Genomic DNA, 72,089 nt, shown 5'->3' with positions numbered 1-72,089 from the left:
GCTAGGAGAGTATCTATAATTTGCTAGAAGTAGAAGAGCCGAAAGAACTCGAAGAAGAAGCTATAGCGGATTCTACAAGCAAATAAGAGAATACTTTGAAAGAATTGGCTTGCTCATACCTACATAGCATTGCAGCGCGTGCCAAGGTTTTGCCATATAATGATGTGGTCAAGTGGATTGTTGAAAACATTGTGACCACAGATGGGACATTCTCTACAATTGATGGGAAAGTGTTCGGGTGGTTTAGAGCAGAGGATCTTAGACAAATGTACCATTTACCTCAGCCGGAGAAGCGATATAATAAAGCATTCTTGGAGGCTTTTGCTAAGGAGAACGACATTGAATCCGACCCTATTAGATAATGGAGACATTTCCCGACCAAACACAAACACGAGACATCGAGTATGTACTCGGTAGACTCATTGTCTTCTCCTTATTATTATGCTGGTGTAATGATGTGCAGACTCTTTGGAGTCCATGATTCTGCTATGTTCTCTATAGATATGGTCCCATTAATGGAGACCGTAATTAATGGCTATGTCATGGACTGGGCAAACATTCTATCTAACAAAATGGCCACCGAGATACTTGAATATAGAAGAAAGAGGTATGTGACTACCCAGGTGATACCCCCCTTTTACTTCAGTGCCTACATTATGGACACCGTCTGTTTTAATTCCGAATACCCCATTCTTGGATGGAAATGGACTCCCCAAGATCCCAATCCTATTCACATCTATCATAAGGAGCTATGGAAAGCCCATTATAAAGACCACCTATACAGAATTTGTCATGGTTTTATTCTTCCCATGTATTATGCCATATTCAATAAGCCTACTCCTAGGTTATCCGAGGAAGCATCAGTCGACCTAACCACAATTGGTAGTTGGTTTAGAGAAGAAAGGTTCACCTATATAAGACTTTTCGGTAGCCTTGCCAACCCTCATGTTCTTCCTCTATATGTCCCTGATAAGCTACTAGCCAGAGAACTAGCATATCAGATAACAGTTGAAGGAGCATCAAGGACTCTTAGGGATTCCAAGAAGCACATGTGGCCAGTATTTCCTCTTTGATACGGTTCTTTTACCATGCATGACTTCAAACATGCAGAAAAGGAGGCCGAAAAAATAAAACTACTAAAGCTCGCAACTATCCCAAAAAGGCAATATGATCCTAGAGTTATTGCCTACAATGTTATTGCTCAGGCCAAAGTCACCAGCTTTGATCATGAGGAGGATAGCTACGACGACTTGTTTGTTTCAACACAAATATGTTCTTGGGTCAAACATATGGCCAAGATTAAATTGAGAGCAGAAGGACTCAAGGAATTCTATAGGCTCAGGGCAAATAGATTGGAAACAGTCCCTTTAGATTTATTAACTATAGCCTCAACATTACAACCACAAGGCCACAATGAAAAGGAAGTTACTGAGAAAACTCCCAAAATTGAGAAGATTCCTGAGAAAGAGAAGACACCAGAAAGGGAATAGAAACATGTAACAGCTAGTGAACCCCATCATACAAACATTAACATTGATCCCAAGTTAATCAATGAATGGGAACAATTTGATTCAATCATAAGTAATCCTGAGAAAACCCAAGGGTTCACTACACCAGAAGTGTCTACAACGCAAAAATCAAGAGTCAACATAGTTTCGATTGTAGGAACAAGTGGCCCACCCAAGAAAGACATAGAGATTATCCCTGAAAATCCCACTGAGGAGATTATACTGCAAATAGAGGAAATACCACCCTTGGATGTCTTCTACAGTCCTAGGCATAAGGCTGTATTCAAAAGATAGAGGAAAAAGAGGAAAATTGATCACATTCCTCTTTTGACTCCTCAGATTGAAATGATGAATGTGGTATGGAGAGAAGAGGTAAATCCCTCTAAAGATTTAATGAAATTGTCTCAGTATGCTGGAGCGTATACATCAGCGATGACAGATAAGGCTTCAAAAGTTAGTCATTTGTTGAAGAAAAAAGACTAGGCAATCATTCAGCTAGAGGCACAATCAGCAGAATGACAACAAAAAATAGAGCAGCTTGAACAACAGTTGGTGGAACACAGACAGCTTAATGAACAATTGAATGAGCAATTAAAACATGAAAAGCGGAGAATTGATGAATAGGCCATCCACAAGCAGCAAGAGTTATCTCAAGCATTGAGCAAACTACAACTATTGAGTGAGCAGGAAAAGAAATCAAAAGAAGAGAAAATCGCTCAAATGAGAGATCAGATAGAGCGATTCAAAGGATAGCCCCAAGTTAATGAATTTAGAACTAAAGCCCTGGAAGTAATCAAGGCTTTATCCTGCTAATTGAATATTCTATGTCATAATGTATAATTGGCCACTCCCTTATGTGACATCACTGCATCCATGATTGAAAAATCAGTAGATGCAACACTTGAATTAGAGAAGGCTGATGAAAGATTAACTAATTTTTTATCATGGAAAGATTCAAAAGAGGGAAAAGCCGCCAATCTGCCAAGAATATAGGAGTCACATAAGGAAATGTTGTTTTCTGAATGGGAGTCTCAATTGATGAGATCTGAAAGGGCTACATCTAGATGCAGAGCAACAACAAATAACCTGATTGAGTTAATCAAGAACAATCTGTATTTATCTAATTTGATTACTGACTTCTCTCCAGGTAAACTCCTAGAAGTAAAATTTTTAGAAGAGTATTGGAAGCAAGAACTAGTATAAAGGGAAAATTTGATCAGAGGCATTCAAAGCCTAACATGGGAGATGTTCTGGTTCTTCCTTGTTAAACCACATAGTCAGCAAATGACAATGAAGTGCCTCACGGACGCGATCAATAGCATGATCCCCAAGCTTGTCGATGCCACCTACACAGCTCAATTACACTCTTGGATGAGTCAGCCACTGGAGATCCAGCCAATGCTCTCCATTTTCCAGCTGAAATCACAAGAAGATAGGCCCATACAGTGAATCCATAAAACCACTGCAGCGCTACTATTTCCAAAATAAATCCCAGATTTATATGTTTTTGGTTATGCTAGCGCATAGCGTATTTCTTTCATAGTTTGTTGTTAATTATAGTATTTAAAGACCCTTTCATGTTTTAGAAAGGGTCACAATTTTTTACTAAGACTTAAATTGGGAGTTGCACTAATGTACTTCCGATATATTTATTTTTATAAAAGATTGGACCAGAATTTTGAATTTTGACAAAGAAGGTTTTTATGAGATATGCACTTTTGCTTCCTATGAAAGTATTTCCATATTAGAAGGCAGAATTTGAATGTGATTCACATCAGAGGAGATCCAAATGCATATGGTACTACTATCTATGTTTTAGCTTTATTCTTCTATGTGAATTGGAATTTATCAAATTTGCTATTATTGATGTGTATATGTTTCCATAACAATTCTTTAACTTGTCACTTTTGAATATTTTAGAATTGTCATCTTATAAATATATATATATATGTCAGTGAATGATATATTATGATCAATGCGATAATGTTTTAGTTATTACTTTGTTTAATTAATTAAAAAAAGTAATCATCATATAAAGGCATATTTTTATTTATGAATAAGTCATATTCATGTTTATTTGTCAATAGAAACAATCAAGAATCGCATTGTTAAAAGAATACCCGAGATAGATTAGCTATCTTTGTATATTTTTGCACTTTAGAATAAAGCACTTATCATTCCCATTATCCATTATAAACCAATCACCCATCGACTCATATATCACTGGGAAACTAGTCCCATTACATCTAGTCAGAGCCACCATACCAAACGGAAAAGGAGCTGCTTTAAGGCTCGGACTAGGTGGTTTTCCTCGATGTTGATGCAATGATTTTAGAGGCCCCAACAGGTTCACACCCTATGAACTGGTCTATGGGAAGAAGGCTTTGCTATCAATAGAATTTGAATAAAATACACTAAGGATGGCATCTTAGTTGGACCTAGACCTCATCCATGCATAGAGGGAAAGACTACTCTAGCTCAATGGATTGGATGAACAAATATTGTAGTTCCTTCTCCACACAGAGGTAGTTCAGCTTTAGAGGAAAATATGGCATGAAAAAAATCTCAAGGAGAAGTAATTACAAGAGGGAGATTGGGTGCTGCTCTATGAATCAAGGTATAAAGACTTCAAAGGCAAGCTGAGGATGAGATGGTTGCGACCCTACACTGTGGAAAAATAAAATGACAATGGTTCAGTTCTGATCAAAACCATTGATGAGGAAGCCATCCCCATGTTTGTCAATGGACAAAGGTTGAAAATTTACAAGAAGCCCCTCTCCAAGCGAGATTTCTTTGAAGATCTGAATAAGACAGTGTGGGTAGTGGAGTAGGTCTTAGCCTCCACCCCACCCACTTATTGAAGAAGCAGAAAAAAGAAAAAATAATAAGGACTCAAGTGAAAACCTCCATGAGGTGCTTGAGTCCCATTAGGTTGAAAACCTCTTTTGAGGTGGCCCACTAATGATAAAAAAACAAAAAAGAGAGAGAATAAGATCCCTGGATGAAAACCTCCTTTGGAGGTGCCCAGGGCAGGCAATTAGGGCGAAAACCTCCTTGAGGTGCCCTAGTTGTCTTTCAAAAAAAAAAAAAAAACAGAGAAAAGAAGGAAGAGAAAATTGTCTTTTAAAGTGCATTGCAGGTTACAGGTGGACCACAAGAAGTAAAAAAAGATGCCACAGAGCCTATTTCATCTCGTTCACACTCTTCTCCATCATTTCTGACCTTTCTTCCACCTCAATGTATTTTTTTCCAAACACTATGTATCCTACAGGAGGCCCTGTGTGTTCTATAGGAGGTTCCTGTAGAAATCACAGAGAGCCCGAAATGAATTTTACAAGAAATTTGAAGGGCTGGGAAGTTTCATGAAGAGCATGTAGGCCATCCTACAACTATCCACCCTCTTGGCCATCCATCCCACACCTGCACCACCTCATCATCATCAATTTCTTTCCTTCCTGTCAAAAAACACAGAACCCAGTTTTTTTGAAAAAAATAAAAAAATAAAAGGAACAACACCTCCAAATCTCACTTGTAGCTTACCAAATACCTCTCCATCTCCATCAGCATCTCTGGTGTCATCCTCACAACTCCCATCACAAAAATAAGCTAAAATTTTAAAGGGAGAAGCAACTATAGGAGCTCGTGTAGGATTTCCTGTAGTAGCTAATCCCCTTAAAATCAAGCCACAACAGCAAAAGAAGTACAACCAGGGGATTTAAGTGGATATATGAAGCAAGATCCAGCCAGAGGATACCTGCACAAAGCAAGCAAGCCATACATCAGATAGCAGAAAGCATGCAGCAAAGGAAAAACATGCATGCAGTGATTGAATTACAAGCATGCAGCAACAAAAGGAACTAAAATGCCTCACAACACGTACATTCAACTCCCAGGTAAGTGAATAACCTTCTCCTCTATTGCATCTGTGTAATTGAAAAATATGCATAAGCGAATGATATAGTTAGGGTTGAATAAGAAAAGGTGTCCAGTTAACTAGCCACCCTCATCCAGTTTACTACGCTCATCCGGAGATGCCACCACACATGTGCCTAGTCAACTCACAGAAAAATCCAAAGGACAGGTAGTGGAGGGTATACAAACTCTGATGCAATGATGGGGAGTGATTGCGGGAAAGAGTCATGAGGAGTCATGATGACAAGGCAATGGGGGACCAACGGTCCAAATATGGCAACGTACCTTTTTGCCAGCTCACCCCATAGTGTAACTTCTCTTTCTTCATTTTTTTTAGTAAGTTATCTACAACTAAATTTTATTTTACCTTCTTATAGATAATTTCAAAATTAAAAACCTGAATTTTACTAATTCATTTCTATTGTTCTAGTGGTAGGTTCTTCTAGCTTAATAGATATTTGCAGTTGTTGTTATATTTTTTGAATAGGAATTTGACCCCAGATGTTGTTTCCATTTATCTACGACATGAATTACTACCAACGTTTCTTTATTGTAAATAGATTTTGTTTTCTCTTTGGAATTTAATTTCCAACTTTTAAAGGCTATGGGGTGGTTTTCTTGCATCAACACTACTCTGATCCTAGTCCCTATAACATCACATTCAATTACAAAGGTTTTAGCAAAATATGGGGTTGCAAAAACTAGGATTTAATTCATTAATGTTTTCATTTTCTTAAAACATTATTTAACAATATCACCCCAATCAAATGCATTCTTCTTCAATAATGTTGTTAGTGGAGTGACATGTTCTACATAATTCCTTAAAAATCTTCTATAATAACCTTTGCAGAGATGTCAAGTTTTTTGGAGTAGGTCATTTAATAATTTATTCAAGCATCTTATAGTCCACCTTAATCTTCTACATATACTACATAGCCCAAGAGTTCTATTTCGCATTTTTCAAAACTACATTTACATTTATTCACAATGAACTTCTTTTCTTCTAATAATTTAAACACAATATCTACATGCTTAAGGTACAATTTTTAATTCTTATTATACAAAAGTATATCTTCAAAGCATACCAAGATTAACTTCCACAAGTGCAAATGAAATAGATCATTCATTATTTCTTAAAATGTAGTCAGGATGTTGGATAACCTAAAGGGCATAACACAAAACTCATATGGGGCCTCATGAGTATAGAAGGTAGTTTTTGGAATGTCCTCTTCATGTATTCTTATTTGGAAATAACTACATATCAAATCAAGTATCAAGAAATATTTAGCTCTGTGGAGTTCATCTAATAATTTTTCCATAAAAAAATGGGGAACTTATCCTTGGTGATTATTTTCTTCAATGTATGATAATCAATACAAAATCTATAGGAGCCATCTTTTTCCTTACTTGTGTAACCAAATTTTAAAATGAAATCTTCCTTCTAGTTATAATGTTACAATCCAATAACTCCCAAACCAAATTTTCAATTTATGATTTGTCACTATGAGATTGTTAGTAATATTTTATTCTAACTAGGTCTAACCCTAGGATCAATTCTATGATATCATCATTGTATTGAGTTGGAGGAATACCTTGAGATAGGCATTGAAAAATAGTATTGTATTTCTCGAGAATTTCATTAATGTTTTTAGAAACCCCATATTCATTAGAGAGTGACTCCATGGAATAACAATGGAAAAGGGAAGCTAATGCTTATTTCTTGATCATCTTTTCCATTCTATTAGAGTAGATTATTTGTGGGGATGGAATTTGGATTCCATAAAACTTGTACTTCGTCCAATTTTCAAGGAAATCGAAGAACTATTTCTATAAATTTAGCCCTACTGTACCCACTATGGACAACCATTGGGCTCTTGATACTACATCCACTCCACCAATTTTGAACTGTAACTAGTAGTCCTTAATTGCAATTTTTTGTTTTATTACATTTCCATATGCAAGAAGAATTTTTATTTCCCAAGATTACGATTTGAAGGTTGAAAGAGGGATAGACAAATAATTTTAATTATTTTTTTATTTTATATTGATAAAATTATGGGAGCTCCCTCTATCTATTAGCATTGTTATTTTTGTCTTCTTAATGTAGTCCATAACCTTCAGAGTTTGGAGTCATGAAATATTAGTCATCACGGTATATGAGAGTGTTGGGTGGAATTATGATGATTAGATCCTATAGAATTTCTATATTCTTCATTTGAACTATTTGAATCTACATCATACAATGATGAATTTCCTATCTCCTTGTCATTGCCACTCTATACTTGATATCGATAGAATTTCTTGTTCTTCCACTTGTGTCTTGGCCTCTAGTTGGGAGCATGACATATAAAGCATCAATTTTTGTCATCATTTACTTCATATGGTCGGATATTTCTACTAATTCATTAAAAAAAAATCCACCAAACCCAACTATGTGAACGAGTGAGTTTGGAGAAAAATTATTTATGAGCTCCAGTATTACAACAAGAATGTTGCAAATCCAAAGGTTACCAACTTAAGTTATCAACTCGGGGTTCATACAAACTTAAGAGGTGTCAACACTATATGTGCAGCATGCAATGTGTCCTTCTTTCACCGATCTAATGCAATGAAGTGAATATCTTGAAATATAATCTAAACTAATTGTAGAAATGGAAATCAAACACTACCTTAATTGCAGGATTGAAAGTTACATTGAAAAGGGATCCTAGTCTTAACTTAAGAATAAAGAAAGTAAATTATTCTAACATGCATGAAGGAAAGAGAATGTAATTGATGAGCCCCAGAAATGGGTAATTATATGGGTTCATTTTGCCTCCTAACTTAGTTTAATCCACCATTCTCTTAGCTTATTGCATGTTTTTTTATTATATTTATGCTTCTAGAGTGAGTTGGGTTGGTTATTATGCCATGGAGTCTAATGTGTGCTTAATGCAGATTTTTATTGAATTTTGGAGACAAAGTCAAAGATTTAATGGACATTTGGCAGCAAATATTTGAAGAAGGAAAGGAAGAGGATTTATAGGAGGGTGTCCCCCTCATTTATGACTCCCTACTTTGAATTCTCCTTCAGGAAGCTCGAAGCACAAGCAGCCACATCAATGCACTAAAGTGGCAGCCAAGCAAGTGGAGGATAACTTCTGTTTATCTCAAGTTTTGGGAGCCAAGCCTCCTGATTTTAAGAAAGATGTTGACAGCTTCAGTGGTATAAGTAGATAGGCCTAGGGCCTCATTAGGTTGTTGGATGTTAGTCAAATTTTTGAACTTTTGTTACAGCTTTGCTCTGCTCAACTTCGAACTTACTTTTGTTGACAATTTTATGTAATCCTATTATTATTTTGATAATAAAGATGAGATCATTTTTGAGCTAGCATTGAGTCTTCTCACAGGGTTGAAGCTCTTGGGTTAGGGCCTGATCCAAGCAGCCAAACTCGTCTTTTCTTGTACTTTTATGTTTCATTTCATTTTGTGAATTAGTTGTTGTTAGATAATTTTCTTTCATGGTTAAGAATAGGTTGCTTTTGGTGATTTAGAAGGTTGTTTCCATTTCAGTTTTATGTAGCAGGTTGAATAGTGATAGAAAAAATATACAAAAAGGCCATCAATAGATCCTTGGCCTCCTTTCCTCCCTCTGGGGCCATGAACTGAGGCCAAGACCCTCTTGCTGCCACAAAAACACAAATTTTCCTTTTCCATAGGATTTCTAGTGTTGCAGTTTGTTAGAAGGTTAATGCTTTGCTGTAGATCCATTTCACCATGCTCATTTCTGCCTTTGCAATAAATTTCCTTCAATGCTTTCTTTCCATGTAGCATTTTTCAGCATTTACTTTCCTAGATCAGAATTTGGATTAGCTTGATGCAAAGTTCTGTTTTTTTGGTGTAGCTAGTTTCTTTGCTTGATCTCATTGTTTGAGTTACAATTCTCTTGTGGAAATTTTCCCCTCACAATAGCTCATCCAATCAACCATCACCATCTCTCTTTGATCTATGTTCCACAAGTCACCCAAAGTCCCTCATAAATTTGCCTTAATTTTCTGCACTTTTCTCATGAACTCTCCTCTCTTTCCTTGAACAAGTACAACCATTTTTATCTTTCCTGATCCTTCTTGATGAACCCTAGACACCCTAACACATCCTCCTAGCCTTTATCTACCCTTTCCACCCACTTTCCCACCTTCAAAACCTCCAAAACTGCTCTCGGCATCCTCCTGTAGATCCCCTGCAACCTCCTGTAGATTTTCCTGTAGGTGTCTTTTTGAAGTCTGAATGTAGGAAAAGCCTCGAGAAGGTCACCTGGGACCTCCTATGACCCATACAAACCTTACTACACCTCTTCAAACTCCAAGGTCGCCTTGCATCACCACCTAATCACTACCACATTTACAAACAAATAAATAACATACATGACAATTTCACCTAAAAATACATAAAATTGCAAAAAGATGTTTTAAATAGCTTGAGTAGATGATGTTTAATTCCTAAGTAGGTAATGGCATTCATTTCATGGTTTTTCATCTCTCTTTCTGCAAAATTAGGATTAGTTGGTTAATTAGGGCTTGCTAGGTTTACTTCACATTTTAGTCTTCTTTCTCTTTCTGCAAGTAGAGTAGCCTCTGTAGAGTAAGCTTTCCTTTCTTTCATCACATATAAAGCTTCTTCTAGAATTCATAGAAGTTGGCTTGAGCTCCTAGTGATCTTGCTTCAGTTGACCAAGTGACAGCCTACAGTAAGAAGTAGTACTTGTGCATACAACATCGTCGCTTCCAAGTTTGTTACGAACTACCGGGTTGATAAAAATAAAGTAGGAAGCCTAGGAGTTGAAGCATTATTGCTGCAATACTGGTGCTAACCAGTAATCAATCATTACATTCCAAAATGTTTAGATCCATTAATAGTGTTTATTATATACTTCATGTGGCAATGAAGGAAATCATTATTGTGCTATCCAATTCATAAATATGTCCATTAACCCAAATTTTTGAGATGTGTTGCGGGGGTAAAAAGGAAAATCCTAAGTGGTATTTGGTCTTCCCCAATCATGTATTTAGAGCCTATGGGTAATTATTCATCTAAAGTAATTAAAATTTGTAGTGGGGATCAAAATTGGTGAAGGAAAGTGATGCTACAGGTTTTCTACAGGCAACTGCTACAAGAGGCCTATAATGCTACAAGAGAGAGAATCTTGCTAAATGCCTAAGTAAATCAAATTAATATGGGATGGAAAAAAATATTATTAAGTAATATTTCTATGGCTTCCATTCCAAGTGGAATTACTCCAAAATACCCCTGTAAACACATGCTAAAAAATAGCAGAAAAATACTACTCTAAGAACTGGAAATTGAAGAACTATTGAGTTAGTTAACCTATCAAATGCCTAACCTAATCAAGTGAAAATTAAATGGGGTAGATTTTGTTATTAAATTGAATTTTTTTATGACCTAATCCAAGTGGAATCAACACAAATGAGGCTCATTAACATGTTCTAAAAAATAGCATAAAATTACTACTATGTTGCTACAAGGAACTTCTAAAAATTCTATATTTTTGAACTAGTAAACCAATCCAAGTAGCTCAATGATGAAGATGGCTTTTAAAAGTTGTTTTAAGGATTAATAATTCTTTTGAATATATAAATAGCCTACAAAATAACTTAGTTCAATCATTTAACCCAATCCTACAACAAAAGAAGCATCAATACTAAATGCATAAATAAGAAAAACAAGAATAAGAGATTCATGTGAATAAGAAGTGAAAATAAGAAAATAAAATTATACAAGAAGGCTCTAAGGCCCCTGGGATGGAAAAGCCCAAGGATACTCAGAGTACTATGAAGGATACAAAGCTTTATAACCTAAAAATGGCACCAAACTTCATTATTTGAATCAATCCAGGTACATACCTGCTAGAAATGAAAGTGGAGCTGCAAAAATTATAGTTTTCTCCACAAGAAGACTAGGAAATACGTGTCTCTAGAGGAAAATTAGAATTGGTACTTATAAAAATTGATGGGGAAGAATTCTCCTTGAAAGGTGGAAGTTTTCCCTTCCAAAATCCCTCAAATAGTGGATTTGGTTCTCAACACTAGGAATCTACATTAAATGACAAGGAACACATTCCTAGATTTTATCAATCACTAGAACTCCAGAATTTGTCAATAATTTCATGATATTTTGTTCATTTATTATCCAATATTGATCCTCCTATAGTAGGGAGAAAGTCCCTAGATTATCTCCTCCTCCAAATCTTCATAATCTTCCCAATATTCTCACAATATTCTACAAAAATAAATAATATTAGGCACATAATATGCAATTATCTCTAAACCTTCCTAAGAACATATTAAAGCTAAAAAAAACATTATTAAGTGTAGAAGGAGAGGTTTAATATAGACTTCATGTGCCTAAGAAAGGTTAGATGGGCCTTAATTTTTGTCTAATTTGGAGGCCCGTCATTTATTTTTCCTTGATGTTTTTATATCTTTTGAAAAAAAAAATTGAATGATTCCCATTCCCTTGACTAGGCATTTGAGTACCACCATAAAAACCAATTACATGCTAGGCCTTCTAAGTGCAAAGATGTTACATTCATTCTTTCTTCCTCATAATACATTTGGTACAACTTAAAAGAACATTATATTCTATTTACCCATCTAATAGATTCTCTATAATTATTCTCATCAAATTTTGGTACAACAGTCTTTATTTTTTTAGGAACCCAAACTGTAAGGCTCCTAATTACCTAGATTTTGTAAATGTGATTAAGGCTATTAATGTTGGATAATCAAAATGGATATCATGCTAGACTTTATCATGATGTAAATAGTCCTTTTAATGTATGCATCACCAAAACTGAGGAATATGACAACCTACATGGATCTTGATGCCAAGGAGAGAAGCTTCACTCAGGAAAGAGTGGAGAACACTTCTCAATTGAATCAATTGACTAGACCTAGATGTAGCAGTTGAACTACCCAAGCTACAAAGCAGTTATGATGAATGATGCAAGTTGTACTGAACATGCTTGAGGTATGGGTTATGTGCCATGTAATCCCATCAAGAGAGAGAATTTAGGAAAGATTAAGGGTATAGTAGCACTCGGGCATGTGATATAAAGTGTAGTGCCAAAGGAGAAAACAACATAAAGAGAACAAGGAGGAGAACCTGAGAGAATCAGTTACCAAATAGACATTGAAACTCATCGATCAAATGAATAAATAGGGAATCAATAAGGATCCTTCACCTGATTTTAGGTACCTAAAGGAATTAAAATTACTTGATTGACTGGGGGCACAAATATAACTAGAGAAGGGAAACACTAATGGACTATAAGATTAGTGACGGGCTCCCTCTTGTGCTATGTAGGCCTTGGATGGCCACATTTTCTCTCTTCAGGGACCCTATATTAGCATTCCCGCGCAATTATTGAACCATGTGAATGAATAAGAGTGGCCTTCATGTCCCTTCAATTGATTTTAAATCCTTGAGAAACTCCTAAGTGAACTTTCCTCCAAGGCATTGGATCTACCTTGGGGGTGGCTACCTACAAGAAATATTGTAGTGTATTTAAGCCTAAATTTAGGTGGAGAATGGCTCTTCAGTTACCAATAGCTTAAGGATATCAGGCAAGTGTATTTATCTCTTATAAATGAAATGACACTAATATTAAGAACTCATGAATATTGTTATGATACTTACCATGCTTGCTAGTGGAAATGAATTGATATGAATGTTGTGAACATCTGATAAGTGTATATGATTTGAAATATGTTTAACATTTCATGAACATAGTTGTGTTAGTTCTTATGTATGTATGTAATCATAAGCTGAAAGTTTCTACAATGGTCTATTGGATATGTATGACTAAGGAGCTGAACATATTATATAGTTTTGAGTGAATGTTAAATGTTTATTGATGACAATTATACATAGAGGTATTCTTTGAAACAAATTACTTATGATGAATATAGATGTATGGAATAATGAGGTGAATGTATAAGTGACTTGAGATTTATGGCTCTTTATGTATTCTATAACATGAATGGATTTTACCAAGGCAATTGTGGGAGGAATAGTTATGACTATATCCCTATGTTGAAAGAAAAAAAAAATAGTTCTTCAATGATGGGAGATTTTACTTCCCTTGGAGGTAAGCTAGAGTGTTGGCCCATATATTTGTGAGAGCTTGGAGCTATCAGTGTGAGGTTGTAGTTTGTATTCTAGAGTGAGAATAGTCTCATATTATTTGGGTGAAATTGAGGAGATCTAGCCATTGGCCATTTTATGTCTCTAAGTTGTGGAGATGTTATGATGAAGGCAGTGTTTGGGATCCCTTCACAGGATGAAGAATAATTTTGGAGTCCTTAATATACCCTGAATGCAACATCATCCATATCAAACTCAATATCAAGCCTTTAAAATAGGCCTAAAATCCCTCTCATACTGTAAAATAATTAGGGGATTTCCCCTTTTAATTTTGTGATTAACTCCTTTTGTTTTCAGACCATAGAGAAAATTGAGGGTTAGGATATTTAGCCTTATCCCATGGTTGTATGGTTGATAACAGGGGTTGTGAACAAGAGCCTAGGGAAAAGGGGTTATCAAGCCTTCTACTAATGGATATCGGCCTTTCATCCTCTGACATATTAGGAGTGCAATGGAGATATAATCCATAAATTGTTGCGGATATTTCACTAGACAATTAATTATAATAGATCTACTAAAACTTATTTGAAAATATGACATCTACACTATGAGGGTTAATACTTCCTAAGGTTTATGTATTCATTATTTTATGTGTTATGCTTATGAATCCAATAGATAAAATATGGAGAATGGAGAATGGAGAAATAAAATTCACAAACCATAATGAATAAAAGATATGATCTAGGAAACCCTTACATAAGAAACCCAACTAGAAGTTCATGTTTCTATGTTCTATTTTTCTCTGAATGGACATGGATGCAAGTATAGAGTGAGATGTATGGCCCATGGGATTATACAATACACAACCCTCTCTCTCTCTCTCTCTCTCTCTCTCTCTCTCTCTCTCTCTCTATATATATATATATATATATATATATATATATATATATATATATATATATATATATATCCACTCACAAATACTTTTCCCATTTGTGGAATAAAATGCACTCAAATAGAATGGAACCTTTTTTCCTCCTAGTGGCATGGTTATAATAGAACTCAATGGCCTATGTTGAGGATGTCTTTCATGCATCAAAAAAGGAAGTGGGAGGATTATCTTCCACTAGTGGAGTTTGCTTATAATAATGGGTACTAGGAATCCTTGAAGATGAGTCTATTTGAGGTTCTTTATGGGAGGAGTTGTAATACTCCTATCAACTGGTGTGATCTAGTGAACATGGTGTTGATTGGACCAATTACGTTGGTAGAGATGGAGCAGGAGATGCGGGCTATTAAAAGGAATTTGAAGGCAACAAAGGACAAGAAGAAGAGTCATTTGGATTAGCATAGAGAATTCAAGGAGTTTTAGGTTAGGGAGCATGTGTATTTGTGCATCAATCCCAAGAAGATCTCCTTGAGGATTCGATCATGTGCTAAGCTGGAACTTCAGTATTGTGGGTCTTTTGAGATCCTTGAACGGATTGGACTAGTGGCATACCTTTTTTCTCTACCTCCATTCGTGAAAGTACATGATGTTTTTGATGTTTCATTGCTTAAGATATATGTACATTATGTTGATCATGGGATTGATTAGTCTATATTGCATGTGGAACTAGAAGGAGAGTTCCAGCCAGAGCCACAATGCATATTGCAGCAGAAATGACTCATGCTCTGGAACCGAGCAATAGAGAAAATTAAGTTGTAGTGGAAGCACTTTGGGCCTAATGAAGCTACATGGGAGATGGTTGATTAGATGCAAGTATTATATCCTTCTTTATTTGCTAGTTGAAGCAAATAATCTTTTGGTATATGTATATGTGCACGGGTGTGTTTCATTGTAAATATTGCATCGAGTTGTGTTTATAAATCTCCAATAAGCAGTATCTTTGTCGTGTTTTCAATATTTTTTCATTGTAAATACTACAACAAGCTATGTTATAAAGCTTCAATAAGCAATATATTTTGTTTTTAGTAGTTTGTTGGTCATAAATGTCATAGAAAACCAAGGATGATGTTCCCCCGAGGGGAGTAGTTTATAACAACCACGGGTTGTTTTTCCATGTAAATGGAAGGACATTATAAAGGAAAAGTAATACCAAGATCATGGGACACATATTACAAGTTGAATTTAGGGAAAGCCGTTAAAGTGGGCATCAATTGTGGTTAATTAATGGCTATGGAAATTGGCATTGGAAATGGAAAAAGGCAAGAGGCAATAAATGGAAATTAATTAGAGAAATAAAGGAAAATAGGAGAAAAGGAAGATGAAGAGACAAGAATGTGCATGCAAGGGAAATTAAAGAGAAAATAAAGGAAAATGAATGAAAATGAATGAAAAGAGGAAAGGGAAAGGAAGAGAAACCAAACATCAATTATAAAAGGGCAATTGAGATATAGTTAACAACTTTTGATCAATTTTTAGTTTTGGCATCTTTAGTTTTGCTCAGGAAGAAATCAAACTCCAATAGAGAGTGAGAGAGAGAGAGAAGATCACAAGCAAGGAGCACAAGCCAGGAAGGAGTAGCAAGGAGGAACTAGAGTTGCAGCCAAGAGAGTAGGTTTTTAGTCCAAGGAACAACTGAGGATTTACAAGCATCAGGTTGCATGTGTGATTTCCTTGCTAGGATTTGAATGTATGGTGCATGCATTTGGTTTACATGATTATTTTGTTGTCATTTGAATTGGATTGCCTAGTTTGATAGTGTGTTCATATTTTCCTTGACATTTCCTAGATAGTCATGGTGTGATGGGATTCATTCTTAGTTGAGCTTTGGATTGTTGGAAGATTTTGGATCTAGGTGAGGTGGTCTTAGGAAAATCCTAAGGGTTGGGGGTGGAGATGGTTTTCTTTAGGAAACCTTTCACAAGTGGGTGGAGATAGGAAAATTTCTCTAGGTATGGTCAAGAAATTTTAAGGCATCCAAGATTTTGTTGGTTTGGTAATCTCTGGAATGGGTTAAGTGATATTATTGTGGCTTGAGGGTGGAGGTGGTTTAACCTCTAAAGTCCCAGTTTGGTTGTATTCATTTTATCCCATGAGATCCCACATTCATGCTTGGAATATGGCATGGGGGTGATTAGCTTAAATAGATATTTTGTTTAGCCCAATCTATGGTTGGGTGGTATGTGAAAGTCAGTAACTTGGTTGGCTTTATGCATATGTTATTATGTGTTATTTCTTATTGAGATCAATGAGAAATGTATTGATTATTGTGTTAATTTTATGACTAGTTTATCACGGTTTCATTTTGGTTAAATGCTAGTTATAAGCATGGTTAAATGACGTGATATTTTTATGGATCTTGTTCATGATTCGATAAATGGTTACATGGATGTATGAGCTAATAAGTGTTGTTGCAGCTAGATTGAGAAGGAAGTGAGCCTTCTTGATGATGCTCTGATGAAAATAAGGAAACAATGGACAAATACGCATTCATGACCAGTAGTTATTATGTTTACCATATGTTTGTATAAATGTTTATCATGTGTTTAAAAATATTGGGTTAGATCTGAGCCCCAATATAGATTATGTAGACTTGTGATTATATTAGACTTGATTATGGGAAGTTCTGGGTAGTTTTAGGAATTGGCTTGTAGGCTAGCCCTGGAATTCAGGCACTAAATCTATGGTTGTAGGAAAAAAATAGAGGATTTTATAATATAGTCGCAGAAGGGTTGGCTTATGCATATGGTTGGAGCCTTATGGCTACATGGACATATCAGCATGCATGTGGTTTAGCTGTAAATCTTAGTAAAAGTTAGTTCCATCTCAGGGAAGGATCACTAGTGGGTGTTTTTTAACTTATGCATGATCAGATGTTCCTGGGAAAGTAAAATTTAAAGATAGTAGGACCCACTTCTATAATTAGAACTTGGTTTTTGGGTCATGCATAGTAACTCTCACCTCACATTTACCTTGGAGAGCTTGTAAAAGTGGGTAAATGTGGGATGGGGTGTTTATAGGGTGGTATTAAAGTAGTTTTGTTCCCTGAAAACCTTCCTTTGGTACCAGTATTATAGAGTGTTATCAAAGAAAGGTTTGTGGTGTTGGACTTCAAGGTAAATGCAGATGGTTATGGTTATCATGCATGCAGTTACCATTTTAGTTTTGTAATATCATCTTGATTAATGCATGATGTTGGTATGTTTTTGTTATTATTATATGTTTTTCTAATCTAGATTGATTTGTGCATATGTAATAGCCTCCCCTGAGATACATTGAGGTATGATTTTGGTTATGTCTTTTATTTGGTTTATCTAACATGGTATGTTGGTAGGAAATAGAAGGCTAAAATATGAAGAGTGGAATGGTAGATTATACTTCACATGACTCTCCGTATAGGCCCAATGTGAAATTAGTGGAATGGAAGAAGTTAGTTGAGCAGCAAGGAGAGGAATATTCTCATAATCTAGCAGATAAATTGATAATTTTGAGGGTAGAGATTAGAATTTGTAAAGAAGTTAATAACAGGTTGATTGAGGAAAAATAAAGACTTGTATAGGCTCAAGAAAAGAAAGCTGAAGTCAATGCAATGATTGTTTAAAGCCTTTCAAACTTACAAAAGAAGGATTACCTAGGGATTAGTCATGGGGATTGGCATGAATAAAATATTAATGGGGCGGATGGAAGTAGGTCTAAATTAATGTGCAGGATTGACCATGATGACATAATAAAAGGTGGAAACACATTTAGTACATATGGGTTTTATTCTAGATCTTATTTTAGGAGACATCATCGCCATCATCGCCAGCATCATAGGAGGAGCGAGTATTTACCTAAGGAATTCGAGAAAGCTAAGCCTCCTACTTTTTATGGGAAAATGAAGAAATCAGAATATAAAAAAACATGACTACTTGGGATGAGGAAATTTTTCAGATTACATGATTAATCAAAGAACATGAAAGCCAAGATAAATACCTTTAATCTAAAAGGAAAAGCAACTATCTAGTGGTAAAATATTATGAATTTCAAAGGAATTATAGAAGAGAATTTGACTTGCGATGACTTTGAAAGACTCTTCAGGAAGAAGTACCTGTCTAAGAGGTATTATGATGGAAAGTCCAAGGAATTCTGTGAGCTATGAAGAGTATACAACTAGATTTCTAGATTTGTTGAGGTATGTGCCTTATCTCAAGGATGAGAAGGCAAACATCTAAAGATTCAACAGTGGATTTCCATTATCATTTAAAGACTAGATTGATTTTGATGAGCCTCAATCATTGGAGGAAGCCATCAAGAAGTTAAATCATTTGAAGGGTGTTGATTCAGAAAACACACATGTGTCATTTTTAGTCGATGTTTCGAGTCTCAAAAAGGGCTCATCATCAGGACATCATAGTTAAGAGAATGAAGTGAGATATAGATTAATGAGTAAATAAATAGTGGCCTAAGAAGCGAGGAATATTTCAAGATGCAAGTGAGAAGGAAAATGCAGCCCCTCATAAGAATTTTAATGAAACTAAGAAAATACATTGGCCTCATTCTTGAGAGAAGGAGGATAAACACAGTGTCAGGGAACCATTGAAGTGTTGGATTTGTGGTGAATACCATCGCAAGAAGTATTTTCCATCATACCAAGGTGGTAGGCCATATATCTATAGTGATTAGGAGGCACAGACAGTTGGAGATTTGGGTCAAAGAATTCCTCGAATCTATGTAGAACTTGATAATAGAAAATCAGACCCTCAGGCATATATTATCAAGATGCAAGGTAAGATTCATGATTAATTTGTTTCCATTTTGATTGATCCTAAATCTAATTATCTCTATGTTCGTCATGACCTGGTGGAACAATCTCGTTTGAGTAAATAAGTGCATGCAGAATATTGGTTGGTGAAGTTGATTTCAAGGACCGAGAGGAGAGTTCACCATTGGCTGAGATCTTAGGCATTTGAGCTTAATGGCATGTCTACAACATCACACATAAGTGTGCTTCCTTTCAGTGCATATATCATGATTTTGGGCATGGATTAGTTGTTCACTCACAGGACCAAGGTAGATTATTAAGAGAAGGCAAGTGAGTGCCTAGATGATGATGGAGAAAAGAGAATCTTACAGGGAAAGAAAAATCCTACATCAATGAGAATGGTTAAAAATATGCAAGATAAGCATAATTATAGGAAAGGGTTTGTATTGTTTGTAGTTCATGTTTTCAGTGACAAAGGGAAGGAAGATGAGGATGATGAATTCCTAAGGAAGTATCCTATCTTGAAGTAGTTTTAGAATGTGTTTCCTGCATAGATTCCATAGTTGACTCCTCATAGAGAGGTGGACTTCTCTATTGAGTTGGTACTAGGAACAACACCACAATCTAAGACACCTTACAGGATGAGAACACCCTAGTTGGTGGAACTAAAGTTGCAACTTAAAATATGCATGTTAAGGGATACATAAGGGCATAAGAAGGATGATACACTCATATTGTGCATTCATTACAAGTGGCTGAACAAGGTGACTATCAAGAACAGGTACCCATTTCCTTGGATTGATAATTTGTTTTATCACCTGAAGGGAGATATAAGATTAGGATACCATCAGGTGTGCATCAAATAAGAATACATCTACAAGACTACATTCCATACAAGGTATGGGAACTATGAGTTTGTTCTCGTTCCTTTTGGTTTTACAAATGATCCATCCACCTTTATGTGTTTGATGAACATTGTGTTGTGCCCTTATCTGGATAATTTTATGATAGTATTTGTTGATGATATATTGGTCTATTCTAAGCATGAGGAAGAACATGCAGAGCACCTAGCATCAGTGTTAAGATTGTTGAGAGAGCATAAGTTGTATGCCAAGTTAAGCAATTGTAGCTTATTTGCGTCTTAGATTCATTACTTGGGACATGTTGTTTCCAAGGAATGGATAATAGAGGATCCAAAAAAGACTAAAGTTATTATGTAATGGCTAGCTTCGAAGAATGTGGATGAGGTTAAATCATTCATGGGACTAGCGTTATTAAAATAAGTTCATCAGGAACTTATCTAAGATTGGCTATCCTGTCACATCTTTAGAGAGGAAAGGAAATAAGTTTGAATATAATGCTAAATGTGAAACTAGCTTTGATCAGTTGAAGCATTTTCTTACCAATGCTCTAGTTTTGAATATTGCAGATCCAAATAAGGAGTTTTTAGTATGTACAGATGCTTGCAAGGAAGGACTTGGTGGAGGACTAATGCAAGAAGGGTATGTGGTTTTATATGAATCACGAAAGTTGAATGAGCATGAGAATAATTATGTCACTCATGATCTTGAGTTGGAAGTTATCATTCATGCATTAAGTATGTCACAAGGCATTATCTCCTTTGCAAGGGGTTCATTTTGATGAGTGATCATAGTGGGCTAAGGTATTTATTTGACTAACCCAATCTAAATGTAAGGCAAGCTAGATGGTTGGCTACTTTTAATGAGTTTGATTTTGAGATCTGGTACATCACAGGTAAAGAGAATTGAGTTGTGATTTCTCTCATTAGGAGAGTATAGGTGAATCATATTTCAGTTGTGAGCTATTATGGGACAAGTTTATAAGATCATATTTAATTGGTAGGGTAGCATGATGAGAAGTACTAGCAGTTGAAGCAGAGCTTGAAAAAGTACGGTGAGGGTGATCAAGATTAGGAGTATCACCTCATAGCATATGGCTTGGTCAGATCTAGGAGTAGGATATATGAGCCAAATAGCAGCAAGTTGAAGAAGATTATTTTGATAGAGTTTCATGTCAAGCCGTATTTAGGCCACCCAAGATACTAGAAGACTTTGAAAGTTGTTAAGAATTTCTACTATTTTCCAAATCTAAAGAAAGATGTGATTGAGCTTTTTGCCGAGTTTTTGGAATTTCAATAGTAAAAATTCAAATGCAAGCATCTAGTTGGTTTATTGCAGCCTATTATGATTTTGGAATGGAAATGGGAGGTCACTTCCATGGAATTCATTACAGGTTTTCCTAGGACATCAAGGTAACATGACTCCATCATGGTTGTGGTTGATAGGTTGAGCAAGGTATCTCACTTCATTGTAGTGAAGTCTACTAATTCAACTAGTGAAGTGGCTCAGATATTCATTACAAAGATAGTGAGGTTGCATGGAGTTCCCAAGAAGACTATATTAGACAAAGATGTCAATTTCACTTCCAAGTTTTGGAAGGAGTTGTTTGCAGGCTTGGGGACAAAGATAGCTTTTAGTACATCTTATCATTCATAGAAAAATGGAAAAAGAGAAAGGTTTAATAGGATCCTTGAGGATACTTTGTGGATGTATGTCATGCATCAACAAAGGAAGTGGGAGGAGTATCTTCCACTAGTGGATTTTTCTTATAATAATGGGTATCAAGAATCCTTGAAGATGAGTCCATTTGAGGCTCTATATTTGAGGACTTATAATACTCTTATCAATTGGAGTGGTCTAGTGAAAAGGGTCTTGATTGGACTGGATATGTTGGCAGAGATGGAGCAAGAGATACAGGTTATTAAAAGGAAATTTGAAGGTAGAAAAAGACAAGTAGAAGATTTATGTGGATCAGCATAAATAATTCAAGGAGTTTCAAGTTGGGGAGCATGTATACTTGTGCATCGGGCCCAAGAAGAGCTCCTTGAGGATTGGGTCATGTGCCAAGATGGCACAATGGTATTGTGGTCCTTTTGAGATCCTGGATAGGAATGGACCAGTGGCATATAGACATGCTCTGCCTCCATCCATAAAATTCCATGATGTTTTCCATGTTTCATTGCTTAAGATATCTGTACAAGATGTTGATCATGTGATTGGTTGTTTTGTATTGCAGATGGAACCATAGGGAGAGTTCCAACTATAATCATAATGCATATTGCAGTGGAAACGTCTCATGCTCTGCAAGCAAGCAATATAGAAAGCTAAAGTGTAGTTGAAGCACTTTGGGCCCAATGAAGCTACATGGGAGATGGTTGATCAGATTCAAGAATTTTATCCTTATTTATTTGTTGCTTGCAAAAAATGAGTTTTTGGTATGTGTGTGTGTCTGTGTGTGCTTGTAAATACTACATCGAGTTGTGTTTATAAATCTCCAATAAGCAATATGTTTGTCATGTTTTCAGCAGTTTATCATTGTAAATACTGCAATGAGTGGTGTTATAAAGCTCCAATAAGTAATATGTTTTGTTTTCAGCAGTTTTCTAGTCATAAGTGTCATAGAACACTAAGGATGGTGTTCCCCCAAGGGAGAGGGGTTTGTAACAACCCATGTTGATTTTCCATGTAAATGGAATGACATTATAAAGGGAAAATAAGACCAAGGTCATGGAACACATATTCCAAGTTGAATGGAGGGAAAAGCATTAAAGTGGGAATCACTTGTGGTTAATTAATAGCTAGGAAATTCAAATTAGCATTGGAAAATGGAAAGATGCAGTAAATCACAATTAATTAAAGAAATAAATAAAAATAGGAGAAAAGGAATATGGTGAGACAAGAATGTCCCTACAAGGGAAATTAAAGAGAAAATAAAGGAAAATGAAAAAAAAATAGGAAAGGGGAAGGAAGAGGTGTTAGACATCAATGATGAAAAGGCATCTGAGAAACAATTGACAACTTTTGATCAATTTTTAGTTTTGGTAGCTTTACTTTAGCTAAGGAAGAAATCAAACTCCGAGAGAGAGAGAGAGAGAGAGAGAGAGAGAGAGAACAAGATAGGAAGGAGTAGCAAGGAAGAATTGGAGTTGCAAATAAGAGAAGAGGTTTTCGGTCAAGGTTGAGGATTTATAGGTAATAGGTTGCATGTGTGATTTATGTTGAAAGATGTAACTAGGTTCGGTATTCATAATGGCATGTAATTATGATTTTAGGTAAAGAGATGTAAATTAGAAAAATGAAAATTATTATATTGACTTGCTTCATGGGTTTCATGAGCAAGGTTTTTGTTTTAGTCAAGACTCCCATTGAGAGTCTTTAGGATTTATTCGTCATCTAGTCATAAAATTTAGGAGTCATTGTCATGTAAATGAATTCATGTTACACTTTGTAAAAGGTCATCTTGTTTATGTAAATTATCCTCCAAAGAATTTGTCACTAAACCTATTCAAATGAGCCTACAAACATTAAATAAGTTGTCATAACAAGTCATCCTATTTCTAGCTATTAAGTCGGCCTAAGGACCCAGAGAAGAGGGGTATAAGTAGGGGAACTTGGCCTCCGTTCTAAGCATCAAGTTCAAACTCATTCCCAATGAAGAGGTACATAAATAAATGCGAAAAAGAGGTAGAAAGAAAGGGTTTTCTCTAAAAGGGAAATGACACTCTTCTAGGGTGTCGAAGGAAGAATCTTCTAGGGCAAATGAACTAGAATTCTCTGGAGCAGAAAAGTAGGATCTTATGGAGCAATGAAGAGATATATTTTGGGGTAGTAGAATCTTCTGGGGCAACAGTATCTTCTAGGGCAGAAAAGAGATGTCTTCTGGGGCTGTAGAATCTTCTGGAGCAGCAGTATCTTCTCTGGGCAGTGAAGGAGGAATCTTCTAAAGGAAATGCATTGGTTTATTCTAAGATAGAGAAGGAAGGAATCCTCTGGAATAGAGACCGAGTTTCTCTAGAATACCTAGAGACTGAGATTCTCTAGGTTAATTGTGAAGGTGCAACATAAGGAGTAGAGATCAAGTTTCTCTAGAAGGAAAAAGAGAAGGAAGGACAAGGAAGACTAGGTTGGTGACAAGGTTCTTGAAGAGGATACTAAAGTCAAGGGTTATTGTCATGGTCTTCATACTTATCAATTGAAGATATAGAAGAAGAATTGTATCGGGTTTTCCTCTCTAGAGGTAAGAGGTTTAGGCCCTGGCTAGAGAAGCCTATATTTTGTGCCACTTATAATTATTTTGGTAATTTTCTTGATGAAAAATAACACACTAATAGAATAACAATATGAAATATCATAAGTAACTAAAGAACAATAATATCACAAGCAATTATCAAACAAAGAAATTGTTAACATTGAATGCCCTAGATTTCTCAACATGTTATCAGAGCTAAGGTGTTGAAGACAAGAAAGGGCAAAAAAGGCAAGCTAACATATAAATAAAACTTCAAAAGGGGAATCAAAGCAATTCAAAGGTTATCAACAAGTCCAAGATCTACATCATAAGAAGGAAGCAAGAAGAAAAAGTAAAACCCTAGAATCACTTTAGATCATCACAGGATCATAAATCAAGCTCTCTCTCTTAAAAAAGGCCATCCATCGACATCAAGAAGAAGGAGGAAGCAAGCTTCAATTTTACATGTAAGTCCATGCCTATATCTGATAATATCAAAATACCTTTTTGCAAGGAAAGCAATAAACTAGTTGGGGCTGCAAACTTCCTTGCATGGAAGGAAAGGACTAGCCTCAATCTTATTGAGAATGAGGTCATGGTTCACATTAAGGGATTAATAACCCAACATCCAAAAGAAGATAATCAAGCTCATGCTAAATACATGAAGGGAGAAGTGATAGCTCAAATGATTCCTATAGAATCTATAAAAGACTCTCTAATCCCATATGTATCAAAATTAGAAACTGCAAAACCTATATATGACAAATTGGAGATTTGTTTTATGTAAGTACCACAGGCCGGAGTCCGGAAGAAGAGTAAGGAAATTTGGAATGCTTGGAGCCATGGCCGGAGGTTGCGAGATTAGGTTTTCTACAGGTCCATCCGCTGCCGCTGCCACCCCCACGGTTCTGTTCGATGCTGCAAGTCCTTTCGTTGCCGCTGCCGCCTCCACAGATCTGGTTGACGCTGGAAAGGGTTGGAGCTTGACTGAGGGATCCTCAACGCGCGATGAAATCTATTGGATCTGGTCTGGATACATCAACGGAAAGGAGCCACTGGTAACAAATCAAAACAGCCAGGTATTTGAGGTTATTCCCCCTGTCTTGGCTCATTTCGGCTTTCTTAGGGCGACTCTGGATCCCCCCTTTCATTGCCTGGGGTTTTATGCTTCCTATGTATCGAACCCCTCACATTTCCAGGATGATGCGCCCTCTTTCGTGGGAGGTATTCCCTGGCGAGTTCGCCCAGTCTGCGTCATCGGGATACAGAGTCGACTCCCGATTCCTCTGCCCCTGTTTGGCATTCCGCGGGTGCATGGTACAGATCTGCCCTTCCGGGTCTGCAAAGACTGCAGATCTGGGCCGGATCTAATCGCCTCTGTGACTCAAATCGCAGCAGGAGGGAAAAAATTTAAGCTAGATTTTTGTCTTAGGCAAAAGACAGTTGAAAGCCAGCCAGATCCAGAACTCAAACCAGTAAAATGGAACCTGAACAAGGCAGACATTGCAGATCTGAAACAAATTTTTATCAGACCAACAGAAGGAAGACACGTTTGTGTGCAGATCTGGGAATGGATGACTGTACTGGATTTAAAAAAAGAGATATAGGTCAAATTGGGCACTCCAGTTGCATTACAAAATCTTTTATTTTCAGGGCGATGCATGCAGGACCAACACACCCTCCAGCATTATAGGGTTGCAAAAGATTCAACTGTTATCCTCAATCTCCGGCTGCGAGGTGGATCTAAGGGATCCACATCAAAACCTACAGGATCCTACAGAGACGCAGCAAAAGGGACATAAATACCAAAGGGGAAAGAACATGCAACTATTAATATCCCTCCAGGGCAGTATATCGTGGATGAAGTACCAGAGAGCCCCTCCATTCCGTTGGATATCCCAGAGGTAAAGGGCATATTCACAGACCTACAAAAAAACGGCGTTATTTGTAGATTTAACGGCTTCTGGCCTAGATCGGATGCTTTGTATCAATGGATACACACGGCATGGACAAAAAACTGCCGGATCCACCTATGCTCGAAAGGATTCTTCATAGTAGTCTTTCGCGTTGAGGAAGAGAGGGAAAAGGCTCTTACCGAAGGACCATGGTTCTGGGGCAGTGCGGGACTATTTGTTACCCCCTGGTTCCCGGAGTTTGATCCAAACACCATGGTGGTGTCAAAAATGCCGGTATGGGTAAGGTTACATAATCTTCCGATGCATTTCTGGCACTTTTCATCCTTAGCAGCAATAGGGAATACCCTCGGAAGAATGTTAAAGATTGATACAGAGAGACATTTAAAAGGAATCTTTACCTTTGCTAGAATTTGCGTCGAGGTAGATCTCAGTCAGGGGTTACCAGAAAGCATCATCCTGAACTTCAACAATACTCAATGGAAACAACCTCTGGACTATGAGAACACAACATTCATATGTAGGGGATGTCAACAAACAGGTCATCTGTTCAATGCATGCAAAAGCCTTAACAAGAGTAAGCCACAACAAAGGAAGCACAAAGGATGGCAGAATATAGACAATGTCATAAAGAAGAAAACCGAGGAAAAGAAAGCCCCCACAGTATCAGAAGACGCAGAAACAGAAGCAGAGGAGGATGATACCACCATAGAGGAGGTTGATCTAGAGACCCAGAAGGAAAATACAACAATCAACAAGGAGCTACAGCCTCATTCATTTCAGGCAGAGACCCAACAAAATCAGACAGAGATGAGAAGCGTGGATCAAAGCATGGGAGGCATCAAACGGCAGCATCACTCAGATACTTCAGATTCAGATAAAGAAATAGGACAACAGAATGAAACAACCCAGTTAGTCATTGCCTCGACCGAGCCCACTGTGGGAGAGTGGCGCAAGGTTGAAAAGAAAAAGGGGCGAAAAACCTGAAGCGTGAGTTTCTCTCACTGTCGGAAGTCAGGTTTTTCCCCTTTTTTTCGTTCTCTTTTCTCTGCTCCTTCTTATTCTTTGTGCATGTTAGTTTACTAACGCTGCGAGCCCATATGGCAACATACTGAATGCTTCATTGCATGTGCTAGTGTAACTTTTCATTAAATTTTTAATAAAAGGTTACCGTTTTTTTCCTTGGAAAAAAAGTACCACAGGCAATGTAATCTCCTTAAAGAAAGAACTCTACAAGCTAAATATATCCAAAGAATATGGAATAGCCTCATACTTCATGAGGATATCAAAAATTTGAGATCAACTACAAGAACTAGGAGAAGTTATGTCTGACAAAGAGAGGGCCACAGTGGTACTAAATGCACTACCAGAAGAATGGGGCAGCTTCACTTCAAGCTTATATTGGAAGAAAGAAACTACTCCATTTCAAGATTTATGTTCACTATGTAAGGTCAAATAAACCATACTAAAGGAAAAGGTTGATGTCAAACCAAGTGAACATAATCAAGAACAACTACAATGACAAGAAGAAAGGGAAAATTTGGAAAGTTTGGTTCCTCAAGGAAAAGGAATATGGATAAGATAAGGTGCTTCAGATGTTGACAATTTGAAAACTACAAAAGAGATTGTCCTAATTGTGGTAAGGTCAAGAGGAATAAAGAAGGAGCACATATTACTGAAGAAGTGTAAGAACATGAGTCCAGAAACCTAATAATGAAGAAGTAAAAGATCTTTACTATGACTGAGATGATCTCCTTCTCAAGAAGGTACTTTTCACTTGTAAATTATGGTCCAAATCCTACTAATTAGGAAGCTCTTAGGAAACCTCATGAGTATTTATAAGAAAAAAATATCATCATCGACTAGGATAATCATAGAAGAAAACATATGCCAGATGAGGAAATAAAATATCCTCAAGTTTCTTTGATAGAATTCTCATCAAAAGACTCATCAATAGAGAAAGGGAGCAAAATTTTTTCATTAAGGAATTCCAACTTGTGGGATTCAAGGAATAATATGATGGCACAACAAGGAAAGCAGGTCTGAAGGATAAAGTCCCTTAAGATGAAGCCACTATAGGAAGTCTGGATGACCAAAAGAAAAATGAGGTATGCTCACATGGATTATTATTAAAGTCATATGGTTACATGTGATCTAGAGAAGAAAGGATATATTTTTCCTAGGTATTGCAGAAGATCATAAGTCACACTAGATAAAATCAACATAATATATACAACATAAGGGAGCTTACAACAATCAAGATTGGATGCTTATGGGAATGAAGTGTGTGAAAATAAAGGAAGAGATTGTGATAATATACAATGATGATAGAAGGCATTTAAAGTCCAAGAATATTTGACTAGAATATCTCATGGAAGAAGTCAGAAAAATATAAATACCCTTGACACTTCATATCTATGGAATATGTGTCAATCTGCATGCAGGATGTTGATACTTATAAGAAGATGTCATGGTGAAAAATCATCACAAAGGTAATTCTAATTTGAATTGTACATTGATTATTTTTTCACTAACATCTGGTTGGGCTTATGTAGAATTGTAAAATGGAATATTTGTGAATGACTTCCAATCAGACCATATGGAAGGATGTAATGTTCTTCTGGAAATATAGCATGCAATGAAGAAAATCTAGATGGAAAGTTTAATGGATCATTTTCTAATGAGTTAGGGACATGACTAACTCATGGAAAAAAATGATGGATGATTTGTGCCCTATATATAGAAGTTCCCAAAAGTTGAAGACTCCTTAAAAGAAATTCATGACATCGAAGAAAGGATTTCTTCATGCAAGCTAAGTGTTCTAGAAATTCTATAGGTCCTTGTTACAGGTCAATTTGGGCACATCAACCCCAGCTTCCAGATCCGTATTATTAGGGTCCATCAATCCCTAATTTAGTTGTTTTCATTCCCTAATGAGGTCAACCTACATCATGCTTGCCTCCCAAGAGTTTCCATGTCACCATTCATCCAAAAAATGCCCCTAAGGAGATCAGCATAGGTGGCACTTTATCAGGCTGCATTGCAATGCAGTAATTGCACTATCTGGGTGCACTGCAGCGTAGTTGGCCTTTGTTTCACCTACGATGAGCGGGATTCATAGAATTTATGAAATGAATCCATTGGATTCCTCATCCAGTGGATGCTTTTGGAATTTTCCATATGGATTGAGCTCACTGTTGGATGAGGAAGAGGATGATTGAACTTTAATCCATCATCCCTTCCTCCATGGAACCACTTCCCAATTTTGGTAGAGAATTCATGAGGGACATTAATGGCTTAACCTCCTCCATTCAGCTATAAATTGACCAAGCATTCAAAGGCTGGTCTGGGTTGGAATTTCTTGAGCTAAGGAAATGTTATTTGAATGAGATTAGTAAGAGTATTGTAATGATGTCGAATTGTTGCTTCATGAGGAGAGAAGGGTTTGAAGCTGGAAGGATGACACTGAATCAAGCATGAATCTTCATGGGTTGTAATCTTTCCTTCTATTAATAAATAATTCTAAGATTTTTCCATTCATGTGTTTATATGATGTATATCGTATTCTGGATTCTATGATATGTTTAGTTAACAGATCATTATTGTATTCTTTGATGGGTTTCTGTCTCGGCTTGTGTGCAAGTACTTTCCAAGCAAGTTAAGTACGGAAAGGAGCAGTGAAATCAGTCAAAGGAGAGAGGGATTGAGTGAAAGTTACAGGTTGGTTCCTTTTCTTCCTTCTCTTATCTATTAATTATAGGAAAAGCAATGAATTACTTTGTCTGTTGTTTCTAAACTAGCTACTAGGTCTAGAGGATTAGGCATTTGAAGAAACACTAAATTTTCCCAAAACAAAATGGCAACCATACCAAGGAATGATCTTATCCCTTGTAGTAGCTTATCAATCTCTTAAAACACTTTGACATATTGTACCTTCTGTCATTTATTGAATTCAAGTCCAATTCACTGAAAATTGAGTCAATTTTGAGCATAAAATTGTCTTACTGTAATCAGCGCACCTCTATGACTAACACAGTGCGCTGCAATGCACCTTCTACATAGACTCAGTGCAATTCAGCGCACTGTCTCTAACTATGGTCTGCGCTGATCCCTTTAGGGTCAGTTTTCCCATCTAGGAACTGAAAACTTTTGTCAATTTTCAGCTGTTTGAATTGCTTGTTGGATGTAAATGAGGTCTTGTCTCTAAAAACAGTCTTTGTTTCCTTATTTCAACCTAATTTAGATTGGATTGTTGAATGTTTTTTTATTTATTTGTTTTATCATTTGCAGTCCATTGTCAAAAAGTAGTTTTGATCGATTGTTTTGTCAAAAACAAAGTGTCATAAAGTCTTCCTTCATAAATAATTGATTGATCTATTTATGCATTTAGTTCATATTTCCATTTAAAGCGTCAAAAATATTCATTTCTTTAAAGTTGAAAGTGTCGTTCAGTCTTCCTTTCCCTTTAAGAGAAATTGTCATTAATCAACATTTTTTGTGAAAAGAGTTTCTGAATCGTTTGTGCATTAGTTTTTCTTATTGCATCATTCACATTAAGAGGAACTGAAAAGAAAAATAAATACATGCAATTTCATTTTAGAGTTTGAGTTTGTGTGATCAAAAGGAATGGTTTAGGGAATTGCATTAGTTTGTGCTCTTTGTTGTTTGTGCAAAAAGTACATGTATGCTCTATCCCTCATAACTAGGATTTTCGTTGTTGAAAACAAATGGAAAGAGTGCTTCTTATTCTAGTTGCATTCTTAGGAATTTCGAAAAACATCTCGTGGTGAACCCTCAAAGGCAAATTTTAAGCAAGATCAACCTAAAATTTACATCAATTAACATGATAACTCATTGGAACTTAACGAAAAAATCTAGAGGTCTAGGCTAGAGACGTGTTCCGGCGACTTAAGTCCTAGTGGCTGTCGTTTTCATTGAGGTTGGGTAATTCCTCCTCTCTGATTCGATAAGTACTAGTACAGACTTGTGCTCCCTATACCGTCGAGTATATAGTGGGAGACCCTAATAGGTTGAAATCCTTTATCTCTAAGAAGCCGAGTCTGCCACCTTACTGATCACAATGCACCAAACACATCATTCGAGAAGACTGACTACCATAGGGTAAGTCCTTGGTAATTTCTCTTTCATTTATCACCAAGGTGTATATTGCAATTTTGTGATTAGTTTGGTAAACCCTCTTGTCTAGAATCTCCAAAGTAGTTACTTTCATTCCTTTTCCACTCCTTAAAAGAAAAGGTTCATCTGAGTACTTGTCCTTTCAGGCTCATTAAACATCGAAAGAGACTAGAGTCATCTTTTGTTTTTTTTGAAAATGCAACAAGATGATGGAGCTTAGTGGAAAAGAGTCGCCTTCACTAAGTGGTCCCACAGGCTATTTTTGGCGCAAAGTCTATTTTTAGACTATGTCTATTTTTAGAAATATGGATCATGGTCTATGAGTTGTAGGATGCTATTTGTGGATGATTGGTCATGTTGGTAAAAATAGATGGACTTCTATTTTTAGAAATATGGGCAAAGTCTATTTTTAGACTGTTGGGCTAAAAATAGAACAGTTGAATATTATTAGCTCTTAATAATATTTGGACTATAAACATTATATTATCCTCTTGGAGCACTTAAATTCGAGCTACGAATGTGGCACATGCAACTGCCACAAGGAAATAAAATTTTCTTATGGGTCATTTGAGCTATTGCATGATTGACTTCAGTTAGAACTCAAGTGATTGAGTTTGGTGGAGTTGATTGAGGAGTTGATGGAGTTGTGTTCAGTTTGACTTGGTTGAACTAGTTGTATTTAGTCTAACTGCAGAATACACTAGTGATGAGTGATGTGAATTAATTATTAATTAATTCACTAATTATTAACTTATAAATCAACTAAAGAATACATCAGCTAACTCAGTGCATGGACAGTTCAGTGGAGACAAGTGTTAGAGGTGAGTGAAAGGGCAAGACAGCTGTCAGTTGTGACTATAGTTGTGCATGAGATTTGCACAATCAATGGATTGAGTATTGCCAATGAGGATTGCATGGTTCAGCCAAGGGAAATACGAGTTTGGATCAGCCATTCTCATCTATTCTCATGCAGGATTGCACAGTGGAGGCAGGCAAGCAGCGGAGGAGATTTGAACCTGTGATTGATTCAGATCTGAGCTAGTTTGTGTGTAACAGGTGGAGATAGTACTGAGTACTTGTGAGGAGTATTGTACTATGTATTGTTACATGTTCTCAATCATTATAATATACAGATAGTGTGGGGTTTTCAGCTGTATGCTTTCCCTGGGTTACATACTGTGTTAATGTGCACATGCGATTGATGTTTCATTGTTTTTAATTCCGCAAAATTGATGATCAACGAAGAGGAGGTTATGTATTATGCATGCATTCTGAAATAGTGCATAATCAGGATAATCTCTGTGAATAAGTGTCATATTATTCAAAATTTCTACATGGTATCAGAGCTAAGTTGATCATTAGATCTATTATTTAGAAAGTGATTACATTTTATTTCTTCAGGTAGAGTCTGTAATCGGGCCAGATAGCCTCTGGATTCATCCTTCTTTTGGAAGGTGAGATATCCAGTAAAAGCCCATACAGTCAATCTCTGTACGAGAAATAATTTTTTCTCACAAATTCTAAATCAGAAGCGGTTGAGTTTTGAGCTGGTGGAATTCGAATTTGCAGCAGTGTTTTCTTGGTGTCAAAGTTGAAATGTCTTTCAACGGATTGCGATTGGAGTATGCTCTTGAAGGCAACTCGAATTATATTGCATGGAAAGACAGGATGGAGGTGGTGTTAGATGACAATGGGCTGAAGGAGTTCATATAGGCCGAGGTCCCAAAGCCTACTGATGCTGCTCACATTGAGGTTTGGCAAAAGAAGACAACAAAGTGTCGAAGGATTCTGTTGGAGGGCATGAAGGATCACATTGTGTCTAGCCTTCATGGAAAGGCTTCACCATACTTGATGTGGAAAGTGTTGACAGATTTATTCCAAAGCAAGAGCGACCAGAGGAAGTTGGCTCTCAAGGATAAACTCAGAAACATTAAGTCTAAGAAAGGAGACAGTATGCCCATGTATCTCACGAAGTTCACCCAATGTCAGGATGAGATGGGAAGTGTGGGGGTGACTTTCGATGATGAGGACTTGGTGAGCTTGGCTGTCCTTGGTCTTCCAAAGAGTTGGAATTCCTATCAGGACTCTGCCAATAGTCGAGAGAAATTGCCAGGATGGGAGAGACTTTTGTCGGATCTTGTGCAAGAGGAGATTAGGCAGAATACTAGGGATGGATCGTCATCAAAGGCATCTAATGAAGAAAATTGTGCTTTGGATGCCAAAGAAAAGAAGGGGAAGGAGAAGGGTTCTCTTTCCGAATCCAGTTCTTCCAATGATGGGAAGAAGGTTGACAAATTGAAAGTGTGATGCTTTCGTTGTCATGAGGTGGGCCATTATGCTTCAAATTGTCCATGGAGGAAATCCAAGAAGGGATCTAGGGAAGGATCTAAAGGTGAGGCACTTGCTTCACAGTTTGAGTTGGATTTCACACTCTTTGCATGCATGGTTTCATCCATGGTGGGAAGTGGTTGGTTTCTTGATAGTGGAGATTCTTTCCACATGACCGGTGATAAGAGTTTGTTCAGTATTGGAGGAGAAAGATCTCCAGATACTCATAGCGATGGGTAATGATGAGAAGTATAGTGTCTCAGGTGTAGGCACGGTTATTTTTTAGAGGGAGCATGGAGCTCGCCTTACCTTGACCGATGTCAAGTATGTACCAGGACTGAAGAGAAACTTGGTGTCGATCACGATGCTGGAAGATAGAGGCTATGATGTAGTCTTCAGTGAGGGAAAGTTTTTCCTTAGACACATCATCACTAGACAGGTGAATCGGATTGGTTCATGGGTCAAGAACCTGTATGCTCTTGAGGTTCAAGATGCATGCAAAGCCTTGAGCAGCGAGGCAACTGATGGAGACTTGGTGGTTGAGAGGGAGCGTATATTACCTCTCAACATGTAGAGCCAAAAGAAGTCTCAGACGATTGTGGAGGAGCCAAGATTGGTGCAGCAGCTTTAGGAGGTTTTGGAGCAGCCACAACAAAGGAAGATGAGAGGAGATCGAGTAGAGACATCTACTCATGTAGAGACCTCCAGTAGGGGTAAAATTCAAGCCAGGTGGGCTGAGGGATCACATGCAACCATACCTCCAGGTAGGAGGCAGGGCAATATAGAGTGATCGTCCCAAGGAGGAGGGGCAGGATCCTTGAGGTGCCCAACCTCTTGGATGACACATTGCTACAGGAGCCCCGATGTGGAGTAGCAGGAACTGACTGATTGGGTATAGACAGATGTAGATGGAGTGGCAGAGAGAGCGACAATGTAGGGAATCCCAGGACAGTGCATAGCTAGCAGGCTGTAGCAATGCGAGAGGCACAAGTGTTTTGCACAGTGCTAGGTGGCATAGAGAGGTGTGCAATGGTGCGAGATGCATGGAGATGTTGCAGTAGCACAGATGTCAGAGAGGGAGCACTTGTCAGTAGTAGGTAGAGCTTCAGCATCAGAGTATGTTCCTAGCCCAACAGAGTGGTCAGTTGGGAGTGTTTTTGTTTCAAGTGTTGTTGGAGCAAGTGGACCGGGCAAATGTGTTGCATTCATAACATTCCAGAGTTGTAGGATAGGGGTTTCAGATAATCCATATCTTGTTGAGAGGGAGTGTTGAAAATGCAACAAGATGATGGAGCTTAGTGGAAATGAGTCACCTACACTAAGTGGTCCCACAAGCTATTTTTGGCGCAAAGTCTATTTTTAGACTATGTCTATTTTTAGACATATGGATCATGGTCTATGAGTTGCAGGATGCTATTTGTGGATGATTGGTCATGTTGGTAAAAATAGATGGAATTCTATTTTTATACATATGGGTGGAGTCTATTTTTAGACTGCCAGGCTAAAAATAGAACAGTTGAATATTATTAGCTCTTAATAATATTTGGACTATAAACATTATCTTATCCTCTTGGAGCACTTCAGTTCGAGCTACGGATGTGGCACATGCAACTTCCACAAGGAAATACGATTTTCTTATGGTTCAATTGAGCTATTGTATGATGGACTTCAGTTAGAACTCGAGTGATTGAGTTTGGTGGAGTTGATTGAGGAGTTGATGGAGTTGTGTTCAGTTTGACTTGGTTGAACTAGTTGTATTTAGTCTAACTGCAGAATACACTAGTGATGAGTGATGTGAATTAATTATTAATTAATTCACTAATTATTAACTCATAAATCAACTAAAGAATACATCAGTTAACTCAGTGCATGGACAATTCAGTGGAGACAAGTGTTAGAGGTGAGTGAAAGGGCAAGACAACTGTCAGTTATGACTATAGTTGTGCATGAGATTTACACAATCAATGGATTGAGTATTGCCAATGAGGATTGCATGGTTCAGCCAAGGAAATACAAGTTTGGATCAACCATTCTCATCTATTCTCATGCAGGATTGCGTAGTGGAGGCAGGCAAGCAGCGGAGGAGATTTGAACCTGTGATTGATTCAGATCTGAGCTAGTTTGTGTGTAACAGGTGGAGATAGTACTGAGTACTTGTGAGGAGCATCGTACTATGTATTGTTATATGTTCTCAATCATTATAATATACAGATAGTGTGGGGTTTTCAGCTATATGCTTTCCCCGGGTTACATATTGTGTTAATGTGCGCATGCGATTGATGTTTCATTGTTTTTAATTCCACAAAATTGATTATCAACGTAGAGGAGGTTATGTATTATGCATGCATTCCGCAATAGTGTATAATCGGGATAATCTCTGTCAATAAGTGTCATATTATTCAAAATTTCTACAGTTTTTCTTGACTCTTTAAAAATGAAAAAGCAAAGTTATGTTCTAGTGTTGTAAAAGTTAATTGACCGCAAATAACAGCCCTATTCCTTAGTTGAGTTTAGGTTGATAGAAACAGTCAATAGTTCTATAGGAAGATCAACCTCCACTCCATCGTTCGAGAAGAGTTAGGAGCAAACCTCCCTTGCCACTGGAAGTGACTCCTATCCGGTCAAGGCAGACTCTTCAAACTGAGTCTGGTACATCAAGAGTTTCTGGTACTTCATTTGAATTACTAGAGCCACCTATCACGGCTAGTATTGAGCCTCAAGTTACTCCAACTATTTCTGGTACATCTGTCACACAAGAAGAAGTTACTCAACTACTTGAGGCTACTATAACGGAAACAAGTCAACAAGTAACTGAATTTTATCCACAACTTGAAGTTAATCAACCAGAGATTACTTCAGAACTTGAACCAGTTTGATTGGAATTTGATCCAGAACCTATAGCTATTGAAATCGAAGATATTTCTGAACCTGAATTTGTTCACGAACCTTCCCTTGAAATTGAATTTCTTTTACCAGAACATCTGGACTTTGACCTTGAACATTTCACAGTTGTTACTGAAGTACCTCAGTCATCTGTAATTCCTGAAACTCCATCTTTAACACCAGAAATATTTTTTGGACCTGACAGTGAAATCCTTCCACCTAGATTAATTGTTGTAGAGGAAGAAGCTGAGGAAGATTCTACCTTCGGGACTCCACATCATTTTGGACCTGGTTTGTATCTTTATTCTCAATCTCTTCCTTATTCTGCTTCTACCTCTGAGATACCACTTGATTCATTAGGTCAACTTTTGGGTCAATTAACCATGGTAGAACAACTGCAAACATACCAGACTGCCTCATCTGATGCAGCTGCGGCAGAATCCTTTGCTGCTACTTCTTCGATGTTTACTACCACACCTGAGTCACATTTATATGGACAGGTATCCGTCTCGACTGGTTACCATTATATGTCTGGAATCCACTCAAGGGTTTCTTATTTTCCATGGTCATCACCCATGTCGTCATCAGGAATTTTACCTAGTTCTTCTTATCAAGGACAACAGTTTCATCCTACTTATCAATATCAAACTGGGAAATTCAGTGAACGGACCCGTATATCCTCTTAACACTGGACTGTCACAATATGGTCAACAATATTCCTATTCACGACATCCTCCCTATCAAGGAGGAAAACCCTATGGTTATGTCTCACCATATTCAGGTCTACCTAAATTGAGAGTCTGTCAGTGGTAGCCAACTATGCCACCACAACCAAGGCTTGTGTATCGAACACAACCTATGCAAATTGAGCCGGTTATATCGACCCAACCTATCGTAACTATGGAACCACAGATACAAGCTCAACCTGTTGTATCTCAACCTGTGCAAGTTAGTTCCGCCCCTCACAACCACAAGTTTCGAGTTAGCAAACCCAAACTTCTCAAGCTCTTATGCAACAATCGCTTGTATATGGGGTACAATTACCTCGGTTTAGTGTGCCATTATCTGGAGTGACTCAAGTTGCTATAGGTTTAGTTTATCCTCAGCTTGTTCAAATTGGCATTGGGGGCCAATATCAAACTTCACAACCGATACCCCAACAACCTTGGCAGCCACAGCATCCACAGCTTCCTTTTCAAAATGTCCAACCTCAATATGGGCCTGATTTCCAAGCTCAACCTGGGCAAGGACAATATCAAGCATATCAGGGTCCTGTGTATCAAGCCTAACCCGGTTATGGACAAATGCAATGTCAACCTGGTTTTAATCCATATACCGTATATGTCCCACCACCTTATCAAGGATATCCGCCTTATGTGGGTATGCAAAGGCCTATGGCATAGGCAATTCCATCTTATCTCGGATATGCTTAACTTGATTTGAATCGGTAGTTGCCATTTGTGGAAACTTTAGAATTACCAGATTTAAACTGGCTTAACAATGATCCAATCTTGTATGCACCATGGTGGTCGGTAATTCCTCATAAGTTTCCTTCCGATATTCCAAATTTTAATGGAAATCCTGGAGAAGACCCATCAAATCACGTCATGACTTATCATTTATGGTGTTCTTCGAACTCCTTGAATGATGATTCGGTAAGACTCCATCTTTTCCAAAGAATGCTCACTAGTTTGGCTACTAAGTGGTATATTGAATTGCCGAGAGCTTCTTTTAATAATTTCACCCATTTAGCCACTACCTTTTTGACCCACTTCTAGTTACCCATCAGATATGAAACTAGAATGGAACTTTTGACCAACTTCTAAAAAAACGACTTATACTCACATATCATATCATATTCATGAGTGGCGTCGTCATCACCGAATGGTCAAAACATATGTTCCTGATAAGATTTTAGCTGAGTGGTTCATTAAGTCCTTATTGCCATCTATCAATGAGGATGTGGCTAAAGGTGGAGTTGTTACAGAAGAGAAAGTGATTGCTCATGCCCAATATTTGGATTTAATTTACACACAATTAGGGATGCTCTATGAAAAAATTCCACATGCTCCGCACCTAAATCAATCCATTCCACCTCCATCATCGAATAGGGACTCTCATGTCGGAGATGGTTTGATTGGTTCCTTGAGCACACAAATGGTAAGTAAACCATCTATTCAATCACTTGCCATAAATCAAACTATAAATGCATCTGAGGTTCCTACTTCTGAGATTAATGTTGTGTCATTTGACAAAGGTAAGAATCAAAATCAACCAGGAAGCAAGAAGAAATGGAAAAGTAAGAAGAAAAATGAAAACCCTCCTCAAGAGAAATCATATGATTCCTCTAATCTGGGAAAGAAACCTCATTATCCATGTCTGATATGTAATGACGCCATTTACAAGAGACTGTCCTCACCGCTCGGAATTTTCTAAGCTGTCAAAAACTTCTACTGCATCTGCAGTGTTGACAGATCCATTTCCGAACCCAGATACCAATATGGTTGCAACTGAAAATGCTTCCACATCCCAGGTATTAATTTTATCTATCGCGAAACCTAAAGATGAGATTTTGGTTTAGACACGTAGTAAAGATTATGGTAATCCACCATCGTCATCAAATAATTAGGCCACTGATCAACCTGGTTCTTTGACTTCGACCGCGTCGCAAAACATTTCACTGCCCATTGCACCAAAGTTAACAATAAAGACACCTAAGGGAGTTGTGCATAAATCAACATTTAACCCTCGAGCTCAAGCTGCTCAAAATTATAACATAGTAGAAGATCTTGCTCAATCTCCTTCTGTTATGTCGACGCTTGAGGTATTACAAAATTTCCCCTCCCACAAGTAGGCTTTACTCTCGGAAATAGGTGGAGTAGATCCAACAGATTCTAATCTTGTGGCTTTTAATCACTCCAGATATACACCACAGTTACCAGCACAATTAGCTTTTCTAATTCAAGTTAAAGCTCTCAACAAAAATATTCATCGAACTATCATAGATGAGGGAGCTTCTACCTGTATTATGTCAATGAGCTGCTAGAAAACACTGGGGTCACCTACATTGTCAAGATCACCAAACACATTTAAGTCTTTTGATGGAAGAACTTATACTTCATGTGGGATTTTGAATAATTTGCAAGTAGAACTAGGGGGAAAAATGGTAACTGTTGAGATTGAGGTGGTTGACGGACCCCTTGATTACAACATTTTACTTGGACAACCATGGGTTTATGCTATGGCTGCTGTTGTTTCCACGTAATTTTGTACGATTGCATTTCCTTATAAAGGTGGAATAATAGTTATCTACCAAACTTCATTTTTTGCCTCTTGTTCTCAATTTATGGGAAGCATTCCATTTGTTAACGGACCCCCACTTTCACTTCAATCTGTTGGTGTAGGTATTTTCAAATATCCCTCACTAATGGGTACTTTCACACTTCCTCCACCATCTGGAATGTTGAAAGTTGCGAGATTTGAGACATGTAATATGTTATCCTCTACTTCATCTGATTTAAAGAGGATCACCAATAGTATTGAAGATGAGAGTTTTACTGAGGTTATGTTGCTAAGTCCCATTGAACTCGCATAGCAATCAATTTTTCTTGCTTGTGCGGCAATTCCAGATCCACATTCACCAATTGTATGGGTAGATCGTTCACTTGAATATGGTACTACTTCCAATTCTTTTGCTTGTATATATTCTACAAACGAGGAAATCAGCCAATCATTGATGATAGGAGAAAAACCATGGGAATATAATCATCATCGTTCCCATCTTCCAGATTCCAGTGAAAATTATTCAGATGAATTGTAGATTTCTTTTCAAATTCTGTTAGAATAGATTTGGTAGATTCTAAGTGTAATTTGTCTAACATAGAAGAAACCATTTCTATGTAGATTTCGACCAAGCCTAACATAGTAGAAAACATTCATGTTGGAAAATCTTGTTCTCCTTTGGAACTTGATATATATTGTGCTTTATTTCATGAATTTAGAGATGTATTTGCATGGTCTTATGAGGATATTTCAGGAATTGATTCAAGCATTGTTGAACATCAAATTAAAATGTACCCTAATGTCAAACCAGTACAACATCGGCTTCACATCCAAAGAAAGATGCTGCCATTAAGACAAAGGTTGAAAAAATCTTGCATGCTGCCTTCATTTACCCTGTACCTCTTTCCGATTGGGTATCAAATATTGTTCTAGTGATGAAGAAACAAGGAACAATCCAAGTGTGTGTTGATTACTGAGATGTAAATAAAGCATGTCCAAAAGACAATTATCCTACACCCATCATCGACCAAATTATTGATGAATGTGCCAGATGTGAAATATTTTCATTTATGGATGGATTTTCTGGCTACAATCAAATCAATATCCGCTCAGAAGATCAGTCAAAAACTACATTTCTTTGTCCCTGGGGAACATTCACGTATAGAAAGTTACCTTTTGGTTTGAAGAATGTAGGGGCTACATTTCAGAGGGCAATGAACTATGCCTTCCATGACATTAAGAACATTGTACAACCATATCTTGATGATTTGCCTACTCATTCACAAAAGCGGATTGATCACTCGCAACATCTTAGAGCAATATTCTTACAATGCCGACACTACAAAATAAGACTTAATCCGCACAAGTGTGTGTTTTGTGTTGGGTCTAGTCGATTGTTTGGATTCGTGGTCTCAAAAGACGGAATTCGACTCAATCCAACTAAGGTTCAGGCAATACTTGACTTGCCTCCAACTTCGAATTTATTAGAGTTACAGAAACTTCAAGAGAAGGAAAAATTTCTGAGGAGGTTCATTCCAAACTATGTTGAAATGGCTAAAGGTCTTACTTGTCTGTTGAAGAAAGAGGTACCCTTTCATTGGGATCAGGTTGTGCAAGCTTCCTTTAGTGCTCTTAAAGATTCCCTGACTAGAGCATCATTAATGTATGCCCCAAACTATCAACAAGACTATTAACCGTATCTCGTCGCTATAGATACAACCATCGAAATGGTTTTAATCCAAGAATAAGATGGAATAGAACATCCTATATATTATTTGAGCCATAATCTCAATGATACAGAAAGGAAATATTATTATGTGGAAAAGTTAGCTTTGGCAATCGTTCAAGTTGTGCAAAGGTTTCGTCACTATATTCTCCTACGTAAAACTACAATTATCTCCAATTGCAACCCTATGACATACATTTTGTCACGTCAATTGCTGGGGGGAAAATATTCGAAGTGGATAGTTATATTGTAGGAATTTGATTTGGAATTCATTAAGTCTAAGTCAAAGAAATCTCTTGTATTTGTCGAACTACTTTCCGATCTTCCCTCATCCTCCAACGATTCAACATCAAAAACATCAATCGTGGATGAGTCTCTATTTCTTATTTTTTCAAGTGATCTATGGTATGGATATATATTTATCTATCTCCAGACCCAAGCCTTCAAGCCCGATACCTCTCGCTCTGAACAGCAACATATCTGATACCAAGCCAAAAATTATCTAATCATTGGTGACATGCTTTATCGCCATGGTATTGATATGATTTTATGTAAGTAACTCACTCATGAGGAGGTTGAGAAAGCTTTGAATGAATGTCATTCAGGTGCTTGTGGTGGACATTTGTCTAAATATGCAACAACACAGAGAATTCTTCGTGCTAGTTACTTTTGGCCAACAATATTCAAAGATTGTATAATTGTCATCAGAAGTTGTCATGCATGTCAAATATTTGATAGGAAAGCTAGACTACCACCTGCACCTTTTCATCTAGTAGTTGCTATTGGACCATTCGAAAAATGGGGCATTTATTTCATGACATGTAACCCCACCTCAATCGAGGGGCATGGGTATATTATAGTCGTTGTTGACTATTTTACCAAATGGGCCAAGGTGATGCCTACATTAAACAACAGTGGTGAAATGGCTGCATTGTTTTTCTTCAACCACGTGGTTGCCAGGTTTGGTGTACCACAGGCCATAGTCACAGATCATGGGTCGCATTTTCACAATCACATGATGGTTGAGTTGACTGCCAAATTAGGACTGTCACATGATAATTCTACTCCATATTGTCCACAAGCTAGTGGACAAGTTGAGGCTATCAACAAGGTCCTTAAGCGCATGTTACAATGAATGATTGGAGTTCACAAAAGAAATTGGCATTTAATCTTGTACTCAGCTTTGTGGGCATATCGGACCTTGGTGAGGAATGCTACTGGATTCACACCCTTTCAGTTGGTGTATGGTTTGGAAGAAGTCTTGCTGATTCAATGTGAAATTTCATCACTCAAACTCGCAATTGACCTACTACCTGAAACTTCTGAGGAAGAAGCACGTTTCTTGGAATTAATCCATCTCGATGAAACCCATTGTGATGCCGCATTGGCTAACGAAGCACACGAGAAATGGGTAAAGGCACAATATGATCAAAATGTCAAGCCTCGAGTCTTCTCAAAAGGTGACCTAGTCTTGCTTTATGATCAGGAGTCGGATAAAATTGGTGCAGGAAAATTCAAACCACTTTGGATGGGCCCTTATATTGTTAAGCACATTTTGACAAAAGGTGCCTATGAGTTAGTAGATTATGACGGAATTCCATTGTCTAAGCCCAAAAATGGGTTGTATTTAAAACGTTACTATGCTTAGTTAAGTATGGTAAAACTCATGTAAATATGCTTGGATTGCATGTGTGAGTGTGTTTCTTTTAGGGTTTTTATTTGGTTAAGTAATCCACTTCACATTTGTTGCAGATGTCAAACTTTTTGGAACCATTTGTTGGTTACGCCGATGGTGCTAGTCGTAGTACGTAGAACCTATCTTCTGTAGCATGGGCTATTTTCTCTCCAAGCGACAAGTTAATGACTTCTAGAGGGATTTGTATTGGTCGATCGACAAACAATATTGCTGAGTATAGCACGTTGATTGAACTTCTCTCTGATGCCATTTCACTTGGCATTCGCCGAATCATCATTAGGCTGGACTCACAGCTCGTTGTATTACAAGTTTCTGGCATTTGTACTGTTCAAAACCTAGCAATTCATCGTATGTTCCTTAGAGTTCATATTTTGGAAATGTATTTCGAGTTTATTCAATATCAACATATTCCCAGAAGTCTAAACACATTAACTAACTCTCTAGCAATTTATGTGTTAAATAGACATTTGCAACATCTGTAAGGTAAATATTTTCAATTAGCATCTTCAGTTGAATAGGATTGCGTCACTCAACCATAATAAAAAACTGAAAGTAAATAGATAATTGTAAAAAAAAATTACAAACAGTTTGTGTCCAAGACAAAAATTGGGCGTCTGACCCAAAAACTAAAATGTATGTAGAAAAGGTATCTTAGTAAACTAGTGGTGCTCGTGATAGAAGGTCACTGCATGTGCTATCATGTGCAAGAGTCTCATCCAATGACCTGGCACATCGATGGTGTGGTGCTGCAATCACATAGGAAGCTCCTCGATCTGAACATCCGGAATACCCAGGGTTAATCCCTCTATGTGATCTTGCAATTCAGTCAGAGTCTCGGTCAAATCCAAGTCTCAGAGAACCACTCTCCCTACAGGTCTTTGTGCTGGTCCAAATACATCTCATGGATCTCCCACAGGTTGGACAAGTCAGATATCTGTATACATAAAAAAAAAAAAAAAATTGTTTAGTCTTGGAGTTAATAAAAAACACAAAAAATGCAAAAACTTTAAAAATTCAAAAGCACTTGGTCAAACAATTTACCAATAGCACCCCACATTGCTCTAGCTAGTAGTGGTAAATCTGGATTACCACGGAAATCCATTCCTGAATATGGATATTCTACGAAATTCATCTCCTGTTGATTGAACCATTCAAAGAATGTAAGGTTAAATACGATTGAAGAATGGGCATCATGCCTAGCCATAAGATATGTCCACCTCTCCATCTGTGGGTCTCTTGGTCCAGATACACCCAGTGAAATGAGTTTTGGCTACAAGAGAGGTATTCTCTCCAAGGCAAAAGAAATCACGATTGATCCATAGCCAAATTCTTGATCTTTCCTCTTTCCACCTTGGTCAGTTGTTCTTTCATAGATGAAAATACAACCCCGCACCAATTGAACACTTTTGGCTCTAAACATTCTAAGGCATACTGCATGTATGATTTGTTGGCTAAATGAAGCATAGAAATACCAGCTAATATGGAAATGGTAAAGAGGATTGTTCTTAGCGGTAAGTCACTAATGTCCTTGATAAGTATCCTTTCGTCTCTGCTAGGTTGGGAACCCTACCTATAGAACTGTTGCACATAATATTTCACTAGTCTACCCCTGTGGGCAAGACCTGTTAGTGAAACAGGGGCACCCCACCTCGACAGTTTAGTTAGGAAGTATATATCATCGATAGTAAAAGGGACCTCTTTGTCCCAAATGTGAAAATACTGATTGATCGGATACCATGATTGAACAAGGAACCATAGAAGATCCATCTATTATCGCATGTTGGATAATTAAAAATACTTGAGTAACCCACAAATTCTTAGGGCCTCAACTATTCCCTAATTACTCAAGGCTATGATATCTTGTTCCTCACGCTCTCGTTCTCTCCATATGATTACCATTCTCCATATGATTACCATTTCGAATTCCTGAATTGGAAAAATAAACCCTAGGGACCTCAAAACCCTAAAATATTCTTGACTGAAACAGGAGGTAAATAGAATGAAATGAAAGAGAACAAAGTTAGTTCCTACCTGATCCAAACAGCATAAGGAATGATCCCTTCAATCCTCTACAATCAACTGGTGAACTTCGGGAAAAACTGCTCTAGAGATTAGAAGGTAAAATGAGATGGTGAAAATGAATGGTAAGAACCAGTTTTTATGTTTATTTCTTGCACATTAATTGAGTAAATAATGGTTTTCATTTATTTAATCCATGAACATTTATTTTTAATCTTTTGATGGAATCTTGAGTAGGATTAACAACTGGCAAGAAATTATGACGTGCTTATGTTTAAATTGAACATCTTTGACCACAAAGCAAACTTTTATCGCTTTTTCGAGCTTTGTTAAAAATGAAAAAGGAACCCCCTTTGAGTCCTCTTTAATCTCTTTTCAGACTCTCTAAACATGAAAAGCTTGTCGAGCATTTGTCGTTTCTAGCTCATTAATGGCTTAGAATCAATATCTACTCAGTATAGTTTTACCCCTTCTTCGAGCTGAGATAGATTAACTACGAAAAAGGTACTCGTTGGTCAAACATGATCAATAGGTTCTCTCTTTCATTGTTTTATGCTTTCTCGAGCTTGAGAGACAAATGTACGAAAAAGAACTTGTGGTGTTTAATTTTAGTCCATTTTCAAACTCTCTAAACATGAAAAGGACCGAGTTTTATTTGTCGTTAAACTCATTAAAAACATTAAATAGCGACAAACTTGTCCATCTAGTCAAGCCTGAGTTTCACCTTCGCTAGACTCATTAAAACATCAAATAGCGATGGATTCACCCAAAGGGTGAAATTATACAACAAGCATATGTTATCCTCCTCAAGATTGATTAAAAATAAAGAGGTACTGGTTAGAAATGACTGGGGAAAATTGGAAAAAGCTGGGAATACTTTATGGTAGCAGGTCACTCTTGAACATGACACTTTCACCTCATCACCGTGACTATGTGGGTTGGGTCTTCAGCTTGATGTTTATCACACCATTGGTCTATCATACCATCCGTCACTTTGTATTGGGTCAATGCTACCAATTCACTTCAGTGTCATCGATATGTTCAAGAGAAGTCATTCGGTTCAAAACTTCATCATTTACAATACAATAAACCTTCATTTTCATTTCCACCATTCCTGAACCTTGTGTCATCAGTCGATGTTTCATCTCCAAAATCATTTTCCTCGTTTTGCGTCGTTGATGTGGGATGCATCAAGGCCCTCCTGCGATGAGTCGCTTCTTGTCAACATCAGCACATCATCCAAGAAGTTGACTTAGAAGCACCCCTTGAGTTACTTGAGGCTTGCATACATCAATGGCAGGTTTCTCGAATCTGACGATTGGCTAACATCATTGGCCTTCGACCGAAAGACTTTGTATGGTGTTCGACATCAAATCATTTATTGACACCATGCGGAATGTACTGCAGTACCTTGAGGGTCATTATCATTATTGGTGATTCCTCTCGCGTCTGTTAACGGCTTACATCATTGGCTGGTAATCAAATGATGTATCTCCATGTTCAACTTCAGATCATCTATTCACATGGTTATACTTGTACTTGAGCGAAATAATGGACGAGATTGTAGACCCCGATCAAGTTTCATCCATCCGGGCTACAATATATTTTTTAGGAGTACTATATCAAATGTACAATGGCCTTACATTTATGGTCATCCATTCATGGGTCTACATATGTACATGTAATGAAAGTTTATAAGTTGAGCATGGGTATGCCTTCCCTCAGCTAGTTCGTGAGAAAAATCAAAGTATCATGATATATGTATTGTAACTAATGCAGGTCTCCTTCCATTTTGAAACCTTCTCCTCAAGTGGTAAATCATCTCACTCGGTATGTTTATTTTTGACTTCATGCTTTAGGGGGAAACTGTTATAGATCAATTTGGGCACATCAACCCCAGCTTCCAGACCCGTATTATTAGGGTCCATCAATCCCTAATTCAGTTGTTTTCATTCCCTAATGAGGTCAACCTACATCATGCTTGCCTCCAAAGATTTTCCATGTCACTATTCATCCAAAAAATGCCCCTAAGGAGATCAGTGAAGGTGGCCCTTTATCAGGTTACATTGCAATCAAAGAATCGCATTGTCTGTGTGCACTGCAGCGTAGTTGGATTTTGTTTCACCTGCGCTAAGTGAGATTCATCAAATTTTGAAATGAATCCATTGGATTCCTCATCCAATGGATACTTCTGGAAGTTTCCAAGTGGATTGAGCTCACTTTTGGATGAGGAAGAGGATGAATGAACCTTAATCCATTATCCCTTCCTCCATGGAACCACTTCTCACTTTTGGCAGAGCATTCATGAAGGCCATTAATGGCTTAACCTCCTCCATTCAGCTATAAATTGACCAATCATTCAAAGTCTAGTCTAGGTTGGAATTTCTTGAGCTAAGGAAATGTTGTTTGAATGAGATTAGTAAGAGTATTGTAATGATGTCGAATTGTTGCTTCATGAGGAGATAAGGGTTTGAAGCTGGAAGGATGACACTGAATCGAGCATGAATCTTCATGGGTTGTAATCTTTCCTTTTATTAATAAATAATTCTAATCTTTTTCCATTCATGTGTTTATATGATGTATATTGTATTCTGGATTCTATGATATGTTTAGTTAACAGATTATTATTGTATGCTTTGATGGGTTTCTGTCTTTGTTATATACATATTTGGGCACAACAACCCCAACTCACATGTCGATGATATTAGGGTTCATAAACCCCTAATATAGTTGTTTTATGCCCTAAAGAAACTTAGTGCTCTGAATGCCTCATTCCCCAAAAGTTGCATCACAAAATTCATCCAAAAAGTGCCTAAAAGGGATCATTGCTAAAAGCCCTGTGTTAGGGTGAGATGCATCTTAGGTGCTACACTGTCAAAGTGGGATGCATCGCAGTTTGGCCCTCTAGTAGGTATGATGGGTGAGGTAAGACAAAATTCTGAGAGAGTTAGAGAGTTGGTTATTCATGGAAACTTCTAGAAACTTCTCCTGTGCCACTTTCCCTTCTGAATTCGCCCAAGGATGACTAAGGGAACTAGGAAAACACCTCCAATTCCCCTCTTTCATGGAACCAATTCCTAAAAATAGAAAGGCATTCATCATCCCCATTGATGACTCAACCTGCTGCAAACATCTATAAAAGGATCTCATCCAAGAGATAAGGGGGCTAAATTATTCTGAGTTGTAAGGAAGTGCTACTAGTTTCAGTATTGAGGAGAGAGCATTGTGTTATTGTTGGTGTGTTCTTGCTGATCAAGGATAATTTTAGGGGCGAATGTTCGCCCTTTGGCGAAATTAAGGGGTTTTAAATTTATAGTGGGCGAATATTTTGTATCATAGTACATTTTTACAAATCACCTCAAATAGCCCACCTTATTTTAAGGGAGAGGGTAAAAAAGGTAAATTTAGCCCTTGAAATTAGGACTTACAACCTTCCATTCGCCCATTTTCAAGAATAGGTTTTATTTAAGTGAATCCATTCGCCCATTTTCAAGAATAGGTTTTATTTAATTGAATCCTATGGGCCAAATACCATATTTATAAAAGAGGTATGGTAAATTAATAAAAATATAAATAAATGAGAGGTATGGTAAATAAATAAAACATTCTTTATATTTACTCCATAAGTCACCTTATATACATGTTAAGGGTGTAAACAAATAAAAATATAGGTAAAGTGGAGGTATGGTAAATAAATAAAATGTCTTTTTATACTTACTCAAAAGGTATGGTAAATAAATAAAAATATAAATAAACTAGATGTATCGTAAATAAATAAAACCTCTTTTTATATATAGTCCATAACCCTCATTCTATTTATGAAGGCTCAAGAAAAGGTTTTATTTAAGTGAATCCTATGGGCCAAATACCATATTTGTAAAAGAGGTATGGTAAATTAATAAAAATATAAATAAACTAGAGGTATGGTAAACAAATAAAACATTTTTTTTATATTTACTCCATAAGTCACCTTATATTTACGAACACTCAAAAAATGGGTTATATTTAGGTGAAACCTATGGCCAAAATACTATGGGACAAATACCATGGACTAGATTGTTATTAATACCATGCAAAAAACCAATATTAACCCTAATATTAGAATTAATAAAAATAAAAATGGCACATGGTATTGACCCATGGTATTCACCAAAATGGCACATGGTATTGACCCATGGTATTCACCTGGAATGTAGCCTATTTAAATGGGGGAATTAAACCAGCATGTAGCCTATGCTAAGATTCACTAGGACTTTACAAAGTTTTATTATTTAGTGAAAGACTCGCCAAGATCTTACAAGATTTTATAATTGAGTCAAATATTCGCCATGCCTCGTGAGAGATTCGCCAAAAAATTATATATACATATTATATTATTGATAAAATCGCCTTCCATTTTTCCTATATACCATGGAGATTCACCCATTTATTATATTTATAAATTTAGGGGGGGTTCTTAAAATTTTCCCTGTTGTTGATTCATAAGGTGAAGAAGGCTTGAAGCTGGGAGGATGGTGTTGGATCAGACTTCTTATGGGTTATAATTCTCCTCGTTATCAATAAAGTTCTTCAAGATTTTTCCCAGTTGATTATGTTAAATGTAAATGCATTCATTTGTTTATCATATTTCTGATTCTATGATATTTATGCTATGATGGATCATTATGCTTTGACAGGTCTTTGTTTCTGTAGCTGTGCAGGTACTCTCCAAGCGTGTTATGTATGGGGAGGAGTTACAGGATCGGCCAAAGGAGAGGGAGATCAATCGAGGATTCAAGCAAAAGTTACAAGTTTATATTTCATAATCTCTTTCTTATCTATCACTCATAGGAAAGATAGTGAATTGCTTTGACTGTTGTTTCTAGGTTAGCTACCAAACCTAGAGGGCTAGCATTTCTTAGAAATAATAGTTTTCCTAGAAACAAATTGGTGACTCCGCTGGGGAACGATGATGGTTTTTTGATATTTCTTACTCTATGTTGGATTATATAAAATATAGATAGAGTCTAAAGCTAGCCAGGAACCTTTCAAACCGCTTTTGTTCTATAATTGCATAGTAGATAAATGCTACTTCAGTCAATCTTTGGTTTAGTTTATATCTTGAGCATTTGATTTGCAAAAGCATAAAAATTCCCTTGTTGGTAGCTTAGTAACCTCTTAGGACATTCCATCACACTTTGCTTATTATTGTTCATTAAAATCAAGCTTAATCCATTGAAAACTGCTACAAATTTGAGCCAAAAACACTTTCAGAATTGCTCCCTGGACCATCGCACTGTCCTGAACTGTAACCTGAGATGCATCTCAGTTCCCGAATGGGCACCCTGCTATGCATATCACTATCTCCAAAGGCTAAGTGTGATGGATGACTGAAACTCAATTTTCCCATCTAGGAGTTGAGGTTTTTGACTACTTTTCATTCTTGTTTGGTTGTTTGTTGAATATGAACAATGTCTCATCACTGAAGCCAACTTACATCACTCAGATCAACCTCTATTTAGATTAGGATAAGTGAATGTTTTTGTGTATTTTTTTTTCATTTACAATCCATTTTCGAAAATTAGTGTTAATCGATTTGTCGTTTTGATAGAAAAAGTGTCGTAAAATCGTTAGTTTTTGTCGAAAAAGTGAAGTGTCATAAATTCCCCCTTCATTTGCTAATCGATTAAAATATTTTTGGTGCATTTGATTTGATTTGTTTCTATTCAAAGTGTCAAAAAGATATTTCTTCAAACTTGAAAGTTTCATTTTGACTCTTCCTTTCTCTCGTTGAAGAAAAATTGTCGAAAATTGTCATTTTGTGTGAAATAGTTTGAGTCATTGCTGCTTTTAGTTTTCCTTCTTGAATCATTCACATTAAAGAGAGTTGAAAACAAATACATGCATTTGAATTTTAGTTTTTTGGTTTGTGAATGCTTGATAGGAATAGCTAGGGAAATTTCATTATATGTGCTCTTTTCTCTTTGTCAAATATTTGATTGCTCTATCCTTTAGTAGCTAAGGTTTTCATCGTTCAAACTAAATCAAAAGTGTGTTTATCATGATAGTTGCATTTTAGGAATTGCGAACATACATCATGTGCTAAACCTTCAAAGGAAAATTTTTAAGAAATATCAACTTAAAATGAACTTCAATTAACTTAACTACTCATTGGAATTAACACAACACATCTAGAGATCTAGGCTAGAGACGTGTTCTGGCATCTTTAAACCTAGTGGCTGTCATTTTCACTAAAGGTTGGGTGATTCCTCCTCTTTGATATGATAAGTGCTAGTACGGACTTGTGCTCCCTGTACCATCACGTATATAGTGGGAGACCCCGGTAGGCTTAAAATCCTTTATCCATAGGAAACCGAGTCTATAGCCTTATCGATCATAATGCACTGAACACAACATTCGGGAAGATTGACTGCCACACGTAAAGTCCTTGGTAGTTTCTCTTTAATTTATCACCAAGGTGTATATTGTGGTTTTGCGATTCGTCTGATAAACTTTTTTTTCTAGATTCTCCAGAGTAGTCACTTTCATTCCTTTTCAACTCCTTAAAAGAAAAGGTCCATCTGAGCACTTGTCCTTCAGTAAAAATCGAAAGCGACTAGAGTCATCTTTAGCTTTTTCTCGACTCTTTAAAACTGAAAAAGAAAAGTTGCGTCTAAAGTGTCATTAAAATTAATTGACCGCGAATAACATCCCTATTCCTTAGTTGATCTTAAGTTGAAACATATGGCGGTAAAGTCAGAGTCCACTGATCAAGGAATTCCTTTTGATGGGAATCCTAGTCCTTTTCCTTCATTTAGAAATATTGGTGCTCCATATATGGCTACATTGTCCCTTCCAGGATTTACCATTGGCTTGCTAGTATGGTTGTTTTCAACCTCTTTGGTTCAAAATGTCGTGATTTCTCCGCAATCGAGTACACATCCAACTGGACAAAATCAACCTCCAATTGATCCTAAATTTGAACCTTTGTCTTCTTCCTCGGTTGTTTCTTCCTCCCCTTATTCCTCTTCGCCTGGTGAAAGTATTGGTACTAGTAACCAGGTGGCTAAGAAGAAGAACAAAGGGAAGAAGAAGAAGAAGAATCAAATTCAGCAGAGGGGAAACTAAGCAACCATTGCTCTGAATGAAACCACTGATGAGAAACCATCTATTAAGCCACACAAAGTTCGATATCCATGCAAAATTTGTGCGGGAGACCATCTTCTTGGAAATTGTCCTGATATTCCTCGGATCTTGGAATAATGGTGTTCTCGTTCACATCATCCCGTGTCATCAACCTCTGGAGATCATGTTGGTGACATACCATCAGCTAGCAATAGTAAATTTCATGGAAAGAAAGGAAAAGTTAAGTTTCCATGTAGGTTATGTGAAGGGAATCACCCCATTCACCTTTGTCCCTATCTGGATGAAGCCAAGAAAGTGTTGGATAACCGTCCTGCTTCACCGCAACAACTTCCATCTGGTTACAGGAAACTCTCCCTAAATCCTTCACTAGTTGATGAACCGACTGACCAAAATCAACCATCGGTCAAACCCACTCTCTCTGAAAGTGAATCCTATGAGTCTATACCTGACCAAAATCAACAGGTCGAGGTAATAGTTGACCCGATTTCACCTTCGGTAAATCGTACCTTTTCTGAAGAGAGTGAACACCATACCACTCAGGTTCTTTTTGTTTCTTCAGATTCAAAGGAGCTTGGGGGCAATCCACCTATTCCATCAAGACTTGAGGAAAATCCTCCAGTTATCATAACTCAAGGGGTTAATTCTCCCATTTCCACGGTACCCCCTCCAAGTAGTCTAGTCACTTCCTTTGATTGGAATCGACTGGCAGGATCCCGCCATCCTTCTTATGTGCCTTTCCAAATCATAGTACAAGTTTGTAAAATGATTGTATCTGGCACTATTATAGATGAAGGTGCATCAGTGAGCATTTTTTCCTCAATTTCTTGGCAAGCGTTTGGTTCGCCACTACTTGTGCCTGTCACACAAAATATGTTAGGCTTTAATAGAGGAACCAATCGACCATTAGGGATCCTTCCTCAATTACCTATTACTTTGGGAGGGAAAACCGTTTATCTAAACGTGATGGTAGTCCTAGGACCTTTAGATTACAATTTACTTCTTGGGCACGACTATGTTTATGGCATGGGAGCTATTGTGTCAACACTCTTTCAAGTGATTTGTTTTCTGCATGAAGGCAGATTTTTCACTGTTGACTAACTTTCATTTCCCGGTCCAAATATAGCTCCCAATCAACCATCTTCCCTAAGTGGTCCTTTCATACCAATGGTATCATCCCTGCCATGAGTTAATTATGTGGCAACCTGTTCCATACCTACATCAACTGATGATCAATACAATGATTTTGTACATCATGTACTGAAGGCAATGAAACCAGATCTCTCCTTCATGACCTCTTATGAGTTGTGATAGGGTTTTCGAGGACAGTTCCTGGTCTTGTGTCGACCCCGTTAAAAAATGAAACAAGGAGTATGAGGATAGTTCTTTTACTGTGTCAACCTCATTAAGAAAATGAAACAAGGAGTATGAGGATAGTTCTTTTACTATGTCAACCTCATTAAAAAAAAGAAACAACTCCTATGAGGATAGTTCCGCATCTTGTGTCAAGCTCGTTAAAAAATGAAACAAGGAATCCGAGGATGGTTCGTTGTCTTGTGTCAAACTCATTAAAAAATGAAACAATGGTATGAGGAGAGTTCCTGGTCTTATGTCAACCTCATTAAAAAATGAACCCAAGGAATATGAGGATAGTTTGTTGTCTTGTGTCAACCTCGTTAAAAAATGAAACAAGGGTCCATGAGGATAGTTATTTTACTATGTCAACCTCATTTAAAAAATAAAACAGGTCCATGAGCATAGTTCCTTGTCTTGTGTCAAGCTTGTTAAAAAATGCAACAAGGAATCTGAGCAGAGTTTCTTGTCTTGTGTCAAGCTCATTTAAAAAATGAAAGAAGGTCCCCTGGACCAAAATCCCAGTCAAGTATTTCACTTGATCTCGTAAAAGAACCTTCATTCCATCCACTTGATAGCCACGAGTAGTCTATTTAGGTGAATGTAATGAAGCTTGGGGGGGCATGCACCTAATGGTAAAGTTAAGTTTCCCTGTAGGTTATGTGAAGGGAATCACCCCATTCACCTTTGTCTATCTGGACGAAGAAAAAAAGGTGTTGGATAACCATCCTACTTCACCACAGCGAATTCCATCTGATTACCAGAGACTCTCCTTTTCATCATGATGGGGGCATGTAAACTAATTCAAGTGTAATTTTTTCGTTTCAAGCTTGTGTAAACATGAAACTAAATCCAAGCATATTTCCCTATGGTTCAAGCTTGCGTAAAAATGAACCCATTTCCATTTAAAATTTTGTGATTGCCATTTTATCAGCCTCTTTCGTCAGATGAGCCTTGGTTGTTTTCATCCCATCGCCACCATCTCTTTGGCCGATCATACACTTTAACTTGGTTGTTTTACCCTTTTTGAGGAACAGTTGCAAAAATTGGTCTTATTAGCCAACCTCTTCATATAAATCAACATGTTTTGAGAAGTTCCAATATCACCGGAACCAATTGCTACCCAAGACACCGCCCGTTCCTCAAAATAGAGTCCTTTTAAACTCTTTTCAAACTCTTTAAATAAGAAAAGATAGTCGAGCACTTGCCTTTTCCAGCTTTTTAAAGTATTGGAAACGACATCTCTCTAGTATTATTTTATACTCTTTCAGACTTGAGAGATTATTTTACGAAAAATAGCTTACATATTTTTCTTTTCATCCCTTTTCAAACTTTCTAAACATGAAAAGGACCGATTTATGTTTGTCATTAAACTCGTTAAAATATCATAATAGAGACAAACTTGTCCATCTAGACAAGACCGAGTTTCATCGTCACTAGACTCGTTAAAACATCAAATAGTGATGTGTTTTCCTGAAGGGAAAATTATAGAAAAAGCATATGTTATCCTCCTCAAGTTTGATTAAAAATAAAGAGGCACTGGTCAGCAATGACTAGGGAAAATGGGAAAAATCTTGGAAACTTATGGTAGCGAGTCGCTCTTGAACATGACACTTTCACTTCATCTCTGTGATTAAATTGGGTTGGGAAATTATGTTTGATGGTCATCATATCATTGGTCTATCATGTCATCCATCAATTTTGTTTTGGGTCAACACTACCAATTCATCTCAGTGTCGCTGATATGTTCAAGAGAATTCATCCAGTTAAAATTTCATCCGTTGCAATACTACAAACCTTCATTTTCATGATCGCCATTCCTGAACCTTGTGTCGTCAGTTCATTTTCATCTCAAAAATCATTTACTTCATTTCTTGTCGTAGATGTGGGATACATCAAGGCCCTCCTATGACAAGTTGCTTCTTGTCGACATCAGCTCATCATCCAAGAATTTGACTTAGAAACACCCTTTCAGTGCTTTGAAGCTTGCATACATCAATGCCAAGTTTCTCTCTTCTGGCGACAGGTTGACATCAATGGCCTTCAACCAAAAGATTTTGCATGGTGTTCAACATCGAATCATTTATTCACACCACGCGAAATGTACTATGGTACCTTGAGCATCATCATCACTATCGGTGATCCCTCTCGCGTCTGTTAACAACTTACATCATTGGCTAGTAATCAGACGATGTCTCTCTATTTTCGACCTGAAAACATCTTTTCACATGGTTAGAATTGTACATTGAGTGAAGATTGAATGAGTTTGAAGACCTTGGATCTAGTTTCATCCATTCGGGATGCGATATATTCAGGAGTACCAAATCAAATGTACAAAATCTTTACACAGATGGTCATCCTAATCATGGATCACAAACCTATATCTCCAGAATCACAAGTCTATATCTGTAGATGACTATCTGATCTATGTACATGTAATGAAATTTTATAAGCTGAGCATGGGAATGCCTCCCTCAGCTAATTCAAGAAGAAATCATATTATCATGATGTATTGTATTGTAATTGATGCAGGTCACCTTCTAGTTCGAAACTTCCGATCCTCATGATAAAGCATTTCACTCGACATAGATATTTACGACTTCATGCTTTAGGGAACAAGTGTTATAGAAATATTTGGTCACATCAACCCCAACTCACATGTCAATTATATTAGGGTTCATCAACCACTAATATAATTTTTTTATGTCATAAAGAAAGTTATTCCTCTGAATTCCTCGTTCCCCAAAAGTTTCATCACAAAATTCATCCAAAAAGTGCCTAAAAGGGATCATTGCTGAAAGCCCTATGTTAAGGTGAGATGCATCTCAAGTGCCACACTATCAAAGTGAGATGCATCACAATTTGGCCCTCTAATAGGTGCGATGGGTGAGGTAAGATAAAATTCCGAGAGAGTTTGAGAGTTGATTGTTCATGGAAACTTCTAGAAAATTCTCTTGTGCCACTTGCCCTTCTGAATTCGCCCAAGGATGACTAAGGGAATTAGGAAACCACCTCCAATTCCCCTCTTTCATGGAACCAATTCCTAAAAATAGAAAGGCATTCATCATCCCCATTGATGACTCAACCTCCTGCAAACATATATAAAATGATCTCTCATCCAAGAGATAAGGGGGCTGAATTATTCTGAGTTGTAAGGAAGTGTTGCTAGTTTCAGTATTGAGGAGAGAGCATTGTGTTATTGTTGTTGTGTTCTTGCTGATTCATGAGGTGAATAAGGCTTGAAGCTGGGAGGATGGCGCTAGATCAAACTTCTTACGGGTTGTAATTCTCCTTGTTATCAATAAAGTTCTTCAATATTTTTCCCAATTGATTGTGTTAACTGTAAATGCATTCATTTGTTTATCATATTTATGATTCTATGATATTTATGTTGTGATGGATCATTATGCTTTGACAGGTCTTTGTTTCTATAGCTGTGCAGGTACTCTCCAAGCATGTTAAGTATGGGGAGGAGTTACGAGATCGGCCAAAGGAGAGGGGGATCAAGCAAGGATTCAAGCGAAAGTTACAGGTTGGTCTTTCATAATCTCCTTCTTATCTATCAATCATAGGAAAGATAGTGAATTTCTTTGACTGTTGTTTCTAGGTTAGCTACCAAACCTAGAGGGCTAGCATTTCTTACAAATACTAGTTTTCCCAGAAATAGTCTTGGCTTGTGTATAAGTACTTTCCAAGCGATTTAAGTATGGAAAGGAGAGGAAAAATCAGTCAAAGGAGAGAGGGATTGAGCGAAAGTTACAGGTTGGTTCCTTTTATTCCTTCTCTTATCTGTTAATTATAGGAAAAGCAATGAATTACTTTGTATATTGTTTCTAGACTAGCTATTAGGTCTAAAGGGTTACGCATTTGAAGAAACACTAAATTTTCCCAAAACAGTCCATGGTTAAGAGGGAGCCTAAGGAAAAGTTTCTTACTTAGAGGAAACTCAGAAATTTCCAAGCCTAAAGCTTAGGTACAATCCTCTGTGATAGGAATGGGTACACCAAAGGAAGAAAGCCTCCTGGTATAAGGAGCGATAGACATGTTGTTTTTTTCTTCACCTTAGAAAACATAATGGAGAATTTTGTAATAATTTGGCATCTGATGCTCTGGTGGGATGAGTTAGGGAATCCCATGGAAGAGTGGTCATGGGGGATTGATATTGTTTTGGTAATGGGAAGTCCAAGAAAGGAATATTCCTTATGGAGCATCTCATGTGAGAACTCAGGTGGGGTATATTCTAAGAGAAATAATGATGAAGATGTCTATAAATAATTTTTCTCACCAACATTTCTATTTATGGATAGATTTTTTAGTCAAGGCCTTGCTATATAAGAGTTGGCTAGTATGATGCTATACAAATGAGTTACAAATTTTAATTTTTCTTAAGAGAAATTCTTCAAATTGAGAAAGTCCAAGGTACCATTATGAATACCTCCATAGTTAAGAGGGAGTGTTGAAAGATATAACTAGGTTCGGTCTTCCTAATGACATGTAATTATGATTTTATGTAAAGAGATGTAAATAAGAAAAATGAAAATTATTATGTTGACTTGCTTCATGGGCTTCGTGAGAAAGGTTTTTGGTTTTTGAGTAAAGACTCCCATTGAGAGTCTAGAGGATTTAATTTTCATCTAGTCATAAAATATAATATCCATTGTCATGTAAATGAAGTCATGTTACACTTTGTAAAATGTCTTGTCTATGTAAAATATCCTCCAAAGAACTTGTCACCAAACCTCTTCAAGTCAACCTACAAACATTAAAGAATCTGCTAGAACAAATTTTCCTACATCTAGTTGTCAAGTCAGCCTAAAGACCCAGAGAAGAGGGGCATAACTAGGGGAACTCAACCTCCAGGGAAAATTTTAAGAACCCCCCCTAAATTTATAAATATAATAAATGGGCGAATCTCCATGGTATATAGGAAAAATGGAAGGCGATTTTATCAATAATATAATATGTATATATAATTTTTTGGCGAATCTCTCACGAGGCATGGCAAATATTTGAATCAATTATAAAATCTTGTAAGATCTTGGCGAGTCTTTCACTAAATAATAAAACTTTGTAAAGTCCCAGTGAATCTTAGCATAGGCTACATGCTGGTTTAATTCCCCCATTTAAACAGGCTACATTCCAGGTGAATACCATGGGTCAATACCATGTGCCATTTTGGTGAATACCATGGGTCAATACCATGTGCCATTTTTATTTTTATTAATTCTAATATTAGGGTTAATATTGGTTTTTTGCATGGTATTAATAACAATCTAGTCCATGGTATTTGTCCCATAGTATTTTGGCCATAGGTTTCACCTAAATATAACCCATTTTTTGAGTGTTCGTAAATATAAGGTGACTTATGGAGTAAATATAAAAAAAATGTTTTATTTGTTTACCATACCTCTAGTTTATTTATATTTTTATTAATTTACCATACCTCTTTTACAAATATGGTATTTGGCCCATAGGATTCACTTAAATAAAACCTTTTCTTGAGCCTTCATAAATAGAATGAGGGTTATGGACTATATATAAAAAGAGGTTTTATTTATTTACGATACATCTAGTTTATTTATATTTTTATTTATTTACCATACCTCCACTTTACCTATATTTTTATTTGTTTACACCCTTAACATGTATATAAGGTGACTTATGGAGTAAATATAAAGAATGTTTTATTTATTTACCATACCTCTCATTTATTTATATTTTTATTAATTTACCATACCTCTTTTATAAATATGGTATTTGGCCCATAGGATTCACTTAAATAAAACCTATTCTTGAAAATGGGCGAATGGATTCACTTAAATAAAACCTATTCTTGAAAATGGGCGAATGGAAGGTTGTAAGTCCTAATTTCAAGGGCTAAATTTACCTTTTTTACCCTCTCCCTTAAAATAAGGTGGGCTATTTGAAGTGATTTGTAAAAATGTACTATGATACAAAATATTCGCCCACTAAAAATTTAAAACCCCTTAATTTCGCCAAAGGGCGAACATTCGCCCCTAAAATTATCCTTGTAAACCTCCATTCTACGCATCAAGTTCAAACTCATTTCCCATGAAGAAGTGTAGAAACAAGTGTGAAAAAGAGGCAGAAAGAAAGGCTTTTCTATTATGAAACGAACTCACAAAAAGATAGAAAAGATAGATAAACGCCTTAGAAATAAGCCTCTTCGAGGGGGAAACCTCATTTACATTACACAAATAAACAAGTCTTAGATGATTCAAATGACAAAACCTCCTTTCTATATATAGGAGTCTAAGGGGTCACAATATAACCAAATCCAACCTAACAATAATAATATAATGGCACAAAAATAACAATAGTGGAATTCTATGGGGCACAATAATAACAATATGGGGACAATAGGGGCACAACAATAACAATAAGGGATTCAACGACAATAGAAATGGGGGAATCACTAGTATTATAGCGACCTAACATGCCCCTCTCCTTCAAAAAAGTGTTGTCCTCAATGCTTGAGTAGTTCTAGATGCTTCTGTATAAAATTCTATTCCTCCCATGTGGAAGCTTTAGCGAGTAAGTTCTTCCATTTAATGAGATACTCTGAAATTGATTGATTTCATAGCTATCAAATTCTTGTTTCTTTAACTACTTCAGGATCCAATATGATATTTCCTTCCTCATCAATTTATGGTAATATTGTTTGAACTATAAGCTTGTCATTTATAACCTTCTTTAAGCATGAAACATGGAAAACTGGGTGCACTCGGGAAGCTGCAGAAAGCTCCAATTTGTATGCCATAGTATCTATCTTTTGCAACACCTTGTACAAACCATAATACTTTGGTGATAATTTATTATCCTTCTTAGCTTACTTGAGGGACATTTGTTTATATGGTTGTAGCCGTAGGAATACCCAATCACCTACATCAAAACTTCTTTCACTACGATGTTGATTTGCCTGTTGTTTCATTCTATTTTGTGCCAAGGTGAGGTTATCCTTTAAGAGTTTGAGAACTTGTTGTTGATGCTCGATGTGATATTCCATTACTTGAACCTTAGAATTTTCTCTTAAATATGATGTGATAGATGGTGGATGATATCCATAAAGTGCCATAAATGGGGTCATTTTTGTTGCAATATGGAACGAAGTGTTATACCACCATTCAGCCAGAGGCAACCATTTTACCCATTGTGTATGTTTATCAGATACAAAGCAATGAATATATCCTTCCAAACATTTGTTTACTATCTCAGTTTTCCCATCGAATTGAGGATGATAAGATGAGCTATGAGCTAACTAAGTACCAAGACAAGAAAATAATTTTTTCCAAAAAATTCTAGTGAAAATGGGATCTCTGTCGCTTACAATATTCTTTGGTTTCCATGTAGCTTTTGAATTGTTTCCATAAATGTAATAGAAATTGCACTCGCTTGAAATGGATGAGATAATGCAAAAAAGTGTGCATACTTGGTAACTCTGTCAACTACCACCATGATAACACTCTTTCCTTTGGAATTGGGTAAAACTGTGCTAAAATCCATTGAAACCTCCTCCCAATGTTGGCTTGGAATGGATAAAGGTTGTAATAGTCCTAGGGTCTTAATTGTTTCAACTTTGTTTTTTTCGCAAACCAAACATTCCTCCACAAACTTTTGAACATACGATTTAAGGCCATCCCAAAAAAAATCCTTCTTAACCTTGTGGTAGGTTTTTAGAAATCCCAAGTGCCCTCCTAAGGGAGAGGTGTTCAATTCCATAAGAATCTTTTGTTTGAGTTGGGAATTCTTACATATGTATAACTGATCCTTGTACCATAACGAATCATTTTTCTAGCTAAATGTATCAGATGTACTAGGATCTTGTTGTATCTTTTGAATGAGTGCCCACACTTCCTCATCATTCTTCCATTCATCCGTTGCTTCGTTTATCCAATCTGGTTGGATAATAGAAATGGGTTAAAGAAATGCTTCCACATCCTCATCCTTTCTTGATAGTGCATCTGCCACAAAATTTTGCTTCCCTTTTTTGTTGATGATTTCAAAGTCATAAATCAACATCTTTGTGATTTTGTGACTCATTTTTGCTTCTCTTCTAAAGATAATCTTTTTTCTAAAAAGTATTTAAGACTATCATGATCTGTTTTTACCTTGAAGTGTCTTCCCATTAGCTAGGGTCGCCATTTCTTAAGTGCATGTAGTATTGCCAACATTTCCTTCTCATAAATAGCTTTGTGTAAATACTTTGCTTTGATTGGATGACTTTCGAAAGAAATGGGTCTTTCTTCTTGCATTAAAACAACACCAATTCCATTTTCTGAGGCATCACATTCCATAATAAATGTTTTTATGAAGTCCAGTGTAGCTAGGACTAGTGCTTGGCACATTGCCTCTTTAATATGTTCAAACTTCAAAGGCCTTTGTTGCTTCTGGAGTCCATGAAAATGCATCTTTCTTCAATAATGTTGTTAGAGGTACTTCTATTCTCCCATAATTCTTAACAAACTTGTGATAATACCCTGTCAACTCGAGAAATCCTTGTAGATGCTTTATGGATGTGGGGATTTTCCATTCCTTAATGGTTTTAATTTTGCTAGGGTCTACCTTAACACCTTCATGAGATACAATATGACCCAGATATTCCACCTCTTGTACTCCAAATAAACATTTAGAGATTTTTGCATATAATTATTTCTCTTCCAATAAATTGAGCACCATGTCAACATGTTGGACATGACCCTTCTATGACTTGTTGTAGATTAGTATATCATCAAAAAATACTAACACATATTTTCTAAGGAAGGGTTTGAAAATGGAATTCATCAAACCTTGAAATGTAGAAGGTGCATTAGTAAGTCCAAAAGGCATGACCAAAAATTCATAATGACCCTCATGAGTTCTAAATGTTGTTTTTGGAATGTCTTCAGTCTTCATTCTGATTTGATGGTATCCTGAACGAATATCCAACTTGGTGAAGTAAATTGATCCATGCAATTCATCCAATAATTCATCAATGACAGGAATGGGAAATTTATCTTTAATAGTGAGCTTGTTGAGCTCCATATAATATGGACACATGTGCCATGATCCGTCCTTATTATGAACCAATACTACTAGAGCAAAGAAAGAACTTTGACTAGGTTGAATTATACTAGCCTCTAGTGAACCTCTAGTGAACATAATTGTACCTTGGAATTCTTGTCCAGGAATTTTTGGAGATCTGGAGAAATGGATGATTTCGATGTGGGAACCTCTAGTGAACATAATTGTGTAAATATGCCTCATTTTTCTTTCTTTAGAAGATTTGTCATTCCATTAGAGCTGATTATCTTTCTTAGTTTCCCTGCGATACCCCTTAATTCAACTTGCTTTCATTCTGAAGAAAATTTCATGAAAATTTCTTGAAAATTAAAAGCTATTGTACCCAAGGATTGTATCCATTTGACTCTTAGTACAACACTAGCACCACCCATTGGAATGGAAAACATTGGGCTACTCAATATGTATTCTCCCATGGATAGCTTGATATTATGGCACTTTCCTGAGCAATTTATGGTTCCTCCACTTGCAACCATCACTTTACACTTTGGTGTTGGATATAGGAAGCAATTCAATTCCTTGGATATCTTACAATGAATAAAATTATGACTACTTCCTGAATCAATCAACACTATTACCTTTTTCTTCTTGATATGCCCTTCTATATTGATAGTTTGAGTTGTGGTAATTCCAGCCAATGCATTACAAGAGATTGTTGGATTCATTTATTCTTTTTCTAGGGTTCATTCCTAGTGTATATCCTTTTCTTTTGACGTTTCTTGTTCATTTTCTTCCTCCTCTTCACAATCTATGTAAAATAATTTCTTCTTGGCACACTTATGACCTTTAGTGTATTTGCTATCACAACTGTAACAAAGCCATCTTTCTCTTTTTTCTTCCAATTGTTGTGGTGTCAACCTTGTAGGTTGTGGATGGCTAGGGGCAACAACACTTCCATCTTTATGAATGTGAGTGGTAGGCTTCCTTGTTTCCATAATTGTTCTTTCCATTTTTCTTGCCAACCTGAATGCCTTCTCTAATGAATCTGGTTCCCAAAGGTGAACCTCATGTTGGATGTTATGTTTTAAAGTCCCTATGAACACATCAATCCTATGATCCTCTGGAATATATTTTACCATTATATTCATTTTGGAAGTCCTTAATGCGCTCCATCATTGAACCCTTTTGCTTGAGATTTATCAATTGGTTAAAAAAAGTGTTACTTTTTGTATCCTCATAATGTGCTATCATTTCATCCGTAAAAGTAGCCCAAGTGAAAATTTGTTTAGAAGATCAAAGCCATCGATACAATACAAACTGATTTGGTTCCAAATATTAAGTTGCAATGCATACCTTTTGTGTGTTTTGCACATTATGGAGATAAAAAAATTACTCCATCTGTAGTATCCATGTTTTGGGATCCTTGCCATCAAACTTCCTCATATCGATCTTTGAAACATGGTGGTTCTTCGATCCAACGTTAGAGTCTATGAAATCATGATTAACATTTATTTTGTTCTCATCATGAGTTTCCGTTACTACCCTTTCACCATTAGTAAGCATTTCTTGTAGAAATTTTGTCAAATCTATCTTCAAATCTTCCATGCCTTTCTTTAAATCATCCATCTTAGCTTCCACGCCATCCACCTTAGCTTCCACATCATTCATCTTAGCTTATACGCCTTTCTTTAAACCATCCATCTTAGCTTCCATGCCATACATCTTAGCTTCTACATCTTTCTTTAAACCATCCATCTCAGCTTCTCTTACTTTTTGTGTGAGTGAAATTTGTTGCACTTGGTCTCGTAATTTTGATATATCATGTTGCATTTCTTCCTCTTCTTCATGATTCATTCTAGAGCTTCCAGGTTTATTACTAGGTGTTTCCATTTTCTTTCTTTAGGGCATCAATTACCAATAATAATTCTTCACTATACCCTTTGAATTCCTTCAAACTAATTTTTCAAACCAAGCTTATGCAAAAAAATTTAAAAAACTACACACCTTTTTCCACTTTGTAGGAGCTCGATATTGAATCTTATGTATCTTTGTAATTTTGGATCTCCAAGGTCTGAAATTTCTTCCTGCGGTAACCCTCTGAGTAACATTTCTAACCCCACAAGTCTGATCAAGATCGGATTCTCCAATGAAGAGTTATGCAAAATCCCCCATGATGACCTAAGTATAGACTAGTTCAGTAGAGAAAACTTGTACGATTTGCTGCAAGTCATTATTTCAACCTTAGGTTATGAAAATGATACCCAAAAAACTACAGTCCTTCCTCTTTCTATAACTTCTTACGAAAATTCAATCTGATGCTCATAGCGAAATTTATGACAATTTTTCCAAGGTCACCTGTTTGGAATGTAATTCGGGGGTCTGCAAAAACCCTAACTTACTTAGATTATATCTCTGAAAATATAGCGAGACAAGATCTGAAATTAGGGCCCGAGGTTTAGACCGATTCCATCTCAAATGGGGTTTTTCTAGCTTCTGAAACTTTGTAGCGAAAAAATTATAGCGAAAAGGCCACGATGGCCTGTTTGGAGTAGCGAAACCCTAGAATCTAAAGCTCTGATACCAAATGTTATGAAACCAACTCACAAAAAGATAGAAAAGATAGATCAACGCCTTAGAAATAAGCTTATTCGAGGTTCAAACCTCCTTTACATTACACAAATGAACAATTCTTAGATGATTCAAATGAAAAAACTTCATTTCTATATATAGGAGTCTAAGGGGTCACAATATAACCAAAGTCGGCATAACAATAATAACATAAAGGCACAAAAATAACAATATGGGGACAATAGGGGCACAACAATAACAATAAGGGATACAATGACAATAGTAATGGGGGAATCACTAGTATTATAGGGACTAACATTTTCTCTAAAAGGAAAAGGACACTCTTTTAGGGTATCGAAGGAAGAAACTTATGGGGCAAACGAAGTAGAATATTCTGGAGCAGTGAAGTAGGATCTTCTGAGGTAGCGAAGAGATATCTTTTGGGGCAGCGAAATCTTCTGTGACATTAGTATCTTTTTGGGTAGCAAAGAGATATCTTCTGGGGCTGTTAAATCTTTTGGGGCAGCATCTTCTTCTACGGTAGTGAAGGAGAAATATTATGGAGGTAGTGAATATGTTTCTTCTAGGATAGCGAAGGAAAGAATCCTCTGGAATAGAGACTGAGTTTCTCTAGAAGACCTAGAGACCGAGATTCTCTAGGGAAATTGTGAAGGTGCAGCATAAGAGGTAGAGACCAAGTTTCTCTAAAAGGAACAAGAGAAGGAAGGATAAGGAAGACTAGGTGGTTGACAAGGTCCTCAAAGAGGATACTAGATTCAAGGGCTAGTTTCATGGTCTTGGTACTTATCAATTGAAGATCTAGAAGAAGAATTTTATTGGTTTTTCCTCTCTAAAGGTGAGAAGTTTTAGCCCTGGATGGAGAAGCCTATTTTTTTTGTCACTTTCCTTTATTTTGGTAATCATCTTGATGAAAAAGAACACACTAATAGACTAACAAAGTGAAAGATCATAAGTAACTAATAAAAATCATATCATAAGAAATTATCAAGCAGAGAAATTGTTAACATTGAATGCCCTAGATTTCTCAACAATTTCCTTAGTGGGATTTGAATGCATGGTGCATACAACTGGTTTACATTATTATTTTGTTGCCATTGGCATGGGATTTCCTAGTTTGACAGAGTCTTCATATTTTCCTTTCTATTTCCTAGATAGCCATGGTGTGATGAGATTCATTCTTATTTGAGTTTTGGATTTCCGAAAGACTTTGGATCCAGGTGAGGTGGCGTTGAGGGTGTTGGAAATCCATCTACCAAGGGGGTCTCCCTAATTCGAAGTCCCAATTAGGCCTCACACTATTTAGAGTATGAGTCACATCCAGAGTATCATCCTAACCACCATAACTTAAAATTTTGCCTCAGTTGCAATGAATAACATAAGAGAGTGCACACATAACCTTTGATATAAGCAAGTAAGTTGACACTGTGAAACACCACTTCCAATATGTAAACAGAGACTTTCACGAGAGGGAAATAATAGTGAGCCTCTAAGAGAAGAGTAACAATACTATCCTAAGAGAGAGGCATGAGATCTAGGAAAGGCTCATTAGTTATCTATTGAAACAGTTCACATAGACAAAATGAACATTAAAGTAAATACAACATGTCTTCAACAAGATAAGCACAAAATCCACCGAAATAGTTCAATTTCTTTAGTGGATATTAGAAGATCATAGATCACAAACATTCAAATAAGAGTCTTACAACATTTACGACATACGCATGAAATTTTGTGGGCTCGAATGAGCTTCTGATTATTAGGTGAAATATCCAAGTACACAGTTACAATGGTGAGCCACTAGCTCCAATAGTGGAACATTAAGTCACTTCTTGCTTCTCCAAAGAATGGTCTTCTCTCCTATGCTAAGCTAGAGAAGCCAAGGCTAGTTCTCCAAAGAGTAATCCTCCAAAATCCCTTTGCTTGAGTTATGAGTGTGTATTTATAACAAGAGGAATGACATTTCATATCCCCATGACTCTTGAGATTCCCTCATGAATCTTAGACTTCTAATGTAACAATTGAACTTCTATATGAATTTTGGACCTTTTCTAAAGACTCCTTTTTCCATATATGAATATGTGACTTCTCATATTCCACATATGACCTCTGGACTTCCACACATTACATTTTTTCCTTTCATTTCGAAAATTACATCATTACATCCACAAATGATGTGGAAAGACACATGGACACACATGACATTGTGATGAGACTGGTACAAGTCATAACTTGACAATGATGACATGAAATCCATGATGAAATGGAAATGCCAAGTTGCTTCTCTTGCTACTTTATCTTCAATCTTCATGAGATGTTTGTTTAGTATTTCATCTTCATGAAAGATCTACTTTGTTCTTCATCTTCACCCCCTAAGGCATTGAATGGTATGGACTCTTCATGTGATCATGATATTTTGTATTCTATTGTAAGCTGGTGTTCCTTAATCATATTTCTTGATCACCTCTTCATGGTTTCAACTTCAAAAGTGTCTTTTAGCATAGTATATTTCTCCTCCTCTCCGGGCATCATCCTTTCATGTCAAGATATAGTATATGTAAGTGAGGTACACTCATGACAAGATGACATCAATCTAGAAATATCTTAGTCTAACTTGCTTCATGAAAATTTTTATTGATATCGAACCAGGTTTTGGGCTAAGAGGTGGACACAGGGATCATGCAATGAATGATTCCAGGGGTCATGAATGATGGAATGAAGCTTGGGGTTGTGCAATGCACAATTATGGATGCCTGGACAAGATGACTATGAAATTGAGGAGATCAGTGAGGCAATATTGATCCTTGAGACCACGCAATGTGTAGTTTTGAAGGGAGGCTCGTCATTGTATTACGAAATTCAAGGACTCCGGGAAACAACTTAATGATTGAGACTATGGAATGCATAACAGCAGACTAGCTAGGAGGTAGGATTGTGCAGTCTCTGAGGGAAGGTAGCCAATCATTGTGTACTGTGACTGCACAATGTCATAGTACACATTGCATAGTCCCAAGAGGTAGGGATGGATGCATGAGGCTTACCACTATGCAATGTGAAGTTTAGGGAGGCTGAGTGAGTCTAAGTTGATAAGGCAATAATTTTTACAGAATTTCACTAAGTGTGGGATCAAAGAAGTAGATGCGAAACCAAGGTAAGAATTGAACATGATCACACACTCAAAAAAATTGACGACACAATATAGAATACTTAGCATTTTAGAAAAATATGATCCCCTTAATGCGATGGTGGAAAAATACTCTCCTAAGTGCGACACTTAAGGTACACTTTGCGACAACAGTGATGACACTTGTATGATAGTGCATAAAAAATTAGGAATGAATCTAATACATGTCTATATGGTAAATAGGACCCATCAACACCAAATTTTCCTCCTGCAATGAACCATAGCTCTTTTTTTACATTTTGCGACACTTCCCATTCCTGGGAGACAACACTTTTGACAGTAAGAGAAAAGTGCAAACGACACTTGCAAATGTGAACAACATTGAAAGTGACACATGCCAGAGTGAATACAACATGAAAAAAACACTTATTAAAGTGAAAGCAAGAAAATTTGATAGTCGCAAACATGAAATTGACACTTGCGGAACGCGAAGGTACGCAAAGGAGACAGTTGGAAAAACTCGATGATATAGAATTACAATCACAACCAAAAGTGAGATACTGTCAATTGAAAGTGTGAATTGGATATTGACATAGATTGAACATCGCATAGACACTGTCTTGATGGACTGTGTTATGCATGTTCAAGCTTGCGTAAAGGAACATGCTCATGAACTCATTATGGAATAAGAATGTGTGATAAAGTGACTTCTACACTTACAATCACTTAACAAAGCATCAATCGACCATGAAGTGACTCTGGAATGGGCAATAGCAAGATCCATAGTAGGTTGCAAAATTCAAGTGTAGGAAAAATTTGGAGGGTGTTTGTTGCAATGATAACACTTGGAGACACACTGGTAGAACTCCATATTCTTTATTTTGATTTAGATTTATGCATAGGGTCTAGTTTCATATGAAGTATTGATTCATTTTTTGGATTACTCTACTTTTCCCACTTAACCTAGTTATAGATGTAATCCCCTTCATTCATTTCTTGGTTAAACACATTCACACAACTATTTGTTATCAAAATTGTTTTGATTCAAGAGAATGGTAATATAGTGGTGAGTTTAAGATAATTAGAGTGTGATTTTTCGCCTTTGGTGTTGATCCACTACCAGTAGACTTAGAGAGTACCCTAGCGGAGTCACTACAAGAACATAAGTATTGCTTCGCTGCCAACATGCCTCGATAGTACCCTAGCGATGTTACTTTCTTCACCTCTCTGCGTAATAAGCCTTTCTCTTCGTTCACTCTGTATTTAATTATGTATTTATATATCTATGCTTTGGCACTTATTATTTCATTGGGGCAGAAGAGGGATCCTGACTTATTGAGAGCGGAATAAGGATCTCGACTTATTGAAAGTAGAAAAGGTTGTCCCCTCCAAGAAGCATATTTTTACCTCTGATATGGGTTTTCTTGCTATAGATTTTCCCATTTTCCTTATCTACTTGATTGGATAACCATTCAGAACACCAAAACATTGCAGAATTGATCTTGGAAATAAGGTAGCTAAAATAAATATGGGTATCATGGTTCTATACAAATATTTCTTCACAAAAGGATTGTATTTTCCATTAAAACATCATTGAACAAATGATATAAACTAAAGATAGAGAAGAGGATAACTGATAAGACAAGAATTTTTCGCCATCACAATTCCCATTTCAAGATTTTTCATATTATCTTTTGAGCCAAAGGAACATCTTTCATGCAAAGTATTATTAAACAAAACACGAAAGAAAAGACAAGACACCATAAGGAAAAAAAATCAAAAGGACAAAGAAAATGGAGGTTGAACCGAAAAGAAGATGTGAGACATAAGTAACAAAACAAAAGGAGGACTACAGAGAGTGAGTGCAAGGTGAGTGTGCAAGGGAGACTAGTATGCAGCTAGACCTACTCCTAACCTAAATAGCTAGAAGGTTAGAGTCAAGTGTAATGAGATTTCCAATGTAACCATTGTAACTTCTCCCTACCTATAAACACAAAGATACCAACAATTAAAATTGATATACAATAATTTTAAATAGAAAAGATAAGAATATGAATAGATTTCATAACAAATTGAAGGTATTTCTTGTCAGTAGAATGATGTGCCATAATAATTAACCTTAACGAACCAGCAACCTTACCTTTTCGATGAAAACAATATCCATACAAACCTCAAAGGTTTCTTGTGAATCCAACTTTATCTATGTTGTCTTTCTTGGCAAGCATGAAGAAAAAAAGAAGCTTTTTATTAACAAAAGGGCCTGCTACATATGATTCTTCCAATTGATCATAGATTGGATCATGAAATTCAAAACAATCCTCTTGAAAACCCTAAAATATTTGAAAAGATTAATTTTCAATTAAAGGCATGGGATCAAGATGAGAATATTGTAAGGGAAAATGAATCTGATCATATTCAGAAGGCTTATCAAGATAGTGAGGGCCTAACATAACCATCTGTTATCACTCAGGTTGTTCCCCAAGTCGGAGTAAAGGGATACGGTCGAGGTAACCACAAACCAACTTTGGATTGCAGGTTCTAGCCCACTTGCAGTCAGAGAGGGCTCTCTCTTTATGATTTTAGCTTTGTTGATGATGATTCTAGGCTAGCTATCGAGTTCAGGGATTTTTTGTTTGTGTTTTGTTTGTGTTTTGGGGGGGAAATTGATGTTTTCAAGTAAAGAGGCAAGTGTGGTGTGAAAGTTTCAAACCATTGGGCATGGAGTCAAGGATGTAAGATTGCTGGTGCGTTTTCTTGGTCACAAGAGGAATAAGGAGTAAGGTAGCTGAACATGGAACAATTTTCCAAATTTAAAGGATGGAAAGAATGCTAAGGAAGGAGAGGCAATTAAGAATCTCTCAGTCAGCTTAATAGAGGAAAGTGGATGATCTCTATCTAAGGGCAGTAAAGAATCCTTAGATAACTGTCAAACACAAGTGAATAAGAGTAAATATGAGCCACAAGGAATTCATATTCATGTCCAGTTCATTTCAGATGAAAAAACATAAAGAAACAGCAGAAACTGAGCCTAGAGTGTAGTTAAACAAGTTCTAAGCTAATCTTTCTTCTTGCTATTTGGATGGTGAAAAATGAAAACAGAGGTAAGAGGCACTTATTGATTCATGTTGCAGCACAAGAATTCCATCATTCAGTCTCTAGAGACCAGTAAAAACAAATCAGGCAGTCATTCTTCCAATCTCTTCAGCAATCTTTGATTAAAGAAAAGTCTCAGACATACAGTGAGACTCTCTAATGAAAAGTTATCAATCAATCAACCCTTGAAACAATATAGTGGGTGGTATATATAGGTGAGATTCTTCAAAATTGTTTATTACAGTTGTGACCTAAGCAGGTCTGAAAGTAAATGATTACTCTAACCTAAACTTATAAATGCAAAAAATATCTATGAGCTGCACTGAGGGTAGCTGTATCAGAACTGAATCAATGTGTTGTCCTCGGTGGCTTGGTGCAGTGCTTCTGTAATAATTGAGCATGGACTTCTGCTCCATTGAAGTTCGGTGGCTTTAAATGCTTTAACTGTGATTTGAGGGCTGGGATGGGCT

The sequence above is a fragment of the Pinus tabuliformis genome, chromosome J, assembly GCF_031772625.1.
Source record: "Pinus tabuliformis cultivar Carrire ecotype Pingquan chromosome J, CPIR1, whole genome shotgun sequence".
Lineage (NCBI taxonomy): Eukaryota > Viridiplantae > Streptophyta > Pinopsida > Pinales > Pinaceae > Pinus > Pinus tabuliformis.
This window is presented reverse-complemented; position numbering follows the sequence as displayed.